The sequence below is a fragment of the Ranitomeya variabilis genome, chromosome 3 (genome assembly GCF_051348905.1).
Source record: "Ranitomeya variabilis isolate aRanVar5 chromosome 3, aRanVar5.hap1, whole genome shotgun sequence".
Lineage (NCBI taxonomy): Eukaryota > Metazoa > Chordata > Amphibia > Anura > Dendrobatidae > Ranitomeya > Ranitomeya variabilis.
The window spans coordinates 554,413,228-554,485,316 of record NC_135234.1 but is presented as its reverse complement, the minus strand read 5'-3'; the positions used below and the strand labels follow the sequence as shown (position 1 = coordinate 554,485,316).

General features: G+C 40.5%; 1 protein-coding gene across 1 annotated transcript; it reads left to right on the top strand.

The window, feature by feature from the left end:
* Positions 1–26,887: 26,887 nt before the first annotated feature.
* Positions 26,888–68,227, top strand: LOC143817563 (uncharacterized). The gene is made up of 4 exons (XM_077299056.1): positions 26,888–26,926; positions 27,043–27,257; positions 27,659–28,415; positions 68,158–68,227. Exons 2-4 carry the CDS (start codon positions 27,062–27,064, stop codon positions 68,225–68,227), a joined length of 1,023 nt encoding a protein of 340 aa, XP_077155171.1. The 5' UTR covers positions 26,888–26,926; positions 27,043–27,061.
* Positions 68,228–72,089: the final 3,862 nt, after the last annotated feature.

The following is a 72,089-nucleotide window of genomic DNA, read 5'->3' as shown; positions in this document are numbered from 1 at the left end:
TCTGACTTTCCATCCCTGGCTCCTGTAAGAATCTCTGCACTTTAAGTGCCTGCTCTTACTCGGCGGCTATGGCTGGTGTCCATAGCAGCTGGAACCCAAGCATGATGTCCTACCTGAAGAGCTATTTAAAGGAGAATGGACATAAGCTTTTCAAATGCATGACTTCCTACATTATACAGTGCTTGACTAAGTCCTGTTAAGATAGGACCTGGATCTGTTCACTTTCTGCTCCTTTTGCATCCTCTTAGATTTGCTGCTTCGTACAGTCCTTTTTGTCTTATTCTTGGTTCTGACCTTTTGCTTATTCTCCAGTTAAATACTTATTTTATCTTCTGTCTTAATGCATATTGAGCTGGCCTTCCTTTGTAGTTATGCTTCCATTCCCTTTGCAAGCAACTTCCAATCCATCACTATTTGGGGGACCATGAAATCTAAGGTGGAAATTCCATACCTTATTTTGGGTTATCCAGTAGTAATACATAAATGTTAACAATTTGTAACTCTTATTCATTGGATTCACTCCTGGAGTTTGCTTAAAATTTGTGAAGGAAAATGCTTTTCAAATCCAAACTAATGTGCAAATATGGATGTTGGACATGTTGGACATGAAGCTGATGTTTTATATTCTAACTTTGCAAACACACTTGATAGCTTTATACTGAGGCTTCAGAATCACAGACAAAGGGACACTATATGCACTTGGCTAAAAAGTCTGGTTAAGGGGCAGAAAACAAAGACTCCGTGTAAATGGTGCATTCTCTAAGTAAGCAAAAGTCAGAATTGGATCTGTGCAGAGTAATTTATAGGCTGGAGTAATGATATTGCATAGGCAATGAATAGAAATTCTCTAGGAATTACAAGACAGTAAACAGCAGTACGCAAGAGTAAATACAATTTTAATGTGTAGAAAATCATGTGATCCCAATGTAATATTAACCCTTTATCTTGAATATGTGATCTAGTCTTGGATTCCACATTTTAGAAAGAATATTGGAAAGCTGAGATTAGAAAAGAGATCTCAGTGGAGTACTAACACAAGACGTAAAAGAGGCTTAACCCCTTAGTGACAGAGCCAAATTTTTGAAATCTGACCAGTGTCACTTTATGTGGTAATAACTCTGCAAAGCTTCAACAAATCCGAGTGATTTTGAGATTGTTTTTTCGTGACACATTATACTTTATGATAATGGTAAATTTAGGGCAATATGTTTTGTGTTTATTTATAAAAAATATCAAAAATTTGAGAAAAATGTAAAAAAATTAGCAATTTTCTAAATTTAAATGATTATCCCTTTAATACAGATGGCCATACCATAGCAAACCATTAATAAATAACATTTCCCTCATGTCTGCTTTACATCAGCACCATTTGTAAAATGTTATTTTACTTTCTTAGCATTTTAGGAGGTTTAAAAATGTAGCAGCAATTTTTCATTTTTTCAAGGAAATTTACAAAATGTCTTTTTTTAGGGACTTATCCATGTTTGAAGTGACTTTAGGGGTCCCATATATTGGGAAACCCCCAAACATGATACCATTTTAAAAACAGCACCCCCTGACATATTAAAAACTGCGGTCAGGTAGTTTATTAACTCTTCAGGTGCTTTACAGGAATTAATGCAAAGTGACATGACAGAAATTAAAATGTGTATTTTTACCACCTAAATGCCTCTAACTTCTGAACAGATTACTACAGCCGTCAGACTCTAAGGCCGCTACTTGGTCGTGAATTGCCATGGCAAACATCAGGACCACACAATCATGATCTGAGGGCACCAGTTTGGATAAAGAGAAAACCTTCACACTCTGTTAACCATTTATAATGATGTAGTCACTGTTAACAGCAGAATCTAAGGGGTTAACCAGATTTGGGAGGTGCAAACACTGATCTTGGCTGATACAGCAAGTTGTCAGCTATAGTGTACAGCTGACAGCTGCGGGATCGTTACCTGTATGGGGAGGCTATTCTCAAATATCTCAGGTCAGTTAAAAGACATATTGGCTGTCACTAAGGGGTTAAAATGGACCAGGGAACATTCATTATGTTTGAGGGATAGGTGATTAAGGTGTCTAAAGAAGAAAGGGTTCTTTACAGTTGCTATAGCAAAGCTGTGGAATGCCCTGTCACAAGAAGTAATAATCAAAGGCCTTTATCAGCATTCAAAAATGACCATTGGGAATGCAAAACAATCCAGCCAAAGATAATGTATAAATGATTGAGAAAGTTTGCAGAAGATGGATATAAGTTTTTTCAAACATGTAGATCATAGGTCTAAAACAATCAATGTGCATAATATTAAATATGCCATTGAACTGTTGCTTTTAGCAATACGTAAGCAGTCATCACATTGCTAACCTTAACTATGGTTTTCACTACTTTTTATTTCATGCGGATAATTCGAATAAAGTGACTATATTTTTTTAATATAGAAAAAGATCGAATAACAAAATAGCCAAATAAAATCCCAGCGCCAACCTGTCTTATGGCCATTCCCTTCCAAAGTGAGGTTTGTTATATCCTGTTTTTTTTAGGGTATATGTTCGTAACCCTTTATGTACGCTAAGCTACCTTGATGGATACTTTTGGTTTGTTTATACTGCATTTTGACATTGTGTAGTTGTTTGCCTTGAAATAATCTTAAGAAACAACACTGGTTTTTCATGCACTTGGATAGCATTATGTGACTCATTTTTTTTCCACATAAGAAAAGCAAAGTTTTTGGCAGAAATTTTTTTTTCACGCATTTTGGTTGTATTTTTTATACATTTTTAATGCGCTAAATTGAACAGCTTAAAACACAGCAAAAACACTGAAATAAATGACATGCTTCTGTTTTACACTACACCTCAAAAAGGCAAAGAGTCTCATTTGGAGTGGATTTGGCTCCAAAATCCAAATGAAAAACTTCTTCAATTCCTCTTTAATATGAATTTTATTGATTACAACAGTACACCACTTTTGTATGTGCTTTTTCATCCACATGCAAAAAAGAAGAAACATGTTAATTTTGGGGGCATTTTTGCTTGAAAAAAATGCTTTGCACTTGACTACTGAAAAAATGGAAGCCCTAAACATAAATACACATTTTTTTACATATAGCATAGGGATAACTATCATATTGGGACCACAGCATGTATGTGAAGAAGAGGCTGATAAAATGTTTTAAATCCCTACACTGTATGCCAAGCTTCTCTGTGGATTTTGAAGTAGAGGAGACTGAAATGTAATAAACTAAATCAGGTAAACAGGGCTGAGATTCAATGAGTTTAAATTATATTTATACATGCTACCTTGTATGTTTTATATTTTTCCTCTTTCAAAAAATATGAATTGTGGAAAAGAAATTATGGCAAATACTTGCTAGCCACATTATGTTAATCAGACCATTGCAAAATTCATTACATTATACTCAATAAAACATGATTCACATTCACATTGTTGGATATTATAAATACACGGAATTGATTTTTCCACTTCCGCATAATTATCAATCAGTTGTATGTCCTATATGTTCTATAATCCCATCTGAGTTTAGCCTAAAATTCATTTGCGCGTTTCATACCATAAAATATTGACGACACACCATTTATGTATCAGTTTAAGTATTAATGTAATAGTTTGCAGAGGATGGATCAAAATGGCTGAGACTACAACGGCTTTTGAAGTGAGGATTGAAAAACCTATTGAAATATTAATATCCTATCTCATACCTAAAGCAATTGATGGGAGTTATAAGAAGCACTGTCAGAGAACTTTCAATACTGCACATTAACAATACAGTTCACTTAATAATGCACCTCAGCAATAAAAAAAAAAGTGCAGAGTTTATCTCGAGTGCATAATACATTTTCGATGGCTTAATTAGGTTATGGGTGCATGAACTTCAGCTCATTTAAGTGCATTAGAATAATCTTCACACGAATAATGGGCCGCTTAAAAAAAGGACATCTAATCAGGTGTATTATGCTCTATTGAGATTTTATGCATAAGACTTGCTGACGTTAGAAAATTAGCTTAATTATTAAAAGTTCTAAAAAAAGACATTTTGTAAAATAATAGCATAACTGCTTTATTTTCCAGCAAAATACATGGAAGAAAAGTCACATTCATGCAATGACAACTATTATAGCATTACTAATTGGATTGCAGTATGGATATGTGATTGCTATATCTGAGTATTGGCGATTTATGTCCTTACTAAATAGAAATGAATCAGTGTGTCTTATGAACAAATGTGTTCCTTGCTCAAAACAGCCATAGCAGAAAAAAGTCTAATGATGTCAATATCAAATGCTCAGTAACCTAGCAACAAATGTTTAGAAAAGGAAGAAATACCTTAAATGGAGCCCGCAAGAGACATTTATACAAGCCGTATCTGTGACTGCTAGCATATACTAAGAGTAATCTGGTCATGTCAGCCATTTCTATGTTATTGATATATCATATCTCATATATTAATTTTCCAGGAAGCTGTGAGATATTAAGATTTAAGATATTACAGACAGTGGAGAAGGAAGCAAAATGGGAAAAGAGGAAGAGAAATGAGCCATTCGAAAAATGCCGTGCTTCATGTGCGTACTTTATAATAACACGCTGTAGAGTAAAATGGATAAAACATCTGCAATAAACGCAATAAATGCATGCACATGCCAAGCCCTATTCAATCAGTAATCTTTTTATCTAATAGGGAGTACATAGGAAACATAGAAATACAACAGAAGCAAAAAGAGCAAACAGAATAAAGGTCACTCATAGAATTAGAATGTCTGGATACAGTAAAGAAGTGAAATTGTAAATTAATTAACCCCTTCATGACATATGATGTACAGTTATGGCATATGTCGTGTCCCTGACTTTGACGCACCCTGAGCCCACAACTTTCCCAGCAGATGAGGATGAGGACTAGTTTTATCAGAAATGATGTGCCTCTACAGGCTCTGCTCTTCTTTAACACGTGCCTGCATGGGGGCACCTCATTCCATGCTCCCATTGGCGCGCTGCTGACTTAATCACAGGGCACCAATAGGTTGCCATGACTGTTAGGTGTCGAGTTCCTGCCTCTGCACAGGGGGAATTTCAAACCAACTCCGCTGCGGTCTCCCAGTCTTCTCCAGCAGCAGTGGAGTATGCTCAACAGAGATGTCGGTCCCAGCATCTAGCTCAGGCTGATTCTGGACGACTGGTTACTATTGCCCTTCCAGGCTCTGTCCTTGTAATGTTCAGCAGCGAGCAGGTCTTTCTGAGACTAAGTCCTGCTTTTCCCATACTGAGCATGCCCAAGGGACGACCCTCCATTGGAGGTTGGAGGTCACATGCTCAGGTCCTGTTGCGGCTCCTATTGGTCCATCTGGAAGGTCTTGTACCACTTCCGCTATTAAAGGTTCGCATGGCCCCTCGGCCATGCGCTAGTGTACATTTGAAAACGTGTGTGTGTTGATGAGTGCAAGTCATTCTTTAAACATCCCCTCCCTTGTGTATGACTGCTTGCGTAAGGTGGATGTCTGCTATCTAGCGCCTGGCTGAGCTATCAGCATTAAACACATAAAACAGCGTCTAATTGCTGTGACCGCCAGTGCGGCGCCGTGTGCTATTAGAGCGCTTTCCTATCCCAAGTCTGGGTGGTTAGTGCCGTCCACCAGAGTGGCGCAGCATGCATTCTTGTGCATTTATGTTATATTTTCAGTTACTCTGACACCCCAGTTGCGGTGTGGAGCGCAAGTGGTCTGAACATACTCTAATCCTGTGTCTTGGGATAGAGTCCTGAGACTCCTTGCTTGCGCTCTTGGTGCGGTACCGCGGCCCTGTGACGCAACAGGGTTTGCTTCCTTCACACTGGGTGAAGATAACCTGTGTGGGTATCCACATTGTACCACCATATAGTCTGTCATTACTCAGCAGCAGGTTCCATCTCTGCACGATGTACCCCGGGCTGAAAACGTACCTATACCATTTCTCTTATAATTTGGTGCATTCTGCCAGCTCTAACAATGACTAGAGCTGAGCAAATATTTCAATGTTCGGTTCAGATTACTGTTGCTGAATTTACAATATTAAGCGATTTATTTGTTGAATATTTAATGGACATAGATAAATGCCTTTCAAGTCAATCAGAGAAAAAAAGCAACAAATGCACAACACTTTCTAATAGATCAAAAAGATGCCAAAACAGATCAAATGAGGGACAGACACCAGGAAAGTGGCCTCAATTCACCCACAGTGCAAATTGTAAGATGGGACTGCAGCAATCAGCCATGCATGTGGAATCATTGTCTGGGCCAGCATTTACAGCTTTCAATTGAATGTCAAAGTAAGACGAGGTGGGTGAGGGAACAGTGTAGGTCTGCTGTGCTGAGAGCCCTTATACCACATGCAACAGCTCAACCTGTTTACATGCTGAGCCACACTCAGGTGGTACAAATATCAGTTTCGTAGACTACCATTGTCAGAAAAATCTAAGGATAGTAGAAACACAGGTAGTTGACTCCAATGAAGTGTAGGCTGATGGTCTTGAAGTTTTATGAACACAGTCTAATAATAGTGTAATATTGGACTATATCCTCAACTGTACAATATCTACACCTCCCCCAAAAAACAATTAATCAGGGAAACGAGGATCCATTCAAATTAGATAGTTTAAAATAACCAATATTTATTTCCAATATTTAAAACAATAATAAAATTCAAGCAGGACTAACGAAAAAGTGACAAGTGCAAGTCAATTCATCTAATCAAATCAATCCAAAGTGGCTATAAGCTCATAGGTATAGTAGTGTTTTTAAATATATCACTAACAATCAATTTTTTAATGTATATAGGTACAGTCGGTGATCCCCATATATGATGTGCATGTACCAAACAATACCAGGGCTTTTGTACCTAGATCTATACTAAAGCAGGGAGATTGCGTTAACTTAATAGGACAAAAGTGAAAATAAAAATCTTTATGAATACTTACATAAAGTGCCTAGGATCTTAGATAAAGTAGACATGCTCAAATGTCACCACCCCGATGATGCCTTTTCGCCATATGCTTCTTCAAAAAGGGGCCTGTCATGATCTCTGCAGGCAGAGATCATAGCAAGCCTATAGAGGGACAAGCTCTCGGAAGATGGAACTATACTGACCATGAACTAAGCCTGCCGCGCAACTAGAAATAGCCAGGTAGCATTTCCTATTTATCGCTAGATGCCCAGCTCTGGCCTAAGACCTAAATAGCTAGCAGAGGGAAATATAAGACCTGGCTCACCTCTAGAGAAATATTCCAAAGAAGACAGTAGCCCCCCACATATAATGACGGTGAGTTCAGATGAAACAACAAACGCAGCAGGAAAATAGTCTTAGCAAATTTGAGGTCCGCTTACTAGATAGCAGAAGACAGATAGTATACTTTCATGGTCAGCAGAAAAACACTAACAAAACACCATCCAGAGATTACCTTAAACTCTGGCATTAACTCATAACGCCAGAGTAGCAATCCCTGATCAACGAGAGCTTTCCAGACACAGTAACAAAACTTCAGCTGTGAACTGGAACAAATAGGCAAAACAAAACATGGACAAAAGTCCAACTTATCTAGTAGTAGTCTAGAAGCAGGAACAAGCACTGAGAGGCATCAGATAACATTGTTGACCGGCAAGAAACCACCAGAGAAATGAGCTTAAATAGCGACACCCACTACTGATGGAACCAGGTGAAACAGGAAAGAGGATGACAAGTCCAATTCCACAAGCGGCCACCGGGGGAGCCCAGAATCCAAATTCACAACAGTACCCCCCCCTCAAGGAGGGGGCACCGAACCCTCACCAGATCCACCAGGGCGACCAGGATGAGCCCTATGGAAGGCACGAACAAGATCAGAAGCATGAACATCAGATGCATTGACCCAAGAATTATCCTCCTGGCCGTAACCCTTCCAGTTGACCAGATACTGGAGTCTCCGTCTGGAAACACGAGAGTCCAAAATTTTCTCCACAACGTACTCCAACTCACCCTCAACCAACACCGGAGCAGGAGGCTCAACTGAAGGTACCACAGGTACCTCATACCTGCGCAATAACGACCGATGAAAAACGTTATGAATGGAAAAGGACGCAGGGAGGTCCAAACGGAAAGAAACAGGATTAAGAATCTCCAATATTCTATAAGGGCCGATGAACCGAGGTTTAAACTTAGGAGAAGAGACCCTCATAGGGACAAAACGAGAAGACAACCACACCAAATCTCCAACACAAAGCCGAGAACCAACACGACGATGACGGTTGGCAAAACGCTGAGTCTTCTCCTGGGACAACTTCAAATTGTCCATAACCTGCCCCCAGATGTGATGCAATCTCTCCACCACCGCATCCACTCCAGGACAATCCGAGGATTCCACCTGACCGGAGGAAAATCGAGGGTGAAACCCCGAATTACAGAAAAACGGGGACACCAAGGTGGAAGAGCTGGCCCGATTATTGAGGGCGAACTCTGCCAATGGCAAAAAAGCAACCCAATCATCCTGGTCAGCAGAGACAAAACACCTCAGATATGTCTCCAGGGTCTGATTAGTCCGCTCGGTCTGGCCATTAGTCTGAGGGTGAAAAGCAGATGAAAAAGACAAATCTATGCCCATCCTAGCACAGAATGCCCGCCAAAATCTAGACACAAATTGGGTACCTCTGTCAGAAACAATATTCTCAGGAATACCGTGCAATCGGACAACATTCTGAAAAAACAGAGGAACCAACTCAGAAGAAGAAGGCAACTTGGGCAGAGGAACCAAATGGACCATTTTAGAGAAACGGTCACAGACCACCCAGATGACAGACATCTTCTGGGAAACAGGCAGATCTGAAATAAAATCCATCGAGATGTGTGTCCAAGGCCTCTTAGGAATAGGCAAGGGCAACAGCAGTCTCCTAGCCCGAGAACTACAAGACTTGGCCCGAGCACAAACGTCACATGACTGCACAAAGACTCGCACATCTCGTGACAGGGAAGGCCACCAGAAGGATCTTGCCACCAAATCCCTGGTACCAAAAATTCCGGGATGACCTGCCAATGCAGAAGAATGTACCTCAGAGATGACTCTGCTGGTCCAATCATCCGGAACAAACAGTCTATCAGGCGGACAACGATCCGGTCTATCCGCCTGAAACTCTTGCAAGGACCGCCGCAGATCAGGAGAAACGGCCGACAAAATTACTCCCTCCCCAAGGATACCTGTGGGTTCAGAATTACCAGGAGAGTCCGGGTCAAAACTCCTAGAAAGGGCATCTGCCTTAACATTCTTAGAACCCGGTAGGTATGACACCACAAAATTAAAGCGAGAAAAAAATAAAGACCAGCGCGCCTGTCTAGGATTCAGGCGTCTGGCAGTCTCAAGATAAATCAAATTTTTGTGGTCAGTCAATACCACCACCTGATGCCTAGCCCCCTCGAGCCAATGGCGCCACTCCTCAAACGCCCACTTCATGGCCAAAAGCTCCCGATTCCCAACATCATAATTCCGCTCTGCGGGCGAAAATTTGCGAGAAAAGAAGGCACAAGGCCTAATGACGGAGCAGTCGGAACCTTTCTGCGACAACACTGCCCCAGCTCCGATCTCCGAAGCGTCAACCTCAACCTGAAAAGGCAGATTCACATCAGGCTGACGCAACACAGGGGCAGAGGCAAAACGGCGCTTAAGCTCCTGAAAGGCCTCTACAGCATGAGGGGACCAATTAGCAACATCAGCGCCTTGTCTGGTCAAATCAGTCAGTGGTTTAACGACATCCGAAAAACCAGCAATAAATCGGCGGTAAAAGTTGGCAAAGCCCAAAAATCTCTGAAGACCCTTAAGAGAGGAGGGCTGAGTCCAGTCACAAATAGCTTGCACCTTGACGGGATCCATCTCAATGGAAGAGGGAGAAAAAATATACCCCAAAAAGGAAATTCTCTGGACCCCAAAAACGCACTTAGACCCCTTCACACATAAAGAATTAGACCGCAGAACCTGAAAAACTCTCCTGACCTGCTGGACATGAGAGTCCCAGTCATCAGAAAAAATCAGAATATCATCCAGATATATTATCATAAATTTATCCAGAAAATCGCGGAAAATATCATGCATAAAAGACTGGAAAACTGAAGGGGCATTAGAAAGACCAAAAGGCATGACCAAATACTCAAAGTGGCCCTCGGGCGTATTAAATGCGGTCTTCCACTCATCCCCCTGCCTGATCCGCACCAAATTATACGCCCCACGAAGATCAATTTTAGAGAACCACTTAGCACCCTCTATACGAGCAAACAAATCAGTAAGCAATGGCAATGGGTATTGATACTTAACAGTGATCTTATTCAGAAGCCGATAATCAATACATGGTCTCAAAGAGCCGTCTTTTTTTGAGACAAAGAAAAACCCAGCTCCCAAGGGAGAAGAAGATGGACGAATATGTCCCTTTTCCAAAGACTCCTTTATATATTCCCGCATAGCAGCATGTTCCGGCACAGACAGATTAAACAAACGACCCTTTGGATATTTACAACCCGGTATCAAATCTATGGCACAATCGCACTCACGGTGCGGAGGTAACGACCCAAGCTTGGGTTCGTCAAAGACGTCTTGATAATCAGAGAGGAACTCAGGGACTTCAGAGGGAATGGACGACGAAATAGAAACCAAAGGTAAGTCCCCATGAATACCCTTACATCCCCAGCTCAACACAGACATTGCTCTCCAGTCCAAGACTGGGTTGTGAGACTGCAACCATGGCAATCCCAGTACCAAATCGTCATGTAAATTATACAGCACCAGGAAACGAATAATCTCCTGGTGATCCGGATTGATACGCATGGTTACTTGTGTCCAGTATTGTGGTTTATTATTAGCCAATGGGGTGGAGTCAATCCCCTTCAGAGGAATAAGAGTCTCCAAAGGCTCTAAATCAAAACCACAACGATTGGCAAAGGACCAATCCATAAGACTCAGAGCGGCGCCAGAGTCAACATAGGCGTCCGTGGCAATGGATGACAAAGAGCAAATCAGGGTTACAGACAAAATAAACTTAGACTGAATGGTGCCAATGGAAACAGACTTATCAAGCTTCTTTGTACGCCTAGAGCATGCTGATATAACATGAGTAGAATCCCCACAATAGAAACACAATCCATTCTTCCGTCTAAAATTCTGTCGCTCGCTCCTGGACAGAATTCTATCACACTGCATACTTTCTGGCGTCTTTTCCATAGACACCGCCAGATGGTGCACCGGTTTGCGCTCCCGCAGACGCCTATCAATCTGAATAGCCATTGTCATGGACTCATTCAGACCTGCAGGCACAGGGAACCCCACCATAACATCCTTAACGGCATCAGAGAGACCTTCTCTGAAAGTTGCCGCCAAGGCGCACTCATTCCACTGAGTAAGCACAGACCATTTACGGAATTTTTGGCAGAAAACTTCAGCTTCGTCTTGCCCCTGAGATAGTGCCATCAAAGTTTTTTCTGCCTGAAGTTCCAAATGAGGTTCCTCATAAAGCAAGCCCAAGGCCAGAAAAAACGCATCCACATCGCGTAACGCAGGATCCCCTGCTGGCAATGAGAAGGCCCAATCTTGAGGGTCACCCCTGAGCAAGGAAATCACAATCCTAACCTGCTGAGCAGGGTCTCCAGCTGAACGAGACTTCAGGGACAAATAAAGCTTACAATTATTTCGGAAATTCTGGAAGCTAGCTCTATTCCCTGTGAAGAACTCCGGCAAAGGAATTCTCGGCTCAGATACCGGAGCATGTACCACAAAATCTTGTAAATTTTGTACTTTCGTAATGAGATTATTCAAACCCGCAGTTACACTCTGGAGATCCATTATTGTCAGGTGCACACAGAGCCATACAGAGATTAGGAGGAGAGAGAGAAAAAAGACTGCAGCAAGGCAGACTGGAGAAAAAAAAAAAAATTCCAGCAGACTTCTTATAACTCTCCTTTCTCAACCTGGGTCTTTAACACTTTATTGGCCGGTCAAACTGTCATGATCTCTGCAGGCAGAGATCATAGCAAGCCTATAGAGGGACAAGCTCTCGGAAGATGGAACTATACAGACCATGAACTAAGCCTGCCGCGCAACTAGAAATAGCCAGGTAGCATTTCCTATTTATCGCTAGATGCCCAGCTCTGGCCTAAGACCTAAATAGCTAGCAGAGGGAAATATAAGACCTGGCTCACCTCTAGAGAAATATTCCAAAGAAGACAGTAGCCCCCCACATATAATGACGGTGAGTTCAGATGAAACAACAAACGCAGCAGGAAAATAGTCTTAGCAAATTTGAGGTCCGCTTACTAGATAGCAGAAGACAGATAGTATACTTTCATGGTCAGCAGAAAAACACTAACAAAACACCATCCAGAGATTACCTTAAACTCTGGCATTAACTCATAACGCCAGAGTAGCAATCCCTGATCAACGAGAGCTTTCCAGACACAGTAACAAAACTTCAGCTGTGAACTGGAACAAATAGGCAAAACAAAACATGGACAAAAGTCCAACTTATCTAGTAGTAGTCTAGAAGCAGGAACAAGCACTGAGAGGCATCAGATAACATTGTTGACCGGCAAGAAACCACCAGAGAAATGAGCTTAAATAGCGACACCCACTACTGATGGAACCAGGTGAAACAGGAAAGAGGATGACAAGTCCAATTCCACAAGCGGCCACCGGGGGAGCCCAGAATCCAAATTCACAACAGGGGCCCTTTTCAAAAAATTCCAAGTTTTGCAAAAAAACAATTGTGCAGTTTTCCGATACCCGTAGTGTCTCCATTTTTCATTATCTGGGGTTGGGTGGGGACTTATTTTTAGCATGCTGAGCTGATGTTTTTAATGATATCATTTTGGTGCAGATACTATCTTTTGATCGACCGTTATTGCATTTTAATTCAATGTCGTGGCGACCAGAAAAACGTAATTCTGGCATTTTTAATTTTTTTATCGCTACGCCGTGTAGCGATCAGGTTAATCCTTAATTTTTATTGGAAGATCAGACGATTCTGAATGCAACGATACCAAATATGTGTAGGTTTGAAGTTTTTACTGTTTTATTTTGAATGGGGCGAAAAGGGGGTGATTTGAATTTTTATTTTTTTTATTTTTTTCATATTTTTAAAAACTTTTTTTTACTTTTGCCATGCTTCAATAGCCTCCATGGGAGGCTAGAAGCTGGCACAACTCGATTGTGTCTGCTACATAGAGGCGATGCTCAGGTCGCCTCTATGTAGGAGAATTACAGCATTGCTATGACGGCCGACCATAGGGTGGAGCTCACAGCAATCTGGTATCAACAACCATTGAGGTCTGCAGAATGACCCCCGATGGCCGGAAGCGCTTGTTAAATGCCGCTGTCAGAGTTTGACAGCGGCAATTATCTAGTTAATAGTTAATAGATGCGGATGGATCGCGATTTTGCCCACTCCTATTGCATGCACATGTTAGCTGTTCAAAAGAGCTGACACGTCCGGGCTCTGATGCGGGCTCACTGCCGGAGCCCATATCAAAGCGGGGGTTCTGTCATCAGACGTACTATTCTGTCCGATGGCAGAAAGTGGTTAAACTGCACCAGCTCTGCAAAGAGCTGAATTTCAGACACAGTAAATTACAAAGTGAAATATGACATGCTGAATTGTGTTAGTCACAGAAGAAAGAATTGTTTGAGTGTGGATAAAGCCTGTATGACTAAAAAAATATCCTACCAACAATTTGAAAGTGAGATGTACACTACTGTACAACGTAACAGAAGAATTATTTTGGTGCCTGTGGATTAGGCCTCTATAGCAGACTAGATGCTACAAGCAATTTGAAAGTGAGATGTCCCCTACTGTATAACGTTACTAACAGAAGAATTTTGGGGGGCCTGTGGTTCCGGCTCTATAACACACTACATGCTACAAACATTTTGAAAGTGAGATGTCCCCTACTGTATGATGTTACTAACAGAAGAATTTATAATTTTTTGGGTGCCTGTGGATTAGGCTTCTATAACAGACTAGATGCTACAAGCAATTTGAAAGTGAGATGTTCCCTACTGTATGACGTTCGTAACCGAAGAATTTTTTGGGGCCTGTGAATCTGGCCTCTTTAACACACTAGATGCTACAAACATTTTGAAAGTGAGATGTCCCCTACTGTTTGATGTTAGCAACAGAAGAATTTTTATGGGCTCTGTGGATCAGGCCTCTGTAACAGACTAGATGGAGCAAATAATTTGAAAGTCAGATGTCCCCTACTGTATGACATTAGTAACAGAATCATTTTATTGAGCCCTGTGGATTAGGTCTCTATAACAGACTAGATGCTGCAAACAATTTCAAAGAGAAATGTCCACTACTGTACGATGCAAGTAAGAGAATAATTGTTTTGAGGCCTGTGGATTAGGCCTCTACAAGAGACTAGATGCAACAAAACAATTTCAAAGTGAGATGTCCCCTACTGTATGGCGTTAGTAACAGAAGAATTCTTTTTAGTGTGGGTGACACCTGAACAAACTAGAAGATATGCTCCAAACAATTTCAAATTCAGATTTAGCCTGCCGTATTATGTTTGTAAAACCCTCAATATGTTATTTTTTACTATGTGCAACAGCTCTGCACACACAACAATTTAACTGCCACAGAATGACAATTTGGGATATTGCGGACTGTATCACGTTTAGGAACATAATTTTTTTTGTTATGTGTGTGAGGTCTGCAGACAGCTTAATTTCAACCCAACAAAATGACAACTTGGGATACGGCGGGCTGTATCTCATTTTGCAACAGAAAAATTATATTTTTTTAAATGTGTGTTAGGTCTGCAGACAGTTTCATATCACTACAACAAAAAGACTGCTTGGAATACGGCAAGCTGTATAACATGTAGCAACAGAAAAAATGAGTACTGCTGTACTCCTTTAAAAGTTGCTCCTTTGTTATTTAAGCTGGAATTTAACCACATATGCTGAATAGGGTGTTCAATGTACCCCTAGTAAGGTGAAAAATTTAAGGCCCAGATTAATCAACATGTTTATGCCAGAACTCAAGCAACAAAACAGTTTGAAAACATTTTGGATCAACATGAAATCATACCCATCAAATTCTTCAATTTGGCATAATTTTTTACACTAGAAATGTTATTCCAGTCTCTGATGAGTTGCACAAAGATACCCACCAGTGAGAAGATTACTGAATTAAATGAGTAGCGTGTGCCTTTCAATAAATGTATTATTATTATTTATATAGCACCATTGATTCCATGGTGCTGTACATGAGAAGGGGTTACATACAAATTACAGATATCACTCCTGATGACTTCTGATTAGGAGGATGAGGCGGATCTGCTCGATGGAGGAAAAATTTGAAATGCAAGCTGCAGATTTGAGAACATGGTTTGACCAGTGGGGTAATAGTAAAAGGAGCGTGAAATTGGGCTATAATAGAGCTAAGTCTACCCCCCCCCCCCGTAACATGCTGTTATATCAGATAAAAAGGAAAAAGAAGGGAGACTAAAGCATCCAATTTATTTTGATGTTTAATCATGAGTGGGATATCATGAGGGCCATCTTGACCAAACATTGGCCGATTTTGAGCACAGAATTCTCCCTGGGACCATATCTTAGTGGCTTTCCCCTTATGACCTCCTGTAGGGCAAAAACTTTGAAAGATCTCCTAATCAGAGGTCATTATGTAGCGCCAAGTAAAAGTCCATTTGGAGCAACTAAACCAATTAAAGGATGCTACACTTGTGGTTGCGCCAATGTCCTCCGCAGCTCCTCATTCTGTTCGGTAGATGACAAATTAAAGAATATATCAATTGTGGTAGTGTTAATGTGATATATTATGCCACATGTAGCTGCTCATTGGTTTATATAGGGTTGACATCGAGAGAACTATGGATAAGAGTGAGGGAGCACATGCGGGACATTGGCGCAGCCTGGTCGGTGGAGGACCCTTCGGAATTAAAAGCAATCCCGTGGCACTTTAGGTCGGCTCACAATTGTGACCCTAGAGGACTTGTGGTAAGGGGGATTGATGTTGTCCATAAGGGGAGGCAATGTTAAAAAATTGTTGGCACAACAAGAACTGAAGTGAATCGTTACATTGGGGACCATGAAACCATTTGGGCTAAATGACTCTTTGAACTTTGTGCCGTTTTTATAAACTGTAAAATGATTTATATATAATTCATATTTCTCCTGCATCCAATCCCTTCTGGCTGTAAGTTTTAACTGGATTTTGTGTGTTTTGATTTTGATTTTAATTAGTGTTTTTTCTTGTATAGTTTAAAATTTTAGTTTCTCTTCTGCAATATGATGGACTTTACCTGATTGTTATATCGCTGACCTCGTTACTTCCCTGGAATGCCCTAAGAAGAAATCATTCTTTTGTGGAATGGGACCACAAGAATATGGAAAAAAACCCATTTCTTGTATTATCATCTATTGTTGTTATGATCTTAAAAGCATGTAAAAAAAAAATTGTAAAAATTTGTGTAATATTTATTTGATGCATGTATATTACAATATCTTTATCTGGTTATGTGTTTTTTGTATCTGACTGCTGCGGTTGTGGTGTGCATGCGCCGGCTTGCCATCTGTTGCTGCCCAGCATCATTCGGCATTCTATCATCGCTAGCATCTGACTGGGGATTTAGCCACCACTCGGATGTTGGACAGCGATGTGCCAGATCATGTGGGTATGGTGCGGCCGGCCGTGGGTGCATGCACCATGTATATACAGCCCAGCAGTTGGTGATCATGTGATACACACATGACCGGTTACTATGGATATAAAAGGTTCTGCAGGAGACCATTAACACACCTCCCCTTGAGAAAGCAAGGCTATAGAGCGGAAAAACGTGCGTCCAGCGGTGTGCCTCAGTCTGGATAGATGACCCTTTTATTCAACTTAACACAGGTTGATTTTTGTGACCATATGTATTAAGGGGGCAGTATGGGAGTGGAATCCCCATAGAAGATTCTACAATAGCTACTGGGCTATATTGATTAATGTCCTCCCTCCATTGACCTTTGGGAGCAGGTGGATGGACATTGTAGGTGATGGGGTCCTTAAAATATTATGTTGATTGAAGCCCTTTAGTATTACATTTAGTACTGAGTGCGGCCAGTGTTGGTGTCCTTTTTAATCACATCTTTTAAATCTTGTTTGTTAATATATGTTTGATGGTCTGTTTCAATAAAGGTTCTTAAATTTTGCCAAAAACTCCAATGTTTCTATTTACATACATGTTGTTTAATAATTTGTTCAAAGATCTTTCCTAGTATGGAAGTCAGACTCATCGACCTACAGTTCCCTGGTTCCACCTTCTTCCCCTTTTTGAAGATAAGAACAACATTTGCTCTTCTCCAGTCTTCTGGGATGTCTCCTGTTATCCAAGAATTTTCAAAGATTATGGAGAGTGGTTCAATTTTTTTTCTGCTATCTCCTTCAGTACTCTGGGGTGTAATTCATCTGGACCTGTAGACTTGAATTCACTTATGTTAGCAAAGTGTTTCCTCGCTATCTTTCTGTTTATAGATATTCTGGATTCTTCCATTACTTTAATAGGACAGTGAAGATAAGTTCATGTTATATTTCCTTTCTGAGAGAAAACAGATGCAAAATTGGAATTTAAAAGTTCGGCCTTCTCAACATCCTTTCTTACCATTTCATCATTTTCATCCTGTAAAAATCCTATAGCATCTTTGACTTTTCTTTTACTTTTGACATATCCCCAAATCCTTTTTTATTGCGTTTGACGTCTGTTGCAAGCCTTGATTCATTTTCAGCTTTAGATAATCTGATTTGTGCCCTGCAGGTTCTGCAGACAGCATTATGTTCTTCTTTAGATATGACTTCCTCTTTACATTTGATAATCATTTCTTTCTTCCTTTTTAGCATGTGTTTAAGCTCTGTGTTCATCCATCCTGGTTTCCTTAAATGCTTTGGATTCTTCCCTCTTTTTGGAATTGTTAACGATTGTGCTTTGAGAATCTAATTTTTCAAGATTTCCCCACGTTCTTGACCATTTTTGTCCTTAAAGATATCCAGCCATTGGATCCATCCAATTCTCTTTCTGAGTCCCATAAAATCTGCCTTTCTGAAATCAACCTTGAAGTCTGCATCTTCACAGGTCTTTCTCCTCTAGTTATCCAAAATTCTAAAATAGCATGGTTGCCCCCCTAGGGTCCCAGCCACTATTACCTCCTTAACCGTTTCCTCAATGTTTATAAGGATTAGATCCAAGGTAGCAGATCCTCTTGTTTTCTCCCCTCTTCCTTTTGGAAGATAAAGTTGTCAGCAAGAGAGGATAAGAATTTGCTTGACCTGTTAGTTTTGCCTGAGCGAGATTCCCAACAAATGTCTGGATAGTTGAAATCTCCAATGACCTCTGTGTCATATTTTTTGGAGAACTTGGCCATTTGATGCATAAAGAGTTCATCCATATCTTCAGCTTGCACAGGCGGCCGGTAGTAAATGCCTACAATGGTGTCCTTTCCGTTGTTCTCTCCTTGTATTCTTCCACAGAACTCCCCATCTCTGAAGCTTCAACCTCTGTGCAGATATACTCTTTTCTAACATACAATGCAACACCTAAGTTGTTCTTCTAGCCTTGTATTCCAATCATGTGTATCATCTCACTAAGTTTCAGTGATTCCAATGACATAATATTTCTTCTCCTGTGTTAGTAGTTCCAATTCATCTTGTTTGTTGCCCATGCTTTGTGCATTTGTATAGAAACATTTTAGTTTGTGATTGGTTTCTCTTCCTCCATTATTTTTATTATTTAGACTTTTTTGTCTTTGTTCTTCCTTTTCACTTCTAATAGCAGAGTTATCAATAGTATTTGTCAGGTGTATGGCTTTTTGTGGCCTTTTGCTTCCACTCCCTCATTGTTCTAGTTTAAATATCTCCATGTGAGTGTAGCAAGGCAACTTCCAAATACATTTTTTTCTGTCTTCGTAAGGTGCACCCCATCTCTAGCAAGCAGTCCATCATATAGCTAATTCACTCCGTGATCCAGATTCTAGATTTTGCAACTTTTCCTCCAACAGGGACACAAGCTTGCATTTGTGGCAGGTGAAGTTTGGCTTTTACACTGGTAAGTCTGTGAACATGTAGCAAGAAATGCAGCTCACCAAATGGCTCCTGGCTTCTTCCATGTTCTTACTGTTAAAGAGATATTAAAGCGGTGAAAAATGTGTCAAAATTCATTCTATAATTTTAAGGGTAGATTTATTTTAACATTGAAAGATAGAATATCAAAAATAAAATCCAGAAAATCATATTGTATAAATTATATAAATTTATTTGCATTTTGCAGTGAGAAATAAGTATTTGATCCACTAGCAACGATTAAGAGTTCTGGCTCCTACAGACCAGTTAGATGCTCCTAATCAATTTGTTACCTGCATTAAAGACAGCTACCTTACATAGTCACCTTTATAAAAGATTCCTGTCCACAGACTCAATCATTCAGTCAGACTCTACAACATGGGCAAGGCCAAAGAGCTTTATAAGGATGTCAGGTACAAGATCATAGACCTGCACAAAGCTGGAATGGTCTACAAAACCATAAGTAAGACGCTGAGTGAGAAGGAGAAAACTGTTGGTGCAATAGTAAGAAAATAGAAGAAATACGTGCAAGTTTTGCATGCAGCTTTTTTAAGTTCATTTTCATACTATTATGGGTAAGCTATACTGATTTATGCACTTTGCACTTTACTTTTATATTTGTTTCACCCTATGCTGAGCCATTGTGATAGTCTAAGATATTTGAAGAGATCGTGTTTTCTGGTATCTGATCAATATAGGCCCCTTATTTAACCCCTCTGTGACCTTAGACGTACTATCCCATCGAGGTGACCTGGGCCTATCTGACCTTCGACGGGATAGTACGTCATAGCCGATCGGCCGCGCTCATGGGGGGAGCGCGGCCGATCGCGGCCGGGTGTCAGCTGCATATCGCAGCTGACATCCGGCACTATGTGCCAGGAGCGGTCACGGACCGCCCCCGGCACATTAACCCCCGGCACACCGCGATCAAACATGATCGCGGTGTACCGGCGGTATAGGGAAGCATCGCGCAGGGAGGGGGCTCCCTGCGTGCTTCCCTGAGACCCCCGGAGCAACGCGATGTGATCGCGTTGCTCTGAGGGTCTCCTACCTCCCTCCTCGCCGCAGGTCCCGGATCCAAGATGGCCGCAGATCCGGGTCCTGCAGGGAGGGAGGTGGCTTACCGAGTGTCTGCTCAGAGCAGACACTTGGTAAGCCTGCAGCCCTGCACAGCAGATCGCAGATCTGGCAGAGTGCTGTGCACACTGCCAGATCAATGATCTGTGATGTCCCCCCCTGGGACAAAGTAAAAAAGTTAAAAAAAAATTCCCCACATGTGTGTAAAAAAAAAAAAAAAAAAAATATCCTAAATAAAGAAAGAAAAAAAAATTATTCCCATAAATACATTTCTTTAGCTAAATAAAATAAAAAAAACAATAAAAGTACACATATTTAGTATCGCCCCACTAGTTAACTATTGCCCCACTAGTTAACCCTTTCAGTAAACACCGTAAGAAAAAAAAAAAAAAACGAGGCAAAAAACAACGCTTTATTACCATACCGCCGAACAAAAAGTGGAATAACACACGATCAAAAAGACTGATATAAATAACCATGCTACCGCTGAAAACGTCATCTTGTCCCGCAAAAAACGAGCCGCCATACAGCATCATCAGCAAAAAAATAAAAAAGTTATAGTCCTGAGAATAAAGCGATACCAAAATAATTATTTTTTCTATAAAATAGTTTTTATCGTATAAAAGCGCCAAAACATAAAAAAATGATATAAATGAGATATCGCTGTAATCGTACTGACCTGACGAATAAAACTGCTTTATCAATTTTACCAAACGCGGAACGGTATAAACGCCTCCCCCAAAAGAAATTCATGAATAGCTGTTTTTTGATCACTCTGCCTCACAAAAATCGGAATAAAAAGCGATCAAAAAATGTCACGTGTCCGAAAATGTTACCAATAAAAACGTCAACGCGTCCCGCAAAAAACAAGATCTCACATAACTCTGTGGACTCAAATATGGAAAAATTACAGCTCTCAAAATGTGGTAACGCAAAAAATATTTTTTGCAATGAAAAGCGTCTTTCAGTGTGTGACAGCTGCCAATCATAAAAATCCGCTAAATAACCTGCTATAAAAGTAAATCAAACCCCCCTTCATCACCCCCTTAGTTAGGGAAAAATAAAAAAATTTAAAAATGTATTTATTTCCATTTTCCCATTAGGGTTAGGGTTAGGGTTAGGGCTAGAGTTAGGACTAGAGTTAGGGCTAGGGTTAGGGTTAGGGCAAGGGTTAGGGCTAGGGTTAGGGCTAGGGTTGGGGCTAGGGTTAGGGCTAGAGTTAGGACTAGAGTTAGGGCTAGGGTTAGGGTTAGGGCAAGGGTTAGGACTAGGGTTAGGGCTAGGGTTGGGGCTAGGGTTAGGGCTAGGGTTAGGGCTAGGGTTAGGACTAGGGTTAGGGTTAGGGCTAGTGTTAGGGCTAGTGATAGGGCTAGGGTTATTGCTAGGGTTAGGGCTAGGGTTAGGGTTAGGGTTGGGGCTAGGGTTGGAGCTACAGTTAGGGTTGGGGCTAAAGATAGGGTTAGGGTTTGGATTACATTTACGGTTGGGAATAGGGTTGGGTGTGTCTGGGTTAGAGGAGTGGTTAGGGTTACCTTTGGGATTAGGGTTAGGGATGTGTTTGGATTAGGGTTTCAGTTATAATTGGGGGGTTTCCACTGTTTAGGCACATCAGGGGCTCTCCAAACGGGACATGGCATCCGATCTGAATTCCAGCCAATTCTGCGTTGAAAAAGGAAAACAGTGCTCCTTCCCTTCAGAGCTCTCCCGTGTGCCCAAACAGGGGTTTACCCCAACATATGGGGTATCAGCGTACTCAGGACAAATTGGACATCATCTCCTGGGGTCCAATTTCTCCTGCTACCCTTGGGAAAATACAAAACTGGGGGCCAAAAAATAAGTTTTGTGGGAAAAAAAAGATTTTTTATTTTCACGGCTCTGCATTGTAAACTGTAGTGAAACACTTGGGGGTTCAAAGTTCTCACAACACATCTAGATAAGTTCCTTGGGGGGTCTAGTTTCCAATATGGGGTCACTTGTGGTTTTTTTTTACTGTTTGGGTACATCAGGGGCTCTGCAAATGCAACGTGACGCCTGCAGACCAATCCATTTAAGTCTGCAATCCAAATGACACTCCTTCCCTTCCGAGCTCTGTCATGCACCCAAACAGTGGTTCCCCCCACATATGGGGTATCAACGTACTCAGGACAAATTGGACAACAACTTTTGGAGCCCAATTTATCCTGATGCCCTTGTGAAAATACAAAACTGGGGGCTAAAAAATCATTTTTGTGAAAAAAAAAGGAATTTTTATTTTCACGGCTCTGCGTTATAAACTGTAGTGAAACACTTGGGGGTTCAAAGTTCTCACAACACATCTAGATAAGTTCCTTGGGGGGTCTAGTTTCCAATATGGGGTCACTTGTGGGGGGTTTGTACTGTTTGGGTACATCAGGGGCTCTGCAAATGCAACGTGACGCCTGCAGACCAATCCATTTAAGTCTGCATTCCAAATGGCGCTCCTTCGCTTCCGAGCTCTGTCATGCGCCCAAACAGTGGTTCCCCCCCACATATGGGGTATCAGCGTACTCAGGACAAATTGGACAACAAAGCTTGGGGTCCAATTTATCCTGATACCCTTGTGAAAATACAAAACTGGGGGCTAAATTCATTTTTGTGAAAAAAAAAAAGAATTTTTATTTTCACGGCTCTGCGTTATAAACTGTAGTGAAACACTTGGGGGTTCAAAGCTATCAAAACACATCTAGATAAGTTCCTTAGGGGGTCTACTTTCCAAAATGGTGTCACTTGTGGGGGTTTTTAATGTTTAGGCACATCAGGGGCTCTCCAAACGCAACATGGCATCCCATCTTAATTCCAGTCAATTTTGCATTGAAAAGTAAAATAGCGCTCCTTCCCTTCCGAGCTCTGCTATGCGCCCAAACAGTGGTTTACCCCCACATATGGGGTATCGTCGTATTCAGGACAAATTGCACAACAACTTTTGTGGTCTAATTTCTTCTCTTACCCTTGGGGAAATAAAAAAATGGGGGCGAAAAGATCATTTTTGTGAAAAAATATGATTTTTATTTTTACGGCTCTGCATTATAAACTTTTGTGAAGCACTTGTTGGGTCAAAGTGCTCAACACACATCTAGATAAGTTCCTTAAGGGGTCTACTTTCCAAAATAGTGTCACTTGTGGGGGGTTTCAATGTTTAGGCACATCAGGGGCTCTCCAAACACAACATGGCGACCCATCTCAATTCCAGTCAATTTTGCATTGAAAAGTCAAATGGCGCTCCTTCCCTTCCGAGCTCTGCCCTGCGCCCAAACAATGGTTTACACCCACATATGGGGTATCAGCGTACTCAGGACAAATTGCACAACAATTTTTGGGGTCCAATTTCTTCTCTTACCCTTGGGAAAATAAAAAATTGGGGGCGAAAAGATCATTTTTGTGAAAAAATATGATTTTTTATTTTTACGTCTCTGCATTATAAACTTCTGTGAAGCACTTGTTGGGTCAAAGTGCTCACCACACATCTAGATAAGTTCCTTAGGGGGTCTACTTTCCAAAATGGTGTCACTTGTGGGGGTTTTTAATGTTTAGGCACATCAGGGGCTCTCCAAACGCAACATGGCATCCCATCTTAATTCCAGTCAATTTTGCATTGAAAAGTAAAATAGCGCTCCTTCCCTTCCGAGCTCTGCTATGTGCCCAAACAGTGGTTTACCCCCACATATGGGGTATCGTCGTACTCAGGACAAATTGCACAACAACTTTTGTCATCTAATTTCTTCTCTTACCCTTGGGGAAATAAAAAAATGGGGGCGAAAAGATCATTTTTTGTGAAAAAATATGATTTTTATTTTTACGGCTCTGCATTATAAACTTCTGTGAAGCACTTGTTGGGTCAAAGTGCTCAACACACATCTAGATAAGATCCTTAGGGGGTCTACTTTCCAAAATGGTGTCACTTGTGGGGGGTTTCAATGTTTAGGCACATCAGGGGCTCTCCAAATGCAACATGGCGTCCCATCTCAATTCCAGTCAATTTTGCATTGAAAAGTCAAATGGCGCTCCTTTCCTTCCGAGCTCTGCCCTGCGCCCAAACAATGGTTTACACCCACATATGGGGTATCAGCGTACTCAGGACGAATTGTACAACAAATTTTGGGGTCTATTTTCTCCTGTTACCCTTGGTAAAATAAAACAAATTGGAGCTGAAACAAATTTTGTGTGAAAAAAGTTAAATGTTTATTTTTATTTAAACATTCCAAAAATTCCTGTGAAACACCTGAAGGGTTAATAAACTTCTTGAAAGTGGTTTTGAGTACCTTGAGGGGTGCAGTTTTTAGAATGGTGTCACACTTGGGTATTTTCTATCATATAGACCCCTCAAAATGACTTCAAATGAGATGTGGTCCCTAAAAAAAAATGGTGTTGTAAAAATGAGAAATTGCTGGTCAACTTTTAACCCTTATAAAAAAATTTTGGTTCCAAAATTGTGCTGATGTAAAGTAGACATGTGGGAAATGTTACTTATTAAGTATTTTGCGTGACATATGTCTGTGATTTAAGGGCATAGAAATTCAAAGTTGGAAAATTGCGAAATTTTCAAAATTTTTGCCAAATATTCGTTTTTTTCACAAATAAACGCAAGTTATATCGAAGAAATTTTACCACTATCATGAAGTACAATATGTCACGAGAAAACAATGTCAGAATCGCCAAGATCCGTTGAAGCGTTCCAGAGTTATAACCTCATAAAGGGACAGTGGTCAGAATTGTAAAAATTGGCCCGGTCATTAACGTGCAAACCACCCTTGGGGGTGAAGGGGTTAAAATCATGTTCCCAGGGTGAATATATGAATCCTTCTTTGTTTATCTCTGATTAATATGTTTTGTTTTTATGTGCATTGTTTTGAATAAATTTATTCTGTTTTTGCATTATAGTATGAAGCCAGCACTCCTTTTTTACTTGTTAACCCCTTTCTGCCAGCTGATGGGATAGTACATCAGCTGGCAGCATCCCCCGCTTTGAGGTGGGCTCCAGCTGTGAGCCCACCTCAAAACCGCGACATATCAGCTGTTTTAAACAGCTGACATGTGGCCAAAATGGGAGCGAGTGGAATCACGATACGCCCGTGCCCATTCACTAGTTAAATGCCGCTGTCAAACTCTGACAGCGGCATTTAACGAGCGCTGCCGGAAGCGCTGCCGGAAGCGCGGCCGGAGGCAGTCGCACCGCTGACCCCTGTCACATGATCGGGGGTCATCAGTGCATTGCCATAACAACCTGAGGTCTCCTTGAGACCTCTATGGTTATTGATAGCTGATTGCTATGAGCACCACCCTGTGGATGGCGCTCGTAGCAATGCTACATTTCTGCTACTTAGAGGTGATCTGTGCTTCACCTCTATGTAGCAGAGGCAATTGTGTAGTGCATGCTTTTAGCCTCCTATGAAGCATGGCTATTGAAGCATGCCAAAAAAAAATGTGTTTAAAAGTATAAAAAAATAAAATAAAATAAAAGTTCAAATCACCACCTTTTCGCCCCAATCAAAATAAAACAATAAAAATAAAACCAAACCTACACATATTTGGTATTGCCGCTTTCAGAATCGCCCGATCTATCAATAAAAAAGGATTAACCTGATCGCTAAACTGCGCAGCAAGAAAAAAGATCAAAACACCAAAATTACTTTTTTTGGTCGCCGCAACATTGCATTAAAATGCAATAACGGGCGATCAAAAGAACGTATCTGCACAAAAGTGATATTATTAAAAACATCAGCTTGGTATGCACAAAACAAGCCCTCACCCAAACCAGATCATGAAAAATGGAGACACTACGGGTATCGGAAAATTGCGCCTTTTTTTTTTAGCAAATTTTGGAATTTTTTTTCACCACTTAGACAAAATAGAACCTAGACATGTTTGGTGTCTATGAACTCGTAATGACTTGGACAATCATAATTGCAGATGAGTTTTAGCATTCAGTGAACCAAGCAAAAAAGCCAAACAAAAAACTAGTGTGGGATTGCACTTTTTTTGCAATTTCATCACACTTGGAATTATTTTCCCATTTTCTATTACAAGACATGGTAAAACCAATGATATCATTCAAAATTACAACTCGTCCTACAAAAAATAAACCCTCACATTACCATATTGATGGAAAAATAAAAAAGTTATGGCTCTGGAAAGAAGGGGAGAGAAAAACAAAAATGAAAAATGAAAAAAGCTCCAGGGTTAACACTAGAACTACTGATGGAGTCATTTTGACTCCTTTCATTTTTTATTTCTCTTCTGTGACTACATTTTTTAGAATTCCGTCTTGAAACTCGGTGACTTTTCCTCAAATATGATGTGAAAAAAGATTTTGTGAGAATAAATAATTTTGGTAAAAAATGTGCGCGTTTTTTTCAAAATTTACCAAGAACTACTGAAGGGAGTCATTTTGACTCCCTACTATATTTTGAGGTCCTTTTGTCACTAAATGTTGCTATAAAGTTTTGTGCATAATTTTTTCACTCTGTCTTATTTACCCTGATGTTCATATAGATGTAGTTCAATTTACATGTCAACTTTTCACATTTTCCTTGTTTTTTACCTGCTTGTATTACTGTGTAATGCTGAACAAAATAGCTTGTTTACTCTAGGCTCTTATCTTATGCTAATGAAGGGTGGTGTTTTTCTAAGGTCCTAGCAGGAGACAGTATTCTGGATAGTAACTTTACTTTCAGTTCAGCTGAAGAGACAAAGAGAACAGACGCAGACATACGAGCTCTGAAGACTCATACAGGTATGAATTGTTATGAAATAGTTTAGCTGTCTGTCAACTGATTCAGCCCACCTACTTTTCAAGGTGGCAGAACAGTTATTATTTCTTTTAGTTTTCATTTCATTTCTATTTTTCAGCAGGGAACTATATAGAATTATGGAATTTGTGAGGAATATGGAGAGAAGACGTTTGATAAAGCCTCAGGATATTCTGGCTACTTTGCAATCCATACCGGAGGATGAATCGGAATCCGAATTGCAGGAACATGTATTTGATTCTGACAGTGATGAAGATTTCATTCCTCAGAACATATCAAGTGAATCTGAAGACTCAGAAGGAACAAATCCAGAAGGTAAGTAGTTATGTGTATTTATTTGTTCTTCCACACACTGAGTTAGGGCCTGTGCACACTAGCAGAATTCTGGCTGAATAGCCATCTGGATATTCTTGCCGCAATACAGGCCGTACCTGCCCGCTCATGCCTGAATCTCCGCTCCGAACCCCGGGCTGGAGCCGCTGTCAGGGACAGAGCAGCGCTTGCTTACGCGCGAGCACGGCTCCGTCCCAGACAGCGGCTCCAGCCCGGGGTTCGGAGCGGAGCTTCAGGTATGAAACTCCGCTCTGTACCTGAGCGGGCAGGTACGGGCCGGATTGTGGTGAGAATATCTGGTCGGATATTCCGCCGCTAATCGAGCCAGTATGCACGGACCCTTACAAAACAAAAATTCTAAATATTCATCAACTTTTTTCCAGATATTCCAAGCACATCAACTGGGGATCGGGCTCATGCAGTTATGTTGCCTCGTGACCATCCTCCTGGTCGTGGACAGAAAAAATCAGCAAAACGTCCCAGCAATGAAAGAACAACAGATAACGATGGCGGCGAAGGTAATGCAACAACAAACACCAGAGAAGGCGAATCTGAAGGAATACTAGTTTCAGCGGATGGTATTCAATGGAAACTTGTTGAAATTGGACAACACTTGCCTGGTAGGCATGACAGCCAAAATATTCTTCGAGAAGCACCTGGCCCTACAGGATACGCCAGAAGAAATATCATTATCGATAGTCCTTTGAGCGCATGGCATTTATTTTTTGATTCATATATATTGACACATATAAAGAACTGTACACTTGCAGAAGCATGCAGGAACAATAATTTACAGTTTACTCTATCTGATGAGGAGCTAGATGCGTTCATTGCAATATTCTATGCTCGTGGAATATCTGGCACGAACCGTCACTCGATTAGCAGTATTTGGTGTAATGACTGGGGAATACCGTTTTGCAAAGCGACAATGTCTAGGGACCGCTTTGTTGAAATTATGAGGTTTCTCAGATTTGATGAGAAATCTACTCGATCGGAGAGACTGCAAACGGACAAGTTTGCTCTATTTTCTACTGTGTGGGACAGGTTTATTGCAAATTGTATTGCGTGTTACAAACCTGGCCCATACATAACGGCGGATGAGCAACTTTTCCCAAGCAAAACTAGGTGTCCATTCACGCAGTACATGCCTTCCAAACCAGATAAATATGGCCACAAATATTGGCTAGCTGTTGATAAGGACAGCAAATATCTGGCAAATGGCTTCCCTTATCTAGGCAAAGATGACACACGCCGTGCTGAGGACCGTTTAGCTGACCATGCGGTAATGAAGTTATTGGACCCGTTTTTGAAAAAAGGTCGCAATGTTACAACCGATAATTATTTTACTTCAGTAAAATTAGCTAAACAGCTAAAAAGCAAAGGAACAACCATCGTGGGAACACTGAATAAGATAAGGCGAGAAGTGCCTAAAGAAATAAAATCCATGAAAAAGGAATTGTACAACACTAAAGTGTTTATAAATGAAGACAATTTTACACTTACAGTATATCAAGGAAAGCCCAACAAAAATGTTGTCATTTTGAGTTCCGTCCATCCAGATGTTGTTGTTGCGTCTGATTCCGCTAAAAAAAACTCCAGAAACGGTAAAGTTTTACAATGAAACAAAATATGGAGTAGATGTAGTGGATCAGATGGCACGAAAATATACCACACGAACATCCACAAGGAGATGGCCTGTTCATGCATTTGAAAATGCCTTAGACTTTGCGGGTATAAATGCATGTATAATATTCAAGATTACCCACCAAAAAATGTCACGCAAGGCATTTTTGCAAACGCTTGTGAGAGAGTTGAGTGGTCCTTATGTCACAGATAGGGAAAAGGGTTCCACGTCCCAAGTTTCTACATGTTCAGAAGTGATGGTTTAAACAAAATTTTGCCAGATCAAAGAAAAGTGCAAGAAAAATAGATCTGTCGGCAATTGTAAGACTTGTGGTAAGTCTTTGTGTGGGCAATGTACTGCCATAAATCAAAGGCAATGCCTAAAATGCGAAACACCAAATGTTTAGAAGGTGAATTCTGCGCCATATTTTCATTTTTATGCTCCTCCACCTACATTTTCTCTGCTTTTTGTTCTTCAGTTGTTGTTTATATGTGTGCACTTGAATTAAAAAAAATGTTTGAAAAACGTCTATTATAATTATTGTTATTTTCTGTAGAAAAATAAGAAAAGCAGAAAAAAAACAATCAAAAGCATTACTGTTGGATCTCACAATAATAATACATTACAAAAAATATAATTATTAATAAATAACCGCAAATGAAACTCTAAAAATAAACGAAAACAAGCAAGGAGTCAAAATGACTCCTTTCAGTAGTTCTAGGCGGGGTCACGAGTCCAGTAGTCCTAGTGTTAAGAGTTTAAAACTATATATATAAACTAGGTGGAGGCCCAATGCAACAGCATCGGGAGGGTGGTGACATGCCAATGGGGGCATGCTGCAATGCCTGCCCACATCGGCACGTCACCACCCTCCCAATGCGATAGCATCGGGCCTCCATCATAGCATACGGTATTCCTCTGGAGCCCCGCAGCTCACCATCTCCACCGCTCTCTGCTCCTTGCACTTCTGCACTCCGGTATCTATCTGCTGCACCTGCTCTCATCTATGTAAGCGGCGATCATCACTCTGTCCTGCCAACATGGCCGCTGCCGCTAGGATTGTTGGCGGGAAGAGTGAGGGGAGATGGGGGGCTGCGGCAAAGAGCAAGGGGAGTGACAGAGAGGAGCAGGAGCAGCGATGGGAGATGGGGCGCGATGGAGAAGAGTGAGGGGACCAATGGAGAGGATCAGGAGGAGCGAGGGGAGATGGGGAGCGACGGAGAGGGGAGATGGGGAGCGAGGGACAGAAGAGAGGGGAGACAGGGAGCAACAGACAGACTGGTACCACTAGTGGGTGCCATATTGGAATATCCATCACTTGGGTATTCCAATATGGCGGTTGGCTTGCTTCCTGTGTGGCACGGTGGATTGTGGAATTCGAGGATGTCCGGACGGAAGTGGATGACAGACAATTTAAGGTAATTAAATAGGTGGAGTTTCTTCTTTTTTTATTCTTTGGAGCATATTTTCCTTGATAGTAACTATGCGATTGGCAGTTCTATTACTTTTGTTGATATTGTTCCTGTGAATCATTTAATATGACTGATTAATTGAGTCTGTGGACAGAAGGCTTTTATAAAGCTGCCTTTAATGCAGGTAATCAGTGGATTAGGAGTGTCTAACTGGTCTTTAGGAGCCAGAACTCTTAACGGTTGGTAGGGGATCAAATATTTAAGTCTCACTGCAAAATGCAAATATATCTACAGGTCCTTCTCAAAAAATTAGCATATAGTGTAAAATTTCATTATTTACCATAATGTAATGATTACAATTAAACTTTCATATATTATAGATTCATTATCCACCAACTGAAATTTGTCAGGTCTTTTATTGTTTTAATACTGATGATTTTGGCATACAACTCCTGATAACCCAAAAAAACCTGTCTCAATAAATTAGCATATTTCACCCGTCCAATCAAATAAAAGTGTTTTTTAATAACAAACAAAAAAACCATCAAATAATAATGTTCAGTTATGCACTCAATACTTGGTCGGGAATCCTTTGGCAGAAATGACTGCTTCAATGCGGCGTGGCATGGAGGCAATCAGCCTGTGACACTGCTGAGATGTTATGGAGGCCCAGGATGCTTCAATAGCGGCCTTAAGCTCATCCAGAGTGTTGGGTCTTGCGTCTCTCAACTTTCTCTTCACAATATCCCACAGATTCTCTATGGGGTTCAGGTCAGGAGAGTTGGCAGGCCAATTGAGCACAGTAATACCATGGTCAGTAAACCATTTACCAGTGGTTTTGGCACTGTGAGCAGGTGCCAGGTCGTGCTGAAAAATGAAATCTTCATCTCCATAAAGCATTTCAGCCGATGGAAGCATGAAGTGCTCCAAAATCTCCTGATAGCTAGCTGCATTGACCCTGCCCTTGATGAAACACAGTGGACCAACACCAGCAGCTGACATGGCACCCCACACCATCACTGACTGTGGGTACTTGACACTGGACTTCAGGCATTTTGGCATTTCCTTCTCCCCAGTCTTCCTCCAGACTCTGGCACCTTGATTTCCGAATGACATGCAAAATTTGCTTTCATCAGAAAAAAGTACTTGGGACCACTTAGCAACAGTCCAGTGCTGCTTCTCTGTAGCCCAGGTCAGGCGCTTCTGCCGCTGTTTATGGTTCAAAAGTGGCTTTACCTGGGGAATGCGGCACCTGTAGCCCATTTCCTGCACACGCCTGTGCACGGTGGCTCTGGATGTTTCCACACCAGACTCAGTCCACTGCTTCCTCAGGTTCCCCAAGGTCTGGAATCGGTCCTTCTCCACAATCTTCCTCAGGGTCCGGTCACCTCTTCTCGTTGTACAGCGTTTTCTGCCACATTGTTTCCTTCCAACAGACTTACCATTGAGGTGCCTTGATACAGCACTCTGGGAACAGCCTATTTGTTGAGAAATTTCTTTCTGGGTCTTACCCTCTTGCTTGAGGGTGTCAATGATGGCCTTCTTGACATCTGTCAGGTCGCTAGTCTTACCCATGATGGGGGTTTTGAGTAATGAACCAGGCAGGGAGTTTTTAAAAGCCTCAGGTATCTTTTGCATGTGTTTAGAGTTAATTAGTTGATTCAGAAGATTAGGGTAATAGGTCGTTTAGAGAACCTTTTCTTGATATGCTAATTTATTGAGACAGGTTTTTTGGGTTATCAGGAGTTGTATGCCAAAATCATCAGTATTAAAACAATAAAAGACCTGACAAATTTCAGTTGGTGGATAATGAATCTATAATATATGAAAGTTTAATTGTAATCATTACATTATGGTAAATAATGAAATTTTACACTATATGCTAATTTTTTGAGAAGGACCTGTAAATAATGTATACAATATGATTGTCTGAATTTTATTTTTAATATTCTATCTCTCAATGTTAAAATTAACCTACCCTTAAAATTATAGACTGTTCATGTCGTTATTAGTGGGCAAACTTACAAAATCAACATGGGGTCAAATAATTATTTCCCCCACTGTATCACACTGTATTAATATACCATCCACTTTTACCCTGTAAAAATGTAAAATCTGTGGCTTAGGCTATGTGCACTAGTTCAAACTTTTTAGCGCTTTTTTTGCCGTTTTCCGCAGTAAAAAAATGCTAAAAAAACTTACATAAGCACCCCATCATTTTTAATGCATTCCGCATTTTTGTGCACATGCTGCGTCTTTTCCCGCAGCGGAATCGCATTCCGGAAAAAATGCAGCATGTTCATTCTTTGTGCGGAATCGCAGGGATTCCACACACATAGGAATGCATTTATCTGCTTACTTCCCGCATGGGGCTATGCCTACCATGAGGGAAGTAAGCGGATCATGTGTGGTTGGTACCCAGGTTGGATGAGTGGAGACTCTCCTCCAAGCCTTGGGAACCATATACCTGTAAAAAAAAAAGAATTAAAATAAAAAATCGTGATATTCTCACCTTCCGGCAGCCCCCGCAGCCTTCCCGCTCCCCGCGACGCTCCCATTCCCAGTAATGCCTCACGACAATGACATGTGATGATGTAGCGGTCTCGTGAGACCGCTACATCATCTGAGGTCATTGCCACTAGGCTTTACTGGGAATGGGAGCATCACAAGGAGCGGGAAGGCTGCGAGGGATGCGGAAGGTGAGAATATATTTTTACTATTGATGCTGCATAGGCAGAATCAATAGTAAAAAGTTGGTCACACTTGTCAAACACTATGTTTGACAAGTGTGACCAACCTGTCAATCAGTTTTCCAAGCGATGCTAAAGAAAATGCTAGCATTCTACAACCTAATTACGCTTGAAAACGCTAGTGTTTAGCGAGAATATGCATGCCAATTCTGCATGTGTATTTCCCGCAGCAGGGAGTTGCAGAATTGCCGTGGAAATTTCCGCGGCAATTCTACAACGTGTGCACATAGCCTAAAACTACATTTTTGAGGTAAAAATGTAATCAATTTTTCTTGGTATAACATTCTGTGAAACATCCGTTGTGTCAAGATGATCACTACACCCTTAGATGAATTAATTCAGAATAGTAGTTTGTAAAAAGGCATCATTTTTAAAGAGGATTTTGCTATTCTGGAACCTCATGGGCTATTCCAGGGGGTCATCGCATCTGCAACCTATAACAACCAAATCTGCACTACAATATGGCTCTCCTTCCCTTATAAGCTTTGCACTGTGCCTCACAAGTAGTTTTTGACCACATATGAGGTATTTGTGTACACAGGAGAAATTGTGCAAAACATTGTACCATTCATTTTCTCCTCTTTTCCTTTGTAAAAGGAAAAATTTGAGGCTAAAGCAACCTTTTTTAGAAAAATGACTTTTTTTTATTTCCATGGCTCAATGTTATAAAATTTTGTGAAGTTCCTACTGGTTCAAGGTAGTCACCATACCTCTAGATACATTCCTTATGGGGTGTAGTTTCCAAGAAGGGGATACTTGTTTGGGGTTTTCACTGTTTAGGCACCCAAGGGGCTCTTCAAAATCAACAAGGCAGCCATAGACCATTCCATCAAAGTCTGCTCTCAAAAATATTGCTCCTTCATTTTGGGGCTCGGCTGTGTGCCCATACCATAGTTTCCCATCACACATGGGACATCATCATATACAGGAGAAATTGTGCAAAAAATTGCACCATTCATTTTCTCCTGTTTACCCTGGTGAAAAAAAACAGTTAGGGATAACACAACATTTTTGAGAGAAAATGATTTTTTTTTATTTTCATGGCTCAATGTTATAAAGTTTTTTGAGGCACCTGCAGATCAAGGTGCTCCCCACACCTTTAGATAAATTCCTTGAGGGGCATAGTTTCCAAAATGAGGTCACTTGTGGAGGGTGTCTACTGTTTAGTTACATCATGGGCTCTACAAATGCGACATGTCATCCAATATCTTGTCCAGTCAATTTTCAGCTCTAAAAGACAAATGGTGTTGTTTCCCTTCAAAGCCCTGCCTTGTAAGCAATCATTAGTTTTTCACCACTTATTGTGTATCTGCATACTCAGGAGAAATTGCACAGTGGCACTGCATATGTGACATGGTGTCTGCCTTTTGCTCCAGACAATTTTGAGCTTCAAAAGTCAAACGGCGCTCCTTCCTTTCCAAGCCTTGCATTTGCTAATACTTAAAAAATGATTTTTTTTATTTTCACTGCTCAGTGTTATCAAACTCTGTAATGCACATGTGGGTTCAAGGTGCTCACCACAGCTCAAGATAAACTCTTTGAGAGCTGTAGTTTCCTAAAATAGTCATTTGTGGGGGTTTACTATGTTTAGGCACATCAGGGGCTCTGCAAACACGACATGGCATCCGCTGTTTGTACCAGGTAATTTTGTGCTTTAAAAGTCAAAATGTAGCTCTTTCTTTTCCAAACCCTGTGCCCAAACAGTAGATTTTAACTGCAAATGGGTTATCTACATACTTGAGGGGTGTAGTTTGCCAAATGTGGTCTCTTGTGGGGGGTTTCCACTGTTTAGACAGAGCAGTGGCATTTCAAACACGACATGGTGTCCATTATCATTCCAGTCAATTTTGCGCTCCAAATATCAAATAGCATTCTTTCACTTCCAAGCACTACCGTGTTCCCAAAAAGTAGATTTCCAACACACATGGGCTTTCTACCTACTCAGAAGAAATTGCACAACAAATTTTGGGGTCAATTTTCTCCTGTTACTCTTGTTAAAATGAAACATTTTTGTGGAAAAATGAATTTTTTTCATTTTCCATTTTCACTGTTCAACAGTATCAAATTCTGTGAAGTAACAATGGGTTCAAGGTGCCCAACACCTAGATAAATTCCTTGAGGGGTGCAGTTTGCAAAATGGGTTCTCTTGTGTTTTTTTTATTTTTTAGGCACATCTGAGGCTCTGAGACATGTTGTCAGCTATCTATTATAGCCAATTTTACAAAAAGTCAAACGGTGCTTGTTTCCTTTCAAGCCTTGCCGTGCATCCAAACAGTAGTTGTCCACCATATGTTGGTGTACTCAGGAGAAACTGGATAACAAATTGTATGGTCCATTTTCTCCTATAACCCTTTTAAAAATGTTCAGTTTTAGGGCTCAACCAACATTTTGTTGGGAAAAGGTAACAGTTTCATTTTTTTTCTTACATACTGCTTTAATTTTGGTGAAGCCCCTAAAGATTTAATACTTTTCTTGAGTGTAGTTTTGAGCACTTTGTGCTTAGTGCTTTTAAAATGGTTTCAATTTTGTGCATTTTCTGTCACATATGCCACTTAAAATCACTTCAAATGTGGCCCCTAAATAAATTGCTTGTGTAGATTTTGGGGGATATTTTTTATGAATAAATGCAAATCATAACAAACTACAATTACCACTAGTAAGAATTACAACTTGTCACGAAAAAAACAATCTCAGACTTCTATTCTGTTTTCTTGTTCACTCCCTTTGTATTAAAGCTTTTTTGAGTATCCCAGTGCATCCTTAGTGTCAATAAAGGTACCGTCACACAAAACGATTTACCAACGATCACGACCAGCGATACGACCTGGCCGTGATCGTTGGTAAGTCGTTGTGTGGTCGCTGGGGAGCTGTCACACAGACAGCTCTCTCCAGCGACCAACAATCAGGGGAACGACTTCGGCATCGTTGAAACTGTCTTCAACGATGCCGAAGTCCCCCTGCAGCACCCGGGTAACCAGGGTAAACATCGGGTTATTAAGCGCAGGGCCGCGCTTAGTAACCTGATATTTACCCTGGTTACCAAAAAAAACAAACAGTACATACTCACCATCTGATGTCCATCAGGTCCCTTGCCGTCTGCTTCCCGCTCTGACTGAGTCCCGCCGTACAGTGAGAGCAGAGCGCAGCGGTGACGTCACCGCTGCGCTCTGCTCTCACTGTACGGCGGCACTCAGTCAGAGCAGGAAGCGGACGGCAAGGGACCTGACGGACATCAGATGGTGAGTATGTACTGTTTGTTATTTTTTACATTTACGATGGTAACCAGGGTAAACATCGGGTTACTAAGCGCGGCCCTGCGCTTAGTAACCTGATGTTTACCCTGGTTACCAGCGAAGACATCGCTGAATCCATGTCACACACACCGATCCAGCGATGTCAGCGTGACCTCAACGACCAAAAAAAGGTCCAGGCCATTCCGACACGACCAGCGATCTCACAGCAGGGGCCTGGTCGCTGTTACGTGTCAAACATAGCGAGATCGCTACTGAGGTCGCTGTTGCGTCACAAAACTTGTGACTCAGCAGCGATCTCGCTAGCGACCTCGCTATGTGAGACGGGGGCTTTAGGCAGCCTCTGCCTGCCTCCTTGAAATTAGGTGTCATCAGTGATGCTCGTTTCAATGGTTGGTCTACTCCATGCTGTGTCCCTGCGAGCTATCTATTGTGTGATAAGCACAACCACAGTGCACACTCTGTTGTTGGCTCAGCTCCATAGCAAACAGCCAGCAAGACAGCAGTGTCACAATATCCAATCTGTAGGAAATCAGCACCTCCAACACATGGGCATCACTGGTTTCCTGTAGGCTGAGTATTGAGACATCCATCTCTTCAGCTGCATTTCACTCGCTATGGAAAAGTCTCTGTGTTTCCCTTAATGCAGATCACCACTCAAATACCTTATCAGAGCCTCTCTTTTGGCAAGAAAATATCTCCTTAATATAAATACATGGAGACATGCAGCTCACCATCTGTGGAATTTATTATTTTCATTACGCCAAAAAGTATAGTCCTATGCCACATTTAAAACAATCCTCACAGTTGTTCAGTTTACAGTCTGGTGGCAAATAACACACTTTCTCTCTGCAAAGATCATTATCACAAATTCAATAGTATATTACTAATAGTATCAAACCCTTTGTAAGGAAAGTATGTTACAAATATTTTCATTATTATAGTTACTTAATAGGATGAAAATCCTTCATACAGACTAACTTAGAGTACCGTTACACAAAACGATTTACCAACGATCACGACCAGCGATACGACCTGGCCGTGATCGTTGGTAAGTCGTTGTGTGGTCACTGGGGAGCTGTCACACAGACAGCTCTCCAGCGACCAACGATGCCGAGGTCCCCGGGTAACCAGGGTAAACATCGGGTTACTAAGCACAGGGCCGCGCTTAGTAACCCGATGTTTACCCTGGTTACCATCGTAAATGTAAAAAAAAACAAACAGTACATACTCACATTCCGGTGTCCGTCAGGTCCCTTGCCGTCTGCTTCCCGCACTGACTGACTGCCGGCCGTAAAGTGAAAGCAGCGGTTACGTCACCGATGTGCTTTCACTTTACGGCCGTCAGTCAGTCAGTGTGGGAAGCAGACGGCAAGGGACCTGACGGACACCGGAATGTGAGTATGTACTGTTTTTTTTTTTTTACATTTACGATGGTAACCAGGGTAAACATCGGGTTACTAAGCGCGGCCCTGTGCTTAGTAACCCGATGTTTACCCTGGTTACAAGCGAACGCATCGTTGGATCGGTGTCACACACACTGATCCAACGATGACAGCGGGAGATCCAGCGACGAAAGAAAGTTCCAAACGATCTGCTACGACGTACGATTCTCAGCAGGGTCCCTGATCGCTGCTGCATGTCAGACACAGAGATATCGTATGGATATCGAAGGAACGTCACGGATCGTGCCGTCGTAGCGATCAAAGTGCCACTGTGAGACGGTACCCTTAGTGAAGCTGAATTTAGGCTAGCACTGTAGACTTTCAGCACCAAGGTCATGACCAAGGGCAATATTTACATGCCATTTGATCTCCCCATGTTTGTATGGGTTTCCTATAGTTTTTCCAGTTTCCCCTCCCAGCCAAGACATAATGACCAGTTGCTTGGCTTCCTAAAGAATCCTAGTGCCAGTATCTAGGTAGTGATGTGAAAAATATCAATGCATTCTAGAATTCATTTTCAATACAGAATGTGCTTAGTACATTTTCTAAACATTCAGCCAAGTGGTCATATTCATAAAAAATAGCAATTATGAACCAGAATAGCCATTTGTGTCCACTTCAGTCTGTATTTCTACTTAGAATGTGCAGATGAATAACTAAAATACTTTTCTTTTAGTCCCCCAATTAGTACAGATTTTATTTACAGTATATGGTTGGGAATGTGTCTTTACTTCCATTTAGCTTTCTTTATTTATACTTTACCCAGGTTTCTGAGGAAGGCTTGCCCTTTTATTAATGTTGTTTTGATTGCTTGATAATTGTACACTAATCTGAGTTTGTTCTTGCTGGCTACTTCAGCTTTATAGCTTGACCTCAGTTGGTGTCGATGTGAATTTGACAGTGACGTGTCCTGTACCCACAGCCGGTGTTGGGCACATTTGTTTATATATGATTTCTGTAGAAAAATTGCTGGGCAGATATATTGCTTATAAGAAGAAGAACAATGAGTCATACAAATAAATACTCCAGAATTGCTTCAAAATACTAAATTTATATACAAGAACATTGAGGCTTTTTTTAGACTACATATAAGTGGATAATTTGTACTGACAACGTGAAGTAGTCATTTTAATATGGCTTGATAATAAAAATCCCATTTTGACAAACCAGTGTCACTATAGTGTAAGTAATTTGCATAATCACACTAGTTTTAGCCTGAGGATGCACTCCAGTGTACAGTATGCCATTAAAATTCTTGCTGTTATCAGCATGGAAGGGCAATGATACAATCTATGCTTTTTAACTTAATTGTGGCTTACACAGACGCATTGTATATTCAGAAACAGTTCAATTTTGCAAAAACTATTTTAAAGTACTAAGTACATTATGTATCTTGTCTCCAACTTTGCAAGTGATGCTTTCCTTCTAGACAGGTCATAAAGGTATACATATTTACCATATGTTTTATGCATTTGAATAGCGGACTGAGCTAAAAACTGCTGTACATTATTACTTGTTTTATGCTGTCATTAGATATTGCTTTTCCAAAGAATTGTAAAAGAAAATTAAAGTAATGGTAATGAAGCAATTTGCGTGCTGAATAAAATAAAGCCTAAATATCCTTGTCTTATTTCAAAGAGATTTTTGATCTGACCGTAAAATAATTACAAAGGTTGTAAAATGTACTATTTGGATTTAGTGCAAAGTCTAGTAAGATGAGAACAATGAATGTCTGAATGCGTTTTATATCATATAGTCTAATAAACTTTGAGTCTAATATTGTATTTATGGCACTTTTGAACTACAATTACATGGAAAAATTACATACATGTTCAACATGACTGTGGTGATTTTGCCAAATGAAGTAATTGGTAAATCCAACCATAAAATCTAACGACATTACATGGGAGAAATTAGTTTTCAATAATTTACATAAATATTTTGTTTTACATTTTAATTGATATATGTAAGCAACTTTTTCATAAGTCATTAATACATTTGAATATTTGGTCTCATTGGAAGAAAGTGTTAACTCCCTTACATATCAGGATCATGTCTATCCGCTCTGCTTACCTACAGGTTCCCTAAACATGTTCAGAAATCTCCTACAGCACAAAAACATCCTCCTAGTGTATTTTTATCAGGTTTTCTTCCTGTAACAAAGGGCCCCAGTGTGCTCTAAAAATGCTAATAAAAAAACTGGACTAAAGTACCGCTCCTCAACTTTTCTTCTGTAACCTTTCCAAGATTCCACGCTGGTCTTCTCTTTATCTTCCACCTTAGTCAGAACACAACAGCTAAAGCCAAATACTGTGACACTTTGAACAAAAAATGGGAATGAACAACTTTTTTAAATAGAGGACAGAAAGACATGAGAGGAGAAGATTGCTGCTTCTTACACAGTGGAGAGGAAATAAGAAAGGGAGCAACCAACAAGAGGTAGACCCGTGGCTTTGAGCACCCAGAGCAGATGTTTTTTACACCATTAATATACATTTACTTAAATTTACCTAGGAAAGGGAAAATACTCAAAATACACAGGATAGATACAACATGTTGGCAAAGTAGGAAATGCATTTCTTTCAGCATTTTGTATTTTATTTTGTAATTTTAATAACCCTATACAATATCTGTAATGGGCTCTGGAAGGGTATACATGTTCTCATTTTTTTATATTGCATATATTGTAAAACAGATATAATTAATTTTTTTAAGAAAATTGGTTGTCATAACACTGAATAAAAAAAGCATGCATGGCTATACTTGTACAGCATCTCAGCCTGTAATTTAGCCGGGATAAAAATCCGTAAGATATCTAACCTCTGATTGATGTCAGACTAAAAGACTTAAGGCCATAAATGTCTTAGACACAGCTTGTCTCAAAGATGAGCATTATATGACTTTATTGTAAATCCTATTGACTGGCTGACAGGGTTTGCTCCCAAATGTACAAAGACTGAATGAAACAAGATGTGCTATGGAAGTAATGTTTTTTGCCATAACAAATAAGTTTCCAACTATCACAAAGTATCTTGAGGATTCTACCTGACGTTTTCATCTTTGACTACTGTAGTCATTTCCTGCGAGCATGCACTCCAACACACACGATGTAGGATAATCAAGTAACACACTTGCTGCAGGCCAATATCTTTCATGATATCTTACATGATACTGGAGAAAGTGATTTTTTTTAGTTATTTTTTCTTACACCAAAGGCTATCGATAGGACTTGCCAATTATTTTCCTTATAAATCAGACCCATCCACACCATTAGATCACTATCCCATAAAGCAACAGCAGTTGCAATTTACAACTATGTCTAATGCTTTATTTATAATAGCATTGTCTAGTTTTATGGTGTTACTATTTCTACCCTATGATTGTTATGTATGCAACATCTTTGGGTAAAGATATGCTTGAGCACGTTCAGTGTTTCACACTCCTGCCTTCCTTCAGTAATAGAGCATCACATCTGATCCTGGAATTTATATTTATTTTAAATATTTTCTCCTGTACATAGTTCAATTTGAAAGTGTCTGTCACATTCTTCTTTTCAATCTAATCTTAAATCTACACATATTAAGGTCTCAGGCTCAGAATTACTAATGCAATCCAGACATATATAACTGCTTGCATCATTATTCTTAGAACAAGATCGAATGCATGAAAGATGGTACATTTTAATAAAATAAAATTCATATTTTTACATTTTAATAAATTATTATCATCAGTGATCAACACTGTCTTCAGACAAAAAAAAAATCTGTTTTCTTGCAAAGCATTGAGGTAAAACGGTAACCAAATTAATGTCCTTGAAAAATTTACTGTTATATACTATGTGTACATTTATTATGTTTCTACAGAATTAACATTAGTGGCATCCACATAACTGTATGTTATGCCCAACAGAATATAAAAGGTGGAAGAGCCCTGATAGAAGGAAACTTGCCTAGTTATTCCCACATGACAGGTCTCTGCAACAAATGTATCACTAAAATAGAGAAGAATCTGCATCCAAAGAATATATATATATATATATATATATATATATATATATATATATATATATATATATACTAGATGGTGGCCCGATTATAATGCATAGGGTATTCTAGAATATGTATGTAGTTTATTTATGAAGTTTTCAGAATAATGCAATTTATGCAAAGTATTCGGCCGGCCGGCACCAATTAGCGAAGCGTAGTTCAAATTCCGCGCCAATTCGTGGGCGTACTGCGACTGTCGCTGATTGTTCACGGCCGGGCCTGACCAATCAGTGAAGCCAGGGCCGGCTCCAGGTTTTTGAGGGCCCCAGGTGAAAGAGTCTCAGTGGAACCCCCTCTTTAACACATACCATGATTTATGATGCACAGATACAGCACAGAAATATAGCACAGCCAAGTAGCATATAACACAGCCCACGTAGTACACCATGTTCCAAATTATTATGCAAATTATATTTTTCTTGGATTTTCCTAAATGTTCGGTGCAAATGACAGTCAGTCTAATAAAAGTCATCACCCGTTAGAGTATACATCAAATTTTTTTGAAGAAACCTCCCAATGATAACAGTATAATGTCCAAAATGAATAAAACCTCAAAATGCACTGTTCCAAATTATTAGGCACAGTTGAATTTCTAAACATTTGAAATGTTTTAAAGAACTGAAAATGCTCATTTGTTGAATTTGCAGCATTAGGAGGTCATATTCACTGAACAAAAAAGCCATTTAACTCCAAAACATCCTAACAGGCCAAGTTACATGTTAACATAGGAACCATTCTTTGATATCACCTTCACAATTCTTGCATCCATTGAACTTGTGAGTTTTTTGGAGAGTTTCTGCGTGTATTTATTTGCATGAAGTCAGAATAGCCTCCCAGACCTGCTGTTTTGATGTGAACTGCCTCCCACCCTCATAGATCTTTTTTTTGATGGTACTCCAAAGGTTCTCTATAGGGTTGCGGTCACTGGAAGATGGTGGCCACACCATAAGTTTATCTCCTTTTATGCCCATAGCATCTAATGACTCAGAGGTATTCATTACAACATGAGATGGTGCATTATCATGCATGAAGATGATTTTGCTCCTGAAGACACGTTTCTGCTTTTAATACCATGGAAGAAAGTTGTCAGTCAGAAACTCTATATACTTTGCAGAGGTCATTTTCACACCTTCATGAACCTTAAAGGGCCCTTTCCAATTGTTTCCCCATGATTCTGGCCCAAAACATGACTCCCCCCCTCCTTGCTGACGTCACAGCCTTGTTGGCACATGGTGGCCATCCACCAACCATCCACTACTCCATCCATCTGGACCATTCAGGGTTGCTTGACACTCATCAGTAAAAAAGACTGTTTGAAAATTAGTCTTCATGTATGTCTGGACCCACTGCAACCATTTCTGCTTGTGAACACTGTTGAGGGGTGGCCGAATAGTAGGTTTATGCACCACAGCAAGCCTTTGAAGGATCTTACACCTTGAGGTTTGAGGGACTCCAGAGGCACCAGCAGCTTCAAATATCTGTTTGCTGGTTTGTAATGGCTTTTTAGCAGCTGCTCTCTTAATCCAATGAACTTGCCTGGCAGAAACCTTCCTCATTATGCCTTTATCAGCACAAACACGTCTGTGCTCAGATTTAGTCCCAAATCTCTTAACAGTACGATGGTTACACTTAAGTTTTTGGGAAATATCTGATGTTTTCATCCATTGTCCAAGGCATTGCACTATTTGTTGCTTTTCGGCAGCAGAGAGATCCTTTTTATTTCCCATATTGCTTGAAACCTGTGGCCTGCTTAATAATGTGGAACATTATTTTTAAGTACTTTTCCTTTAATTAGAATCACCTGGAAAATTAATTATCATATGTGTTGATGATTGATTTCAGTGATCCATTTAGCCCTGAGACTCAATACCATCCATGAGTTTATTTGAAACACAAAACAATTAAATCTTTATGACACTTAAATCAATTTGCATAATAATTTGGAACACGGTGTATATAACACAGCCCACGTAGTAACTAGCACAGACACATAGTATATTGCCCAGCCACATAGTATATAGCACAGACACGTAGTATATAACACAGACACATAGTATATAGCACAGACACATAGTATATTGCCCAGTCACGTAATATATTGCACAGCCACATAGTATAATGCACAGCCACGTAGTATATAGCACATAAATGTAGTATATAACACTGCCCATGCAGTATATAACACAGCCACATAGTATATTGCCCAGTCACGTAGTATATTGCCCAGACACGTAGTACATTGCCCAGACACGTAGTATATTGCCCAGCCATGTAGTAGATAGCACAGCGGCGTAGTATATAGCACAGCCACGTAGTATATAGCACAGACACGTAGTATACAGCACAGACACGTAGTATATAGCACAAACACGTAGTACATTGCCCAGCCACATAATATATTGCACAGCCAAGTAATAGATTGCCCAGCCACGTAATATATTGCACAGCCACGTAGTATATTGTACAGCCACGTAGTATATAGCACAGAGATGTAGTATATAACACAGCCCATGCAGTATCTAACACAACCCACGTAGTATATAGCAATGTGGGCACCATATCCCTGTTAAAAAAAAATTAATAAAAAATATTTATATATTCACCTTCTGTCGGCCCCCAGATCCAGCCCAGGCATTAACCGATGCTCCTTGTGACGCTCCGGTCGAGACCACTACGTCATCATGCAATGCATTTATGTGACAGACAGACAGACAGAAAGACAGACAGAAAGACGGAAGAGACCCTTAGACAATTATATAGTAGATATATATATATATATATATATATATATATATATATATATATAGTATATATTTATATACAGGGGCAGACACTGACAGCTTTGAGCCCCTTTGCAAGAAATGTGTCTGGGCCCACCTCCCTGCATGGCATGCCACTTATGATAAGTGTCTTCTGGCAATGGGACCCCCAGAGCCTCAGGCTATGAACAACAGGCCAGATTGCTCTCATTACTATCATCCTGCAAGCAGGGATATATATAGGGATAACAGGGCCCCATAGCAAAAGTTCTATTTGGGCCCCCCACACTTCTGCAAAATATATAGATTTTATTTTTCACTGAGATTGTATATTATTTTTGATAATATTTTATTTATATCTTTTCATGTGACAACACTGTAAATATGACACTTTATTACAATCTAAAGTAGTCAGAGTACAGATTGCATAACAGTCTAAATTTGTATAACAGTATCACTGTGTTTGATTGGCCAACAAACTCATCTGACTTTAACCTCATAGAGAATCTATGGGGTATTGTCAAGAGGAGAGACTCCAGACCCTACAGTGCTGATGAGCTGGAGGTTGCTATCAAAGCAACCTGGGCTTCCATAACACCTCAGCAATGCCACAGGCTGATCGACTACATGCCACGCCACAATGATGCAGTAATTGATGCTGAAGGAGCCCCGACCAAGTATGTGCATTTACTGAATATATATCTGCTGCAATATATTCTAATGGTACAACTTCCCACCTCTGATTGCTGTCTCATCTGCTCATCTGTAGCCCGTCCAGTAACAAAAGTTGTCAGTTGTCTTTGGGTAGGACAAACCGGTGTTTGTTCACTAGAGATTCTTCAAACACACCCATCACCCTTCAGATCATCATACAGCACCACTATCTTAGCCAAAGTCCTAACAAAAGCATTAGTTGAAATTCAATAATTTACGGAACGTTGACCGAATTGTGCAGATTTTGAGTAAAATGCTCGGGAACACGAATATGAATGTGCTACTTGTCGAGTTTGAGAATAGCGATCGTTTTTCAAACAAGTTTGCTCATCTCTATTCATGACTGCTAAATAACTTGGTATGATTTTGACAATATGGCAAGTTTAGAATTCAACTGCATCATCAGCAAAAAAATAAAAAAGTTATAGTCCTCAGAATAAAGCGATGTAAAAATAATTATTTTTCTATAAAATAGTTTTTATCGTATAAAAGCGCCAAAACTTAAAAAATGATATAAATGAGGTATTGCTGCAATCGTACTCACCCGAAGAAAAAAACTGCATTATCCATTTTACCAAACGCGGAATGGTATAAGTGCCCCCTCAAAATAAATTCATGAATAGCTGGTTTTCGGTCATACTGCCTCACAAAAATCGGAATAAAAAGCGATCAAAAAATGTCACTTGCCCGAAAATAGTACCAATAAAAATGTCAACTCATCCCGCAAAAAACAAGACCTCACATGACTCTACAGATCAAAATATGGAAAAAGTATAGCTCTCAAAATGTGGTAACGCAAAAAAATATTTTTTGTAATAAAAAGCGTCTTTTCAGTGTGCGACAGCTGCCAATCATAAAAATCTGCTAAAAAAAAACAGCTATAAAAGTAAATCAAACCCCCTTCATCACCCCTTTAGTTAGGGAAAAATAAATTTAAAAATGTATTTATTTCCATTTTCCTATTAGGGTTAGGGCTAGGGCTAGGGTTAGGGCTAGGGTTGGGGTTAGGGCTAGGGCTAGGGTTAGGGCTAGGGTTAGGGCTAGGGTTAGGGTTAGGGATAGCGTTTGGGCTAGGGTTAAGGCTAGTGTTAGGGTTAGGGCTAGGGCTAATGTTAAGGTTAGGGTTGGGGCTAGGGTTAGGGTTGGGGCTAGGGTTGGGGTTAGGGTTAGGGCTAGGGTTAGTGCTATGGTTAGGGCTAGGGTTATTGTTGGGGCTAGGGTTAGGGTTAGGGTTGGGGCTAGGGTTCGGGTTTTGATTACTATTATGGTTGGGATTAGGGTTATGGGTGTGTCAGAGTTGGGTGTGTGGTTAGGGTTATGGGTGGGATTGGGGTTAGGGTGTGTTGGAGTTAGGGGTGTTGTTGGGTTAGGGGTATGGTTGGGATTAGGGGTATGTTTGGGTTAGGGTTTTGGTTAGAATTTGGGGTTTCCACTGTTTAGGCACATCAGGACTCTCTAAACGCGACATGGCGTCCGATCTCAATTCCAGTCAATTCTGCGTTGAAAAAGTAAAACAGTGCTCCTACCCTTCTGAGCTCTACCGTGTGCCCAAACAGGGGTTTACCCCAACATATGGGGCATCAGCATACTCAGGACAAGTTGGACAACAATTTCTGGGGTCCAATTTCTCTTTGTACTCTTGAGAAAATAAACATTTGGGGGCTAAAAAACCATTTTTGTGGGAAAAAAATTATTTTTTATTTTCACGGCTCTGCATTATAAACTGTAATGAAATACTTTGGGGTTCAAAGTTCTCACAACACATCTAGATAAGTTCCTTTGGGAGTCTAGTTTCCAATATGGGGTCACTTGTGGGGGGTTCTACTGTTTAGGTACATCAGGGGCTCTGCAAATGCAATGTGACGCCTGCAGACCAATCCATCTAAGTCTGCATTCCAAATGGCACTCCTTCCCTTCCAAGCTCTGCCATGCACCCAAACGGTGGTTCCCCCCACATATCGGGTATCAGCGTACTCAGGACAAATTGGACAACAACTTTTGGGGTCCAATTTCTCCTGTTACTCTTGGGAAAATACAAAACTGGGCTTTAAAGTAATTTTTGTGAAAAAAAATGATTTTTTTATTTTCATGGCTCTGCGTTATTAACTGTAGTGAAACAATTGGGGGTTGAAAGTTCTCACAACACATCTAGATACATTCCTTGGGGGGTCTAGTTTCCAATATGGGGTCACTTTTGGGGGTTTCTACTGTTTAGGTACATAAGGGGCTCGGCAAATGTATCGTAACACCTGCAGACCAATCCATCTAAGTCTGCATTCCAAATGGCTCTCCTTCCCTTCCGAGCTCTGCCATGCACCCAAACGGTGGTTACCCCCCACATATTGGGTATCAGCGTACTCAGGACAATTTGAGAACAATTTTTGGGGTTCAATTTCTCCTGTTACCCTTGGGAAAATACAAAACTTGGGGCTAAAAAATAATTTTTGTGGAAAAAAAAAATTTATTTCACGGCTCTGCGTTATAAAATGTAGTTAAACACTTGGGGGTTTAAGGCTCTCACAACACATCTAGATAATATCCTTAGGGGGTCTACTTTCCAAAATGGTGTCACTTGTGGGGGGTTTCAATGCTTAGGCATATCAGGGGCTCTCCAAACGCAACATGGCATCCCATCTCAATTCCATTCAATTTTGCATTGAAAAGTCAAACGGCGCTCCTTCCCTTCCGAGCTCTGCCATGCACCCAAACAGTGGTTTACCCACATATATGTGGAATCAGCGTACTCAGGACAAATTGCACAACAAAAGTTGGGGTACAATTTCTTCTGGTACCCTTGGGAAAATAAAAAATTGGGGCGAAAAGTTCATTTTTGTGAAAAAATATTTTTTATTTTTACGGTTCTACATTATAAACTTCTGTGAAGCACTTGATGGGTGAAAGTGCTCACCACACATCTATATAACTTCCTTATTGGGTCTACTTTCCAAAATGGTGTCACTTGTGGGGGTTTTAATGTTTAGGCAGGTCAGGGGCTCCCCAACGCAACAAGGTGTCCCATCTCAATTCCAGCTAATTTTGCATTGAAAAGACAAATGGCACTCCTTCCCTTCCGTGCTCTGCCATGCCCCCAAACAGTGGTTTATGCCCACATATGGGGTATCAGCATACTCAGTACAAATTGCGCAATAACGTTTGTGGTACAATTTCTTCTGTTAATTTTGGGAAAATTAAAAATTGGGGGTGAAAAGTTCATTTTTGTGAAAAAAATATTATTTTTTTATTTTTACGGCTCTACATTACAAATTTCTGTGAAGCACTTGGTGGGTCAAAGTGCTCACCATAAATCTAGATAAGTTCCTTAGGGGGTCTACTTTCCAAAATTGTGCCACTTGTGGAGAGTTTCAATGTTTAGGCACATTAGTGGCTCTCCAAACGCAACATGGCGTCCCATCTCAATTCCAGCCAATTTTGTATTGAAAAGTCAAATGGTGCTCCTTCCCTTCCGAGCTCTGCCATGTGCCCAAACAGTGGTTTACCCCACATATGGGGTATCGGGGTACTCAGGACAAATTGTACAACAACTTTTGTGGTCTATTTTCTCCTGTTATCCTTGGTAAAATAAAACAAATTGGAGCTGAATTAACTTTTTTGTGAAAAAAAATTAAATGTTCATTTTTTAAAAACATTCCAAAAATTCCTGTAAAACACCTGAAGGGTTAACAAACTTCTTGAATGTGGTTTTGAGCACATGGAGGGGTGCAGATTTTAGAATGGTGTCACACTTGGTTATTTTCTATCATATAGACCCCTCAAACTGACTTCAATTGTGATGTGATCCCTAAAAAAAAATGGTGTTGTAAAAATGAGAAATTGCTGGTTAATTTTTAACCCTTATAACTCCCTAACAAAAATAAATTATTTCCAAAATTGTGCTGATGTAAAGTAGACATGTGGGAATTGTTACTTATTAAGTATTTTGTGTGACATATCTCTGTGATTTAAGGGCATAAAAATTCAAAGTTAGAAAATTGCGAAATTTTCAGAATTTTCACCAAATTTCCGTTTTTTTCACAAATAAACGCAGGTAATATCAAAGAAATTTTACCACTATCATGAAATACTGTATGTCTCGAGAAAAGAGTGTCAGGATCACTGGGATCCATTGAATCGTTCCAGAGTTATAACCTCATAAAAGGACAGTGGTCAGAATTGTAAAAATTGACCCGGTCATTAACGTGCAAACCACCCTCGGGGCTTAAGGGGTTAAACACTGTTTAAGGGATTGAAATAGCAGGATGAGGTTCTCACCTCATGAATATGAAAAACTCATCACTGTAAATTCACCATATTCTGTGAAAAACATGAATTGGGTAAATAGCACTCTATTATATATTTATTTTAAAGATCCTTTATCTCTGTCTGTACTATTCTGCCTTAAACAGGATGACATTGAGACTAGTATAGTATTTATTCTGATATAATACTCTTCATCTCATACAATAATCTCCAACTCCTAAAGCATCAAAGAAGTAAACGTTCTACTGATGAAAGGGATAATAATACACAAAACATACTGAAAAATACAATACAAAATATATTTATATAGTTTATATGTACCACAAGAAGTCAACACAACACAGGAAATGACACATTAAATCCCATCAAGAAAAAGCTCCACATCTTCCTAATCACACATAAAATAATCAATAATATGAGATATCTTCAATAACAGTAATTATAGGTAGTCTTTAGAACAGACAGATAATCTATAGAACTATGCACACAAATCAGATTATGCTTACCAATGACTATAAAATGAAAATTATTCCTTGACTATAAATACTTGCTTTAATTCCTCAAGGACTGTAATTTCACTCAGATGGTGCAATGTTTTTGGTTTTCCAGTGCTGGCCACAAGAACTTCTATCAAGCAACTCTATCTTTACATAGCATGACTAGAAATGTGGTATAAAAACGTAGGTCAATTTAATACATAGAATTTATTTCAGTATGTTCTATTGATTTTTTTTTCTACATATGTTCAGGTAAATATATTGTCATTTGGTGGCTTTAAAATGAGAAAACCTACCAGTTAAATTGTCATGATTAGATTTCTTGGAGTCATAACAGAAACAAAATCAGCATGCACAATTCAGCAACGTGAACTTCATACATATGCTATCATCTATGGTTTCCATTTGGCATCATATTGCAGTAATTTTGTCCAGCGAAGCAATGCTTCAAAAGGAAAATTCCTCTATAATATTTCCTTCTGATCGACGCTATGTGTGCCTAAGTATAAAATCTAGGCCATGAAGCATAACTATGGAATACAAACTTCAATGTGTGCAGTATTATACGGTTTGCCCTTTTCCACAGAAAAAAATTTATCATGTTTGCAATATAAATATATTGGTCTTACTAATAAAAATCCACTTATCATGTGCTTGACTCTTGAAAGATTTTTCTGTCTTTGGAAATAATCAGTGTTGAATATGAAGGAATATGACTGAGTAACTTAATTTGATGATAAGTAAACAAGCTTCTCTTTCTGTCTAATCATGGTCTATGACAAATAGGGGAGCTGGATTTACTATTCAAATAAACTAGTTAGTCAGCCAGCTTCTTGACACACCATAGTAAGGACCACGTGGACAACACCATGGAGAGATCTTCACTAGGGAACATCATTCCTATCCAATTGGCTAGATTAAGGTGTTGTGGTGGCATTATAGTAGCCACACCCCTCTAGTCCTCATTCCAAGTGCACTAAAAGCTCAGCATTATATTGATTTGATTATGGAAACAGGGGTCCCAGGGACTATTTTTCAACACAGCAATGTCAGGTCAGATGTTCTTTCTACTGTAATCAAACTGCACGGCCCAAATGGGGCCTTCAACATTTTCAGACTTGTCTCCTATTGATCACATTTGGAACATTATTGGTCAGTAATTTAAAAAAAAAGCTGTTAGAAGCGGATCTTGATGATTTGTGTGACCTAATGTATTCAATGTGGCAGAGCAATTCTCAGCCAACCACTACAATCCTCATTTATACTAGGCATGTAAGTGTCTTTATAGCTTCACGTAGCGCTCATACTCAATACACTGAATAAATTGAGATGTTTTGAAAAGTATTTTATCCATTTTTTCATCATTTGTATATCATCAACAATCTATCAATCCTCAATAATTTCACATCTTTTCCTTATTGGGGTTGCAATTCCAATGTTGAGTAGTGCATCATGTTTGCAGCTTAACCCCTTCAAAATGCAGCCCTTTTTCGTTTTTGCTTTTCTGTTTTTATCTCCTCTTTTTCCCGGAGCCATAACTTTTTTATTGTTCCGTCAATATGGCTATGTGAGGGCTTGTTTTTGAGGAAAGATTTGTACTTTTGAACGAGACTATAAGTTTTGCCATATCGTGTACATGAAAACGGGAAGAAAATTCCAAGTGCAGTGAATTTGCAAAAAAGTGCAATTCCACAAATGTTCTTGGATATTTTTTCTACCATGTTCACCAAATCCTAAAACTGGCCTGCCATTATGATTCTCCAGGTCATTATGAGTTCATAGATACCACACATGTATAGGTTGTTGTTGTTGTTTTTCAAATGGTGATAAAAAAAATCCAAATTTGTTAAAAAGAAAAAAAAAATTTGCTTCATATATTGAGACCCATAGCATCTCCGTTTTCCGTGATATGGGGCTTGTTGAGGGCTTAATTTTTTGCATGCTGAGCTGACAATTTTAACCCCTTCATGACCGTGGGATTTTTCGTTTTTCCGTGTTTGTTTTTCACTCCCCTCCTTCCCAGAGCCATAACTTTTTTATTTTTCCATCAATTTGGCCATATGAGGGCTTATTTTTTGCGGGACGAGTTGTACTTTTGAACGACACCATGTCGTGTACTAGAAAACAGGAAAAAAATTCCAAGTGCGGTGAAATTGCAAAAGAACTGCAATCCCACACTTGTTTTTTGCTTGGCTTTTTTGCTAGGTTCACTAAGTGCTAAAACTGCCATTATGATTCTCCAGGTCATTATGAGTTCATAGGCACCTAACATGACTAGGGTATTTTTTACCTAAGTGGTGAACAAAAATTCCAAACTTTGCTAAAAAAAAAAAAAAAAAAATTGTGCCATTTTCCGATACTCGTAGCGTCTCCACTTTTCATGATCTGGGGTCGGTTGAGGGCTTATTTTTTGCGTGCTGAGCTGGTGTTTTTAATGATTCCAATTCAGTGCAGATACGTTCTTTTGATCGCCCGTTATTGCATTTTAATGCAATGTCGCGGCGACCAAAAAAACGTAATTCTGGCGTTTCGATTTTTTTTCTCGTTATGCCGTTTAGCGATCAGGTTAATGCTTTTTTTTATTGATAGATCAGGCGATTCTGAACGTGGCGATACCAAATATGTGTAGATTTGATTTTTTTTTATTGATTTATTTTGATTGGGGCGAAAGGGGGGTGATTTAAACTTTTATTTTTTTTTTTATTTTTTTCACTTTTGTTTTACTTTTTTTTTAACTTTTGCCATGCTTCAATAGCCTCCATGGGAGGCTAGAAGCAGGCACAGCACGATCACCTCTGCTACATAGCAGCGATCTGCTGTTCGCTGCTATGTAGTAGAAAATCAGGTGTGCTGTGAGCGCTGACCACAGGGTGGCGCTCATAGCTACCAGCGATCAGTAACCATAGAGGTCTCAAGGACCTCTATGGTTACAATGGAGAAGCATCGCCGACCTCCGATCATGTGATGGGGTCGGCGATGCCGTCATTTCCGGCCACTCGGCCGGATGCGGTAGTTAAATGCCGCTGTCTGCGTTTGACAGCGGCATTTAACTAGTTAATAGCGGCGGGTGAATCACGATTTCACCCGCCGCTATTGCGGGCACATGTCAGCTGTTCAAAACAGCTGACATGTCCCGGCTTTGATGCGGACTCACCGCGGAGCCCTGCATCAAAGCAGGGGAGCTGACCTCGGACATACTTCCCCGTCCGATGTCAGTAAGGGGTTAATGATGCCATTTTAGTGTGGATACAAACTTTGGATCACCCATTATTGCATTTTATTGCAATTTTGTGGTGACCAAAAAATGTAATTCTGGCGTTTTTACTTTTTTTCTCTAAGTTGTTTACCGATTGGATTAATTCCTTTTATATATTGATAAATTGGGAGATTCTGAAAGTGGCAATACCAAATGTGTATTTTTTTTCTTGTAATTGTTTTAATTTTAATTTGGGCGAATGGGGGGTGATTTGAACTTTTATATTTTGAAAACTTCTTTTACTTTTTTTCTTGCTTATATAGTGTCCATGGGAGACTAGAAGCTGCGATAATCCGATTGCCTCTGCTTCACACAGGTGGTGATGATCAGATCGCCTGTGTGTAGCAGAATGCTCACTTGTTGGGTGGCTCTCATAGCAATCTGGCAATGTCACCCACAGGGTTGTCATGCCAACACATTGGTGACCCATGGTCATGCGGGGGAATAGAACATTAAATGCTGCTGTTCAAATCAGCTGACATCTGCCAGGAAAGATGTGGGCCCATCAGCGGAGCCCATATCAAAGGGAGAGACACAACATGTGCTGTACATGTATGGCTCATGTCGTGAAGGGGTTGCCTAAAATTTGATTTGCATCATCATCATCATGATCCTCAAAATGATCAATTGATTTGATCATCTTTAATGCGATGGTAAATCAGTCACCAGAGATGAATTGAGTTGGTGATCATGATTAGAGCATGCAGTGTGCCTCTATATGAGTAAGTAGAGATTTATTACTAGTTGTTTCTTTTTCTTGCTTTTCAACATTTTGGTCTTCTTTATGCTTGACTTTAGGATTATCATGTTGGCTAGAGTTGGAACTAGCCGGTTGGGCCACTTTAGAGTATATATGTGCCACAAAAGGCAGATTAAACAGCCTCTTGCATGAGCTGCAGGACACGTCTTCAGTACCAAAATTCTAATCCCCAGTTGGTACCTATAATAGATTTAATATTTTGTATTGCTGTTACACCAATAAAAATACATTTTGATATTTAGTCTGTACGTAAGATATTTAATTTACTCATCAATTACCCTATTTTCAGAAATTGATGTTATTATTCTGCTTACAAATGGTAAAAATATATAAGAAGCAAATATGTGAAGAGTTCAACTGTAAATGCATAATTAACATGTAAATGCCACTTACTTGGCTGGACTAATATTGCAGAGCATCATTAATAACAATACAAACACACATCAGGAAAGAAGAAAATGAATTACATCTTTTTTAGGAGTCTAAATGCTGGCCATGTAGGCTGATCAGCCATGGTTGACAGACAGTAATAAATTGGTTATATTCATCACTTTTACTGTCTGACAGATTCTCCATTACACACATTTTATGATTCTTTTCACTACTTCCCAACAGAAAAACTCTGCTCCTTTCTTTGTGAAGCTGTGTAATTACAAGTTCCCATGTGTCTTCTTATGATTATATTCTTAACATATGAGTTCATTCCCTGGCAGTTGCTTAATTTCTTATACAAAATGTTTTTGTCAGCTGTACTACTTTTCTCCCTCTCTCCCCATCCATCAATACACCAAAATAAAATGTACACATGTAGCTAGTGGGGTCCCAGAGTGATGATAAAATCTAACCTAGATACTTAGTGATGATTAACCTTAAAACAATTAAGTTGCTGGCAAAACTATGGTATACCAGCTCCAAATAAAATTTAACTGAATCACATTCAGCATTTAGAATAGGCTTTTTGTGGCATTTTTGTGTCTTTTTCACGGCTATTCTAATTTTTTTAATGTTTAGATGCCCTCAAACAATTTGGTTACAATTAAAAAGATATTTCCAGGTGGTAAGCAGACTAATTAACAATACACTGCAGTATCAGACTTTTTAGGCTACTAAAAGAGGACCTGTCAGCAAAATATTTTACCGCTAACTAAAGCTATAAGTGTAAAGCCCCTTAAAAGCTTATTATGCTAATACCATTCAAGTAGAATTTTATTATTGAGAAGTCTAGTTTTGAAATTTTATGATCAAGTGCTTCGTGGATGGCACTTCACTCATGAACTCTACTGTACTTCACCACTGTAAGGACTGGCAAAACGCACAGAGTTAATATAGATGTTATAATTGGTGCATTCGCAGCCCGGGGGGTCCACCGTGCAGGAGAGAACCTGTTGCTAGAAGATGACTGCACTATATGGCAGTATAAGTGAACTCAGTTACTTCACTGAGTCGCAATGAAAAAAAGACGCTGTGCCCTGTTAGCGTCACAGAGGAACACAGCTAACTGCTGAGCTGATGGCAGTCAGTGGGCATGCACAGAGAAGCATACATACAAACTCTTCACTGGAGGTGTCGGTATTCTAGTGGCTTATTTCATCCGGGCCCTGAATACATACATACAAACTCCTCACCGGAGGTGCCGGTGTTCTAGGGGCTTATTTCAGCCAAACCCTATCCACATACAGGCACGACCACAAATAGCAAGCTCATAGCATGAAGTGATCCTAGCGCATGGCCGTGCGGCCATGCAAACCTTTTATAGCTGCAGCAGCTTCAGGACCTTCCTAGAGGACCAATGGAAGCTGCTACAATACCAGAGCAACTTCAGGACCTTCCTAGAAGACCAATGGGAGCAGAAGCAGTACCTGAGCATGTGACCGCTGACCTTCAATGAGAGGTCTTACCTTGGGCATGCTCAGAAGGGAAAAAGCAGGACTTAATCCCAGAGACGTCTGCTCACCGCTGACCAGTACTGGCTACAATGGCTGAGCCTGGGAACGCAGCAGAAACCATCCACACAGTATCAGGCTGAGCCAGATGCTGGGACCGACGTCTCCGCTGAGCAGGCTCCACTGTGGCTGGAGAAGAATGGGAGACGCAGAGGAGATGGCTCAAGATTCGCCCTGTGCAGAGGCGGGAACTCGACCCCTAACAGCTGCCCACTGATGGCCTCCAGTCATTGATTGATAGATCACAGGAGCCGTCATTGCCCAGGTTCATTTAACCCCTTTCTGACATTAGACTACTATCCCGTCAAGGTGGGGTGGGCCCGTACGACCAGCGATGGGATAGTATGTCATATGTGATAGGGGGAGTACGGCCGATCGCCGCAGGGTGTCAGCTGACTATCGCAGCTGACATCCGGCACTATGTGCCAGGAGCAGTCACGGACCACTCCTGGCACATTAACTCCCGAAACACTGCAATCAAACATTATCGCAGTGTTCCGAGGGCATAGGGAAGCATCGCACAGGAAGGGGGCTCCCTGCGGGCTTCCCTGAGACCCTCGGTAAAACGCGATGTGCTCACGTTGTGCCGAGCATCTCCTCCCTGCAGGCCCCAGATCCAAAATGGCCATGGAGCTGCATCCCGGTCCTGTAGGGAGGTGGCTTACCAGCGCTTGCTCAGAGCAAGCACCGTGAAGCCTCCCTGCAGTGCACGTCAGATCGCTGATCTGACACAGTGCTCTGCAAAGTGTAAGATCAACGATCTTACACTATAACATGATGCCTTCCCCCTGGGGCAATGATATAGTGTAAAAAAAAATATTCAGATGTGTAAAAAAAAAAAACCTAAATAAAAAAAAAATATATATTGTTCCCATAAATACATTTCTTTATCTAAATAATAATAATAATAATAAAAAATAAAAGTACACATATTTAGTATTGCTGCTTCCATAACGACCTGACCTATAAAACTGTAGCGCTAGTTAACCCCTTCAGTGAATGCAGTAAAAAAGGCAAAAAACAACGCTTTATCATACCGCCGAAAAAAAAGTGTAAAAACACGCGATCAAAAAGACGGATATAAATAGCCATGACACCGCTGAAAATGTCATCTTGTCCCGCAAAAAATGAGCTGCCATACAGCATCATCAGCGAAAAAATAAAAAAGTTATAGTCCTCAGAATAAAGCGATGCAAAAAAATATATTTTTTCTATAAAATAGTTTTTATCGTATAAAAGCGCCAAAACATAAAAAAATTATATAAATAAGGTATCGCTGTAATTTTAATGACCCAAAGAATAAAACTGCTTTATCCATTTTACCAAACACGGAATGGTATAAACGCCCCACAAAAGAAATTTGTGAATAGCTGGTTTTTGGTCATTCTACCTCACAAAAATCGGAATAAAAAGCAATAAAAAAAGTCACATGCCTGAAAATCCTACCAATAAAAACGTCAACTCGTCCTGCAAAATGCAAAAAATATTTTTTGCAATAAAAGCGTCTTTTAGTGTGTGACGGCTGCCAATCATAAAAATCCACTTAAAAACCCGCTATAAATAGTAAATCAAACCCCTCTTCATCACCCTCTTTGTTAGGGAAAAATTAAAAAATTAAAAAATGCATTTATTTCCGTTTTCCCATTATGGTTAGGGCTAGGGTTAGGGCTAGGGTTAGGGCTAGGGTTAGGGTTAGGGCTAGGGTTAGGGTTAGGGCTAGGGTTAGGGCTGGGGCTAGGGTTAGGGTTGGGGCTAGGGTTAGGGTTGGGGCTAGGGTTAGGGTTAGGGTTTGGATTACATTTACGGTTTGGATTAGGGTTAGGGGTGTGTCAGGTTTAGGGGTGTGGTTAAGGTTATGGTTGGGATTAGGGTTAGCTGTGTGGTTAGGGTTGGGATTAGGGTTAGGGGTGTGTTGGGATTAGGAATGTGGTTGGGGTTAGGGGTGTGGTTGGGATTAGGGTTAGGGGTGTGTTTGGGTTAGGGTTTCAGTTAGAATTTGGGGTTTCCACTGTTTTGGCACATTAGGAACTCTCCAAACGCAACATGGTGTCCCATCTCAATTCCAGTCAATTTTGAATTGAAAAGTCAAACGGCGCTCCTTGCCTTCCGAGCTCTGCCATGCGCCCAAACAGTGGTTTACCCCCACATATGGGGTATCAGCGTACTCAGGACAAACTGGTCAACAAATTTTGGGGTCCAATTTTTTCTCTTACTCTTGGGAAAATAAAAAATTGGGGGCGAAAAAATCATTTTTGTGAAAAAATTATTTTTTATTTTTTTGGCTCTGCTTTATAAACTTCTGTGAAGCACTTGATGGGTCAAAGTGCTCACCACACATCTAGATAAGTTCCTTAGGGGGTCTAGTTTCTATAATGGTGTCACTTGTTGGGGGTTTCAATGTTTAGGCACATCAGGGGCTCTCCAAATGCAACATAGCGTCCCATCTCAATTCCCATTCAATTTTGCATTGAAAAGTCAAATAGCGCTCCATCCCTTCCGAGCTCTGCCATGCCCCCAAACAGTGGTTCATCTCCACATGTGGGGTATCGGCATACTCAGGACAAATTGTCCAACAACTTCTGGGGTCCATTTTTTCCTGTTACTCTTGGTAAAATAAAACAAATTGGAGTTGAATTAAATTTTGTGTGAAAAAAAGTTAAATGTTAATTTTTATTTAAACATTCCAAAAATTCCTGTGAAACACCTGAAGGGTTAATAAACTTCCTGAAAGTGTTTTTGAGCACCTTGAGGGGTGCAGTTTTTAGAATGGTGTCACACTTGGTTATTTTCTATCATATAGACCCCTCAAAATGACTTCAAATGAGATATGGTCCCTAAAAAAAAGGTGTTGTAAAAATGAGAAATTGCTGGTCAACTTTTAACCGTTATGACTCCCTAACAAAAAAACATTTTGGTTCCAAAATTGTGCTGATGCAAAGTAGACATGTGGGAAATGTTACTTATTAAGTATTTTGTGTGACATATCTCTGTGATTTAAGGGCATAAAAATTCAAATTTAAAATTGCAAAATTTTCACCAAATTTCTGCTTTTTTCACAAATAAACGCAGGTAATATCAAATAAATGTTACCACTATCATGAAATACAATATGTCATGAGAAAACAGTGGCAGAATCACTGGGATCCATTGAAGCATTCCAGAGTTATAACCTCATAACTGGACAGTGGTCAGAAATTTAAAAATTGGCCCGGTCATTAACGTGCAAACCACCCTTGGGGGTAAAGGGGTTAATCAGAAAGGGTGGTGCCTGCACAGTGAGCTCATGATGATGTTGCAGTGGTGGATAACCAGGTTTCAATGATTTTTTTTTTTGGCTTCTCAAAGGGAGTCCAAATTGGCATATTACCAGAATAAGCTGCGTTATCTGCTTAGCAAAGATTTCACAGAGTGGATACATGCTAAATGCACAACTGACCAGGGTATGGCTCTATTTACTACCATAGCCAACAAGTCACCTTCTGTGCCAGATCTAGGGCTGCTATGGACTGAGGTAGCAGCAGCAGCAACAACTACAGTATATTTCACATGATGGAAACAAGTTTTTTTTTCTCTCACATTGTGGCAACATGTCACACTTAATCATAGATGCACAGACTAAACAGACATCATGAGCCCTCTCCTAGTGTATTCATCACCCATCCCCTGCAGACTGTGAGCCCTCGCGGGCAGGGTCCTCCCTCCTTATGTACCTGTGTGCCTTGTTTTTGCTCATGTTTAATGTTTGTCTATATTTGCCCCGTACTTCACATGTAAAGCGCCATGGAATAAATGGCGCTATAAAAATGAATAATAATAATAATAATAATAATAATTCTTAGGATGGGTATTTATTACAGCAGAGATCCTAAGTAACAATTCCATGGACCAGTGAACTCACATATGGTGGTTAACTGGACGACAATCATGCGATCTAATGATTGGATAAAAGAGCATTGTATCAAATCAAAAGTGTATCTGAAATTTGTAAATAACAATAATTTAAAATTTTCCTTATGCCAAGAACTTTTACAAATAGTTTGTAATCCACAATTAAAATACTAATCAAATGTTGTTAAATAGAAAGATAAAAATGAGTAAAGATATTTTTTTTATTTGTAATTCAAGCAAACTTTGAACTACATTGAATTTTTTTTATAACTGTCCTGTCTACCAAATATCTATAAGGGTTTACATTCTAAAACTATGCAAAAACTATTTGCTATGTTCACAATTCCATGATAAAAGATCATATTGAGGCAACGTTCAAAGAAAACTTATCTGATTAATCTTAAATATGGGCAGGGGGAGATTTGCAGCTTACATGATCTGTGAGAATTCATTAAACTTTTAAACTGAGCCATAATTGAATATTACATAATGTAAGTGTAAAGGTTTTATTTTCAGAAAGGATGAGAGAAAAACATCTATGCAAATGCAAATATATAGCATTGATGTTAAGGATGCCAATTATAAGTAAGTCTATAGTAACGTCTTCAAGTAAGAATTCTGTGAATATTTTCCCTGCAGCTCTACAGTGTAAAATACTGTATATTATCTAAGGGATCATACTCATTTGTGAGAAAAATGGACAAGTACAATATCCGCATCTATTCCCCCTCCAAACTCCAGCTGGCTGTCATCTACCGCCCCCCAGAACTAGCCATCTCCACCTTTCTCGACCACCTCACCACCTGGCTACTTCATTTCCTCTCTGCTGACATCCCCACTATCATCATGGGTGACTTCAATATCCCCACTGACACTTTCACTTCAGCTGCCTCTAAACTTTTATCACTGACTGCCTCCTTCGGCCTCACTCAATGGTCCTCTGAGGCCACTCACAAAGATGACCACACGCTGGACCTCATCTTCTCCCACCTCTGCTTCCTTACTAATCTCACTAACTCACCCCTCCCCCTGTGTGACCACAACCTACTGACATTCTCTTCCCTCTCCTCTCCTAGTGTGCATCCCCCACTCCACAAACTCACTCACCCTCACAGAAATTTCAAACACCTCAATTTACAATCACTCTCTGAGCCCCTTCTCCCTCTTACAGACATAGCCTCCCTTCATGACACAGATGCCGCTGCCACTTTTTATAACACTACAATAACAGCAACACTCAATTCGGCTGCCCCGCACATGCAATGCAAAACTCTCAACAGGCAGCCCTGGCTGACCAGCCTGACCAAAGAACTGAGAAGGGATTCCAGGATTGCTGAGCAGAGATTGAAGCGATCCCGCTCTGCTGACCACTTCACTGCATACAAGCAGTCTCTCGCCAGCTTCAAGTCCACACTCACTGCCACAAAACAAACTTACTTCTCATCTCTCATATTCTCCCTTTCTCACAACCCTAAACAGCTTTTCAACACTTTCAATTCTCTACTCCATCCCCCCGCACACCCTCCTTCCCCTCTCATTTCTGCTGAAGACTTTGCATCGTTCTTTAAACAGAAGATCGATACGATCAGAGAAAGCTTTGGCTCACAGCGCCCAATGTCCCTCTTAGCTGCTCAACCCTGTTCCTCCAAAACCAGCTTTTCCACCATTGCAGAAGATCAGCTCTCCACCCTCCTGTCAAGATCACACCTCACCACTTGCACGCTTGACCCGCTCTCGTCCCACCTCATCCCTAACCTTGCCACGGTCTTCATCCCAACCCTATCACATCTCTTCAACCTCTCACTCACAACAGGTGTCTTCCCCTCATCCTTCAAACATGCCAAGATCACACCCATCCTCAAAAAGCCTTCCCTCGACCCATCCTCTGTGTCTAGCTATCGCCCAATATCTCTTCTCCCTTATGCCTCAAAATTACTGGAACAACATGTCCATCTTAAACTGTCCTCCCACCTAACCCTCCTGCTTCCTCTATGACCAGTTACAATCTGGCTTCCGACCCCATCATTCAACTTAAACTGCCTTAATTAAAGTCACCAGTGACCTACTAACTGCAAAGAGCTAGCGACACTACTCTGTCCTCCTTCTCCTGGACATGTCTTCTGCCTTTGACACTGTGGACCTCTCCCTTCTGCTACATATCCTCTCATCTCTTGGCATCACAGACTTGGCCCTATCCTGGATCTCATCATATCTGATAGACCGAACATTCAGTGTCTCTCTCCCCCACATCACCTCCTCATTCTGCCCCTTGTCTGTTGGTGTTCCTCAAGGATCTGTTGTAGTACCCCCACTCTTCTCCATCTACACCTTTGGCCTAGGACAGCTCATAGAATCACACGGTATGCAGCATCATCTCTACGCCAATGACACACAGATCTACCTATCCGGACCTGACCTCATCTCTACCAAAATCCCACACTGTCTGTCTGCTATCTCAGCCTTCTTTTCTGCTCACTTTCTAAAACTGAACATGGACAAAACAAAATGAATCATCCTTCCCCCATCTCACTTTACCCCTCCACCAGACCTATCTATCAATGTCAATGGCTGTTCACTTTCCCCAGTCCAACACACACAGTGCCTCGGGGTGATCCTCGACTCTGCCCTCTCTTTCAAGCCACATATCCAAGCCCTTGCCTCCTCCTGCCATCTCAAACTCAAAAATATCTCCTGGGTCCACGCATTCCTTAATTGCAACACCACAAAAACACTAGTGCATGCCCATATAATCTTCCGCCCTCTAGCACTCTGGCACCACTCCAATCCATCCTACACTCTGCTGCCCGACTAATCTACTTGTCTCCCCGCTATTCCCCAGCCTCTCTCCAATGCCAAGCCCTTTACTGGCTTCTATTGCCCAGAGACTCCAGTTCAAAACCCTCACAAAGACATACAAAGCCATCCACATCCTGTCTCCACCATACATCTGTGACATGTTCTCCCAGACTTACCTAAACACAACCTCTGATCCTCTCAAGATCTCCTTCTCTACTCCCCTCTCATCTCTTCTTCCCACAACCGCATCCAAGACTTCTCCCGTGCTTCCCCCATACTCTGAAACTCTCTACCACAACACATCAGACTCTGACCTACCATAGAAACCTTCAAAAAGAACTTGAAGACTCACCTCTTCCGACAAGCGTACAGCCTGCATTGATCCTCTACCTACTGAACCGCCGCTCAACCAGCTCTAACCTCTCCTAGTGTATCATCACCCATCCCCTGCAGACTGTGAGCCCTTGCGGGCAGGGTCCTCCCTCCTTATGTACCCGTGTGCCTTGTTTTTTTGCTCATGTTTAATTGTATTTGTCTACATTTGCCCTCTTTTCACATGTAAAGCGCCATGGAATAAATAGCGCTATAAAAAACCATAATAATAATAAAACAAATAATAATATATACAGTGGGGTAAATAAGTATTTTATCCCTTTCTGATTTTGTAAGTTTGCCCATTGACAAAGACATGAACAGTCTATAATTTAAAGGATTGGTTAATTTTAACATTGAGAGATAGAATATCAATAATAAAATCCAGAAAATCACATTGTATACATTATATAAATTTATTTGCATTTTTCAGTGAAAAATAAGTATTTGATCCCCTACCAACCATTAAGAGTTCTGGCTCCCACAGACCAGTTAGATGCTCTTCATCCACTCATTACTTGCATTAAAGGCATCTGTCTTACATAGTCACCATGGTAAAAAGACTCCTGTCCACAGACAATTAATCATTCAGACTCTAACCTCTACAACATGGTTAAGACCAAAGAGCTTTCTAAGGATTTCAGGGACAAGATCATAGACCTGCACAAAGCTGGAATGGGCTACAAAACCATAAGAAAGATGCTGGATGAGAAGGAGACAACTGTTGGTGCAATAGTAGGAAAATGAAAGAAATAGAAAATGACAATCGACATCGGTCTGGGGCACCATGCAAAGTCTCACCTCGTGGGGTATCCTTGATCATGAGGAAAGTGAGAGATCAGCCTAAAACTACACTGTGGGTACTTATTAATGATCTCAAGGCAGCTGGGACCACAGTTACCAAGAAAACCATTGGTAACACATTACGCCATAAAGGTTTAAACTCTTGCAGTACACGTAAGGTCCCCCTGCTCAAGAAGGCACATGTGCAGGCCCATCTTAAATTTGCCAGTGAACACCTGGATGATTCTGTGAGTGATTAGGAGAAGATGCTGTGGTCAGATGAGGAAAAATGTAGGTCTTTGTCATTAACTCAACTTGCTGTGTTTGGAGGAAGAGAAATGCTGCCTATGACCCAAAGAACACCATCGCACTGTCAAGCATGGAAGTGGAAACATTATGTTTTGGGGGTGTTTCTCTGCCAATTGTACATGACTACTTCACTGCATCATTGGGAGAATGGATGGAGCCATGTACTGTAAAATCCTGAGTGACAAACTCCTTCTTTCCACCAGGACATTAAAAATGGGTGAAGTCTGGGTCTTCTAACAAGACAATGACCCAAAGTATACAGCCAAGGCAACAAAGGAGTGGCTCAAAAAGAAGCACATTAAGGTCATGGAGTCAGTCTTCAGATCTTAACCCCATAGGAATCTTATGGAGGCAGTTGAAGCTCCGAGTTGCCAAAAAACAGCCTCGGAGTCTTAATGGTTTAAAGATGATCTGCAAAGAGGAGTGGACCAAAAGTCCTCCTGACATTTGCACAAACTTCATCATCAACTACAAAAAAAAGTCTGACTGCTGTGCTTGCCAAGGGTTTGGCCACCAACTATTAAGTTTTGTTTGCCAGAGTGATCAAATACTTATTTCTCACTGCAAAATGCAAATAAATTTATATAAGTTATACAATGTGATTTTCTGCATTTTATTTTTGATATTCTATCTCTCAATCTTAAAATTAACCTACCCTCAAAATTATAGACTGTTCATGTATTTGTCAATGGGGAAACTTAAAATATCAGCAAGGGATCAAATACTTATTTCCCCCCACTGTATATATAAATATATGAGTTTTTTGAAGAATATTTCCTTTGAAAGCGATGTGTAAATGACATGGAGAATTGCTTTATGTAAAAGCTCAGGTTAAAATCACATTGCAATCGGATAGTAATCACACTGAATTTGGATGTAAATGGAATACTAGGTGTGAAAAATCGGATTGTACTCGTATGACACTCGCATGACGCTCGTCCTTTTTTTTGGTCCTGATATCGGAACTTTTTTCACACATATAGTTATGAGCCCTAAAGGGGAAATCTGTTAAAGATAATAGAGCAAATTGTGGAGTCACTTCAGTTAAAAAGTATAACATTTTTGATTAAAGAAGTATTAACCCATTTAGTAACCCGACTTGAATTTCAAAAGTCGGGTCCCTGCCTTTGATGCAGGCTTTCACGCCAATCTCGCAACTTTCACAACAGATGATGGCTAATCTAATCAGCCGCCATGTGCCTCTAACAGCCAGGGGTGAATTGGAACTCAATCCATGGGTTTTTACCTGTTAGGCCATGTCCACACTTTGCGGTTTTTACCGCGGATCCGCAGCGATTTTGATGCTGCGGGTCCGCAGCAGTTTCCATAGCGTTTACATTAACATGTAAACCCTATGGAAACCGCAAACCGCTGTGCACATGCTGCGGGAAAAACCGCGCAGAAACGCAGTGGTTTAAAACCCGCAGCATGTCACTTCTTTGTGCAGAATCGCAGCGGTTCTGAACCCATAGAAATGCATTGAACCGCTTAGTTCCCGCATGGGGCTGTGCCCACGTTGCGGGAAGTAAGCGGATAATGTGCGGGTGGTACCCGGGGTGGAGGAGAGGAGACTCTCCTCCAGGCCCTGGGAAGCATAAATAGTGTAAAAAAAAAATTAAAATAAAAAATGATGTTATACTCACCTCTCAGCGCTGCCCGCGGCCGTCCGGTCTTCGGTTTGCTGTGCGAGCAGGACCTGTGGTGACGTCGCGGTCACATGACCGTGATGATGCCTCGGTCACATGATCGTGACGTCACCACAGGTCCTTCTCGCACAGCATCTTTGGAACCGGACCGCCAGGGGCAGCGCTGAGGAGATCCGGACATAGGAGGGTGAGTATAACCAATTTTTATCATTTCTATTGATGCTGCATATTGCTGCATATGCAGCATCAATAGTACAGCAGTAATCCCGCAGCGGAAACCGCAGAACAAACCGCGATAAATCTGCAGGGATAACCGCAGCGGTTTTGCCATGCAGATTTATCAATTCCGCTGCGGGATAAACCTGCAGAGCACACCACAAAGTGTGAACATGGCCTTAAATCTCTCTGTCAAACTCTGACAGCAGTATTTAACCCCTTAGTGACCGAACCAAATTTTTCAAATCTAACCAGTGTTAATTTATGTGGTAATAACTCTGAAATGCTTCAATGGATCTCAGTGATTATAAGAATGTTTTTTGTGACACATTGTACTTAATGTTAATGGTAAATTTAAGTCAATAATTTCGGTATTTATTTAAAAAAAACATCAGAATTATGACAGAAAAATAAAAAATGAGCAATTTTCAAACTTTGAATGATTATCCTTTTAATCAAGATAGTCATGCCGCATAAAATAGTAATTAAAAAAATGTTTACCTCATGTTTGCTTTACATCAACATCATTTTTAAAATATCCTTTTGTTTTGTTAGGATGTTAGAAGGTTTAAAAATATAGCAGCAATTTTTCATTTTTATCAAAAACATTTACAAAACATACTTTTTTAGGGACCAATTCAGTTTTGAAGTGACTTTAGCGGATGTATATGTTTTAAAATCTCCAAAAGTGAGACCATTTTTAAAACAGCACCCCTCAACATATTCAAAACTGTTGTCACGTAGTTTTTTTATCCATTTGAGTGCTTTTGAAGACTTAATGCAAAATGGCATGACAGGAAGGAAAAATTGTATTTTTCATCAGGGGGCGAAGCTGCTGCCGCAGCGATACGCGTGGGGCCTGTCTTTCACCCCCCCCCTTAGGGCTATCATACCAGGGTTTCCCATTTGGGAACTTTATCCTTTTGAGCCTTGTTTTGGATCATTCTCTTGTGCACACCTCTGGGTCATTTGACTTATTCAGCAGCCGCAAGCACATGGGACTCTGGGCTATGACTCTACCACTCAGTAACATCCAGGTCGTACTTTTGCTGGATCATATTGTGTGCCTTTTTGGCTATTTATCTTACAATATATATTAGTAGGGGTATTTAATCCCCATGGGCCGTTGATATACAAATCTCTGTTAGGGCTGAATACTTATACTACTTGGATTGATGTGTTGGTGCAACTGTATACACAATATTGTTCATGTTATTTACATTGTTGTTATGATTGTTCCAGGGCTCAGGGTTTGACCTTAACCCATGAGTGGGGGTGTGATTTCTTGCTTTCTTCACGTATTTTAAATGTTTTTATGGTATTTTGTGAGGTGATAATAAAGGATCTTTTGATACTTATATATTTGTGGTTGTGCCTACCCCATTTAGTCTATCTTTTTTCTCTTGCCTATGTATTTGCCATATATAGACTACGTAGAGCACACCCCTCTTTTTTTCTTTATTTTTTCTTTACTTTTCCAATTAGTGCACCCCTCTTTGCATATATTTATTAATAGGATGATGTCAGGGCCTGGTGTTTTATTTGGGCCATTTGTTTTCTGTGTGCCATTGGGTCCTTGGGTATCGGTTGTCCTTGGTTGCTGTGATGATGGGGCTGTATTTTCATTTCTGGGGCTGAGGGTGGAGTTTTTCTTTGTAGTGTTAGATCCAAGGGTGTTGGTTACCTTGGTTTTCTTTGTGGATGGGGCTGCATTTTTATTGCTGGGATTGTGTGTACAGTCTATCTGGCTGAGGCTGTCCCAGGTCTGTGATGGTTAGGCAGTGAGGTAGTTGCTGCATGCAAATGCATGGTTTGAGGGGGTGTTTGTACTTTTTGGTGCCCTATCCAGGTTTTTTTTGCAGATTTGATGATTTTAGCTGTTTTATTTCTTCTTTGAGGTGTCAATAGAAGTAGAAAATCTGGAGAACAAGTAAAGCGCAGATAGGGTCTTAACTAGTTAAAAACATGGGGTTCACTGGGAAGAGGTACACTCACCTTGTTTTGTTGCAACTAAGCAACTTGTGAAAAGCATGGATCAGCTGCTGCAGGACACGGGTCCAGAGACCGAGGATAATGGTAAAGGGTTTATGTGTCCAAATCTGCGCTACTGATAAAGATGAATAGCGAAAGATATTTTTGAAAGCTTTATTTCAAACAGGTTAATAGTCAATGTGTTTCGAGGTCATGCAGGATCTCTTCCTCAGGACAAAACCTTACAAGTAGATTGATAGATCTGCACGTTTTTATATGCTGTCTCATTTTTTTTTCTTTTTCTTTTCTCAAAATAAATAAAAATGCAAAACCGGGCACAAGACGAGTCAAAATTCATAGCGCAAAAACCTCACAATGATTGAATACAATTCAAATAAACAATCCATGTATCTAACGAATCTACGAATAAAAAGAACCATCCAGAGAAATAGAAATATATAAACAACTATTTATACAAATTTTTTTTTAAAATGATTGCTGATTAAAAAAATCCTTTATCAAAACGTGTGTGCTTGTCTTTGAGAAACATCCCATCCAAGATACCAACTCATGTTCAAATGATCTGAAGTTACCAAGCCTGTGTCATTAAGGCAGCGAGACACTCAAGGAGCTAATGTTTTGATCAATGTAAGAATGTGTAAACTTTCTTTCTGCAGTCTTTGGAGTAGCCATAGCATTTCACACAGGTCTGTTTTCACCTTTGATATTTCATCCCCCAGTTGGTCTTTTCCTTTTTTTACACCTTAGCTTCTTTGAAATTCCTCTTTGAATTGGATATATTCATTTTCTAGTTTAGACAGGCAGTCTGAGTGTATCCATGGGGGATTGTGATGTAGATGGGGCTGGGGATGACTGGGGACCCTGCCTTCTGTGATCAGGAGTGGTTGTAGGGTTATAACTTGGTACCTAATATACTGGTTGTTGAAATTCTATTTTGGGTTCCATTCCTTTTCCATGATTGATCCAATGTTATTAATGTTTATGCAGAGATTAAAAGTCTCAGCATCTGCCTCATCCTGTACTCTAATTTGTTTGCCCCTGCTAATGCCCCATGTTTTGTCATTCTTGTAATATGTACTGAGAGTCTCGTCCCAGCTTTTGTAGTGCCCTGAATAGAATAACACATTTGTTTTTTTCCCTATTTGTTAAGCCCTATCAATAGGATCTCTGGATTTTTCCTGATGGTGTTCATTTTTATGGCTCTTCTCACTTCCATGGAACTGTGATTCTCTGGGAAGGTTAGCTTTACTGTGTTGGGCCCCCTGCTGCCTCGGCCTGCTGTCTTCAAGTTGCCATCTTGCCTGTGTTGTTTCCTTTTGAAATTCTTTCTTTTATAGTTTCTAATTTGTAATATATGGTAAGTTCTTATCTTAGCAATGTATTAGCATGGAATCTTTACTATGGGGGTGTGCTGTGCTCTATTAAGGTTTGGTGGTTGTCTGTTTGCTGGGTTTCCACTAGGCAAACTTGTCTTGCTTTTGTATATTTGTGTCTTGATTTTTCTTGTGACTTTTCTTGTCATGGCTTTAAATCGTTAAGCTCATTGTGCAGTGTGCTTAGTATTTCATCATGTCTGTAGATTTGCCGGATATGTCCTCCAATCTGCTTATCATAAGGTATTAACTTGGGTTTCATTAGGAGCTCATTTTGCAGTGTCCTGCTCTGCTCGTATCTCGTCTCTCTGTCTCTCGCTAGTTATCTCTCTCTGTTTCTCTGTCTTTTTGTCTCCGTTTCTGTCTGTCTCTCTCTGTCTATCTCTCTCTCTCTTTCTGCCTCTATCTCTGTCTGCTTCTCTCTGTTTATGTCTCTCTCTCTCTTACTAACAGATTACCCCGAGGGTAAATGGACCCAAGGTAAAGGATAGTGTGTTTATTGTAATTAATTAATATGGTAAAACAAGCAAGGATTAAAATAACTCAGGAGGCAATGCTGTGTAGCATTTATTTGGGCCTGCTCTATGGGATGTTACTTTCCTAAAGCTAAAATATCTCCTACCTAGATTAATGGCTGCAGTCAACTAGGTAGGATAGCTTTTCTTAGAATAATTATAGATGTCTATTGTAAGGTCTCTAGAGCTGATGAAAATTCACTCATAGCCTCTCCGACATGTTTCACAATGACTGGCTTCATCAAAAGACTGAGGCTAAACTGAGCGAAAAAAACAGCATGAAAGGTCATTTAAGGTTTCTGTTGTGACATCATCAAATTAACTAACCAACCAGGTCTTCCCATATATTGTGTCCAATCAGAAATAGAGCTGTCATTAATGATGTCTCACACTGACAGCCTATGATAAATCCACCAACAAAAATGGATATCCATGATTGGCTATAACATTAATGTGGTAATAACGGAGTGGGCCAATGAACTGCTCTTATGAGTCCTGATTTCTCAACACTTAAAAGGGTTAAACATTGACCAGCAATTTCTCATTTGTCCCCAAAAATTACAAAACTATTTCATCAGGGACCACTGAGTACACCAATACTACATGTGTGGAGAAAGACCAATCTTTAGGTGCAAGGCAGGGCTTGGAAGGGAAAGAGCACCATTTGAGGTTTTGAGCGTAAAATTGGCTGGAATTTAGAGCGGACACCATGTTGCATTTGGAGAGCCCCTAACGTAGAGCTGTGAAAGCTAAAAATCTAATTTTTTCCACAAAAATAATCTTTTAGCACCATTTTTATTTTAACAAAGGAAGCAGGAGAAAATGGACCACAAAAATTGTTGTGCAATTTCTCCTGAATATGCTAATACCCTATGCATGGAGGAAGACCACTGTTTGGGCGCACGGCAGGGCTCGGAACGGAAGGAGCACCATTTCATATTTTGAATGCAAAATTGGCTGGAATCGGGAGCAGAAGCCATGTCGCGTTTGGAGAACCCCTGATATGCCAAAACAGTGGAAACCCTGCACAATTGGCCCCATTTTTTAAAGTAGACACCTCAAGGGACTTATCTAGATGTTTGGTGACTGCCTTGAACCCCCAGATGCTTCACAAAAGTTTATAATGTAGAGCCATGAAAAAAAAATCACATTTTTTTCCACAAAAATAATCTTTTGGAACAATTTTTATTTTTAGCAAAGGTAGCAGGAGAAAATGGCCCCCAAAAATTGTCGCACAATTTCTCCTGGGTATGCTGATACCCCATGTGTGGAGGAAGATCACTGTTTGGGTGCACATCAGGACCCGGAAGGGAAAGAGCAATGTCTGACCTTTTGAACACAAAATTGTCTGGAATCGAGAGTGGACACCATGTCACTTTTGGAAGGCCCCTGATGTGCCTAAACAGTGGAACCCCCCACAAATGATACCATTTTGGAAGCTAGACCCCTCAAGTAACTTATCTCGATGTGTGGTGAGCATCTTGAACCACCAGGTGCTTTACACAAGTTTATAACAGAGCTATGAAAATAAAAAATAACATTTTTCCAGCAAAATTTTTGTTTTAGTCAAAAATATTTTATTTTATCAAGGGTAACAAGAGAAAATGGACTGCAAAATTTGTTATGCAACTTCTCATGAGTGTATTAATACCACATGTGTGGGTAAAAACTACTTTTGAGGCACAGTGTATTTGGGTTTGAGTTCCTGCCTCTGCACAGGGGGAATCTCCAGCCATCTCCGCTGCGGTCTCCCATTCTTCTCTAGCCGCAGTGGAGACGTCGGTCCCAGCGTCTGGCTCAGCCTGACACAGTGCGGATGGTTACTGCTGCCTTTCCAGGCTCAGCCATTGTAGCCAGTACTGGTCAGCGGTGAGAAGACATCTCTGGGACTAAGTTCTGCTTTTCACCTTCTGAGCATTCCCTTAGGTAAGACCTTTCATTGGAGGTCAGGGGTCACATGCTCAGGTACTGCAGCAGCTACCATTGGTCCTCTAGGAAGGTCCTGAAGTTGCTACAGCTATAAAAGGTTCGCATGGCCGCACTTCCATGCTCTAGTATCAACTAAAGTTATGTGCTCTGCGCCAGTGTGGTCTTATGCATGTGGATTCAGGGTTTGGCTGTAATAAGCCCTTAGAATACTGGCACCTCCGGTGAGGAGTTTTGTGTGAGTGGATTCAGGGCCCGGCTGCAATAAGCCCCTAGAATACCGG

Excerpts from the sequence above, each read along its gene's own strand:
- LOC143817563 (XM_077299056.1), top strand. The coding sequence starts at position 27,062 with ATGGAATTTGTGAGGAATATGGAGAGAAGACGTTTGATAAAGCCTCAG. Across the intron at positions 27,258-27,658 it reads AGAAGGAACAAATCCAGAAG|ATATTCCAAGCACATCAACT; the intron begins GTAAGTAGTTAT and ends ACTTTTTTCCAG. Across the intron at positions 28,416-68,157 it reads ACTAGGTGTCCATTCACGCA|GTTAATAGTCAATGTGTTTC; the intron begins GTACATGCCTTC and ends TATTTCAAACAG.